This window comes from Rattus norvegicus, chromosome 5, assembly GCF_036323735.1.
Source record: "Rattus norvegicus strain BN/NHsdMcwi chromosome 5, GRCr8, whole genome shotgun sequence".
NCBI classification, from domain to species: domain Eukaryota; kingdom Metazoa; phylum Chordata; class Mammalia; order Rodentia; family Muridae; genus Rattus; species Rattus norvegicus.
This window is the reverse complement of record NC_086023.1, coordinates 100,305,826-100,377,914: the sequence shown is the minus strand read 5'-3', so window position 1 is coordinate 100,377,914 and position 72,089 is coordinate 100,305,826. Positions and strand designations below refer to the sequence as shown.

Genomic DNA, 72,089 nt, shown 5'->3' with positions numbered 1-72,089 from the left:
GAGTAAACACTCCAGATGTGCATGGGACTATGCTCCTTTTGCAGGCCCTGCCATCTTTGACTTTTCCCAGCTGCAGATATTCCATGGCCTCATCCATTCTCTGCCTCTATCTTCACGTGGCCTTCTTCTCTGTAGACATGTCTAATTCTTCTCTAGTTCTCTGTGATTAAAATCACTTGTCAAAATGCAGGCATGGTGTAATCTTAATAGCTAGAAAACGGAAGCCAAAGGATCACCCCAAGTTGCAGAGTGAGGCCTTGTCTCAGAAAGCAACAAACAATGAGCAGAGCACCCTTCAAGCAGATTACTTAAAGAAACATGGTGGGAAGGTAAGCGGGAACTATTTAGGAGAGGAGGAGGTGAGGAAGGGAAAGCAGGGTCCAGAGAGTATAAGGAGAGGTAATGACACTATGTAGATGTATAGAGATGCCACAATGAAGCCTATTGTACAGTAAACCTATGCCAATAAAATAAGAAATAAAGTAACAATCATGCTCCCAGAGCTGCAACACCCATCTTTCATAGATCTTCAACCTCTTCCTCTACTCGCCATGGACCCTAACTGCTCCTGTGCCTCAGATGGATCCTGCTCCTGAACTGGCTCCGGAAATTAGAATGCAGATGCACCTTCTGCAAGAAAATTTGCTGCTTCTGTTGCCAGGTGGGCTATGCAAAGTGGTCCCAGGGCTGCATCCGCAAAGAGGCTTCAGACAAGTTAGGTGCTGGCTTCAAGTGGGGCGTCCCCACAACTGTGTAAACAGATTATGTAGGAATCTAGCCGTTTTTGTACAACCTGACCTATTTTTTACACCTTTTTTCTACAAAGCATGTAACTGACAATAAAAACCGTTGACTTAATAAAAAAAAAAGAAAAAAGAAAAGAAAAGAAAGTAAGTAACTGTCAATCCACACTCCTATAGACTGGAGAACTTGGCAGGCTGGGCAGAAATGGGTGAGCTGAGTCTTTAAAGCCAACCTAGGTTACATCGTGAAAGTTTGTCTCAAAATAAAATTTTAAAATGGACTAGGGCTGTGGCTCAGAGGCTGAGCATTAGCTCCCGGGCTCAGTCCCTAGCATTGCCAATAAAACAAAACAGAACATCCTTGGCACAGCATGTCTGGCCTAATCTAAATTATGAGAAAACAAATTTTTTTTTTTACCAAATAGGGTAGCATTAGTTTAGAATTTTTTTTTTTTTGAGAATATGTTTTTGGATAATTTATTCACCTACCACTTCCTCCCTCTGTGTAACTCTGAAATAAAGCCTATTTTCCATAAAAGGCTTAACTCTGCTGGAAAGGTTACTTCTGAAAGAAAAGTAGATAAAAAGTGGGAACGCAGAAGATGCCATCTTGCAGCTGTACTGCTTTCCAATCTTGTCTTTGAGAGTCAGGGTCACTTCAGGAGTGGATAGTATGGTAGGAATTGGGAGAAGCCATGTCTCTTGACAAGGGAATTAAGACAGTTCAGAACATAGCCCTAGCTAGTAAAATATATTCTCCACTACTGAATTAAAACAAGTCTGTTAGCTAATAATGACAAATACACATAGCATTAGTTCAATAAACATTCATTTATATGTGTGACTTTCCAAGTTCCATGCAAGCAGCATGGGTGATGGACTAGGAAAACTAAGTCTCTTCCTTTCAAGCAGCTTGCAAGGTGATGGAAAAAGAGATAGGCCCAGACACAGGTACACATGGTGCAGTCTGACTCTGGCGATGAAGGTGTGCACACAGGAGAGAGTGTGGGACACTCTGCAGCTTAGATGTGGTAAGGTGAAGGGGTTCAGGTCTTTGAGGAGTAAGCAGCAGGGAGCACTGAAGAAACCTGGGGGAGCACCTTTCTCATTTCTATTTAAACCTCACCTTTGTACTCTTCTGCCTTGTTTGGGGCTTAATTTATATGCAAGTAGGTTAACACCTTAAGGAAATACCTTTTTATTTACCGATTATTATTTTTTTTTGTGAGAAAAACTTAATTTAGTCTTTTCATAAGAGGAAGGTTTTGAGGATTTTTTTAAACAAATATATGATAATTGTTCATATTGTGGGCATGGTATGATAAATTAATGCATGTATACAATGTGGGATAATCAAATCAGGGTGTTTAGCATTTGATTTTGTTTTTGAAGGTAGCCATGTTAATTGGGAGCCTGATAATGTCTCAATTTAGTTATGGTTTTGTTCTATACTGTCTGACATTTAGTGAAACTAAATGTTTTTTATACACTATGTGACTAGATTTTTTTTTTTTTTTTTTTTTTTTTTTTTTTTTTTTTTTTTTTTGTGTGTGTGTGTGTGTGTGTGTGTGTGGGACTGGCTTGGAACTTGAAATGTAGACCAGGCTGATCTCAAACTCACAGATATAGCAGTCTCTGCATCTTCTTCCAGAATGCTGGAATTAAGGACATGTGCCACCACACCTGCCTACATAGTAAGTCACTTATCTTTTTTTGCAAAATTTCTATCTGGTAATTTGCCCAAGTGTGCTGTGTTATAAAACTCCTCAGTGGAGCAGCAAAACAAATTCAACAGCATATTAAAATTTTGTATGTCATAACTAAGTATAATTTATCCCAAAATGAAGTTAAATAAATGATTGAAGATACACAATGCCAAAAAATACAATACCATGAGTTGCTTGATATCTCCACTTTCTTGAACATTTTCTTTGTTGAAACTTCTTAGTTTTGATAATATAACCTGCTTACTGTTTATTTCACTTCCTGTGCTATTTCCTGTGCTTGTGCCCTAAAATTCTCTCTTGGTTTTCTTCTAGTGATTTCATGGCCCCAATGTCTTATATTTAGGTTTTGACACAAAGACCAGCTGTGAGTAAGTGTTTCCAGGTTTTCTCTTGAGTTGCAGTAAGTAACCTCCATGCTGGCTTAGGCCAGCACAGTGCTGTTTTGATAACTATGATTTGTGGTACATTCTAAGGACAAATATTGTGTGGCATCAGTAAACAAAGGTCAGTTCACCAATCCACTCCTATTTAGAGAGCCTTGGTTTGTTTCTCTGGGGTTCTTTCTCAATCTTTCCAATATTCTTAATATTTAAAAAAATGTTGGTGGTAGTATAAATAGAGTTCTGTTTGTTCCATGTCTCAGAGAAAAGAATTTCATCCTCGATCATTCTATGTAAGGTCAGCTCTGAGTTTGTCATATGTGGTTCTTGTTATTTGAGATATGATAATTCTGTGTCTAATTTCTTGACAACTTTCAACCTCAGAGCATTAACTTCTAATGAATGCTTTTGTCCGATCACTATGATGAGAATAGACACTTGTCTTTACTCTGTTAATGTGAAGTAGTCTGTCTTTGGAAGCATCTTGAATCATCCTTGTGGTTTTGGATGAATTCCACTAAGTTCTAATATATAATTTTTGTTTTAACTAGTGTTTTGTTGAGAAGCTGTGGGGGTGGTCTGTTTTGTGGAATTCTTTTTTGATTGGTGGCAGGTAAGGCTGGTGTCATGGAATAAAGTTAAACAGGTTTCAACTTTTTAGAATAGTTTGAGGATAATTTGTGGTAATTTTGTGACAATTTTTGACAACTTGGTAGAAGTCAGGCATGATACCCATTGGTTCTATATTTCCTTTACAGAGATCTCATGATTGTTGACTTAACTTACTATTTTTTATTGGTTTACATTTTCCATAGATATATGGCTGAGTTTTGATAGATTATATATGTTCAGAAATGTACCCATTTATTCAGCCTTTTCCAAATTGTTGCTAATAATCTCTAAAGATTCTGGGTGCTCACAGAGGGTGAGCTATCAAATAGCATATCCATCTACTTTGTGCCTTTGCATGGATTTCCGGAGCAACCAGCTTACAGATGATTTCCCCTAAGTTTTGTTGGAATTAAAAGTCTGTACATAGCATAGTCCGTTTATTTTAGAAGGCTTTCAACAGACTGAATCATTCAGTCCACTACCTTCTCTGATGATGAATGAATAGATGTGGCTGCTGACCTCTTTCTGGGTTTCTGAAAGGTGGGTAAGGTCACTCACCTAAGAGTTTGGGACTCAGTCCTTCTCAAGAAAAACTGCCTTAACTTTTAATCTGGGTTGCAAAAGCATGGATGAGGATGCTTCCCAGGCTGAAAATTGTTAGGTAAAGCCACACCACGGTTCTCAGGTTTAACACTTGAGTGTGAACTATACAAATGATTCTAGGGTTCTAGAAAGATGAACACAGCTTCACTCATTCTCCGGGGTAAGCTAGGGTGAGCTGCAAGGGTAGCCCAGCATCTGTTTTACAAGACCATGACTAGGTGAGTTTTCAAGACAGTACTGGGCATCACACTACAGGCTATTTCTTTTTCTTAATGTTTCTACATGGATATGCGGCTCAGATGGTCTTCTTATACGTTTTGCATCAGCTAAAGGACTAAGTAGCTCCTTCCAGAAAAGATGATTAAGAGACTCCCAAAGTGGGGCTAGAGAGATGGCTCTGTGGCTGAGTACTGTTTGTTCTTCCGGAGGTCCTGAGTTCAATTCCCAGCAACCACATGGTAGCTCACAACCATCTGTAATTGGATTTGATGCCTTCTTCTGGTGTGTCTGAAGAGAGCAACAATGTACTTATATAACTAAAATAAATAAATCTTTAAAGAGAGAGAGAGAGAGAGAGACAGAGAGAGAGACAGAGAGAGAGAGACAGAGAGAGAGAGAGACAGAGAGAGAGAGACAGACTCTCAAAGCAAGGGAGCCACGAACCACAGTGAATTGATACCTTTCCTTCACACTTTTATCAGATCTGTCTGTGTTGAATCACTTTATGTTGTTTAGAGAGTTTGAGTTGGTCTTCTTCCTCCCTGATTCCCAATAGAAAAACTGAAACTGTTCAAATATCTGCCAATAGAGGTTGAGCTAAATAAACAATAACAATCAAAACAGAATAACAGGAATTAAAGATTATAAGAGTGTTACATTGTGTTTCACAATAAACAAATTTCCAGGTTTCTTCCTTTCTTTGAAGCTTTGCTTCTATCTGCACTTCTAATTTTTCCTAATATCATCTGAAAAAAATTGTCTATTAAGGTTCAATCAATATATTGCTTTTCACATCCAACATTTCTCATTTCTACTCATAGTATATGGATTCTTTCTCTTGTAAAAGCTATTCAACTTGCAATCAATTTTATTTATTGGGCACGTATACTTAAACTTGCATAGCACTTAAAAATTTTAAAATATCTGTAAGTCATAAGAAGCAAAAATTGGAAGATTTCCACATAAAATTGAAGTTTTAGAAATAATAATAATACAAAAACTCAATAAAATCTGACAAAACTGTACTTCCAAGTGAGAGACTTTAGGTGGCTATGTTACCCCCAAATAATGTCTGTCCTCTTGGCATTTGAATGTTTTAAGCTGAAGGACACTGAAAGAAATATCAGAAGCTGGGGATGGTGCCTGTTACTGCATTGCCAAACACTATTTGTTTACAAAGACTCTTGATGCATTTGTTTTTCTCCATTTATGGGTAGAAATGTGTTTTAGGGCCTGTCCAACAAGACCAGGACCACAGTATCCATGACCTCAGGAAGATTCTGAAGTTCTATGCTTTCTTTAAAATGCCAGTAGTTACATCAGGCTGTGGTGGTAAAATTTAGAAATAGCGATTGGGTCAGTGTCAGCTTCTATATTTAATTCTGAAAAATAAATATAATTTAGTTTTGATTGATCTATTTTATTCATATAATAAATTAATTTGTTTATCTGGAAACTAAATATAAATCAAAAGAAGGTGGTTTAAAATGTTTAATATTGCTTTGAGGTTTCTGTATAGCATTTCAACATTTGAGTTTCTTTAGGTGAGGTCAGAAAGTGGCAGGGACAACAAGGGAGAGAATTTTGGGTTGTAAAGACAAGTTATAACTCCTGTTCAAGACATTGTCAGTGAGATTGGAGCTGCTGGCAGATGAGTCAGTGACACAGTCTGCAGATTTTTCTACATATATTAAGGATATTAATATGTCTGCAATGACAGGAGAGAAGGATCTAGACGTATAGATAAGAGCCATGAACTTGAGGTCGCTTCTTTCACAAGGGTTTCAAACTCAAAGGTTCTTCTCCTGGATGCTCTGTAGTGAGAGGCTGTCGGAAGGAAGGAGATCCAGTCAATCTTTACCCTCATTGTCTGAAAAATTTGCAGGGACGGAATTTCATTTGAATAAAAGCTCTGCTACTTGATGGTTTTTTCTTTCTGTTTCACAAATGGAAACTAATACATTAAAATATGAGCTTCGGCATGGCTGACAGAGGCTGTATATCAAGCTACAGAGCTACTCCACATTCCAAACACTCTTCCCTTCCAGGCTTTAGGAAACTTTCCCCCTGATTCCCTTTCTGAAATCTGCTTAAAGGGGTGGAACCTGATAACGTCAGTATTATTTAGATGCAAATATCTGATAAGACTTCAAGAGTCACCTGCCCCCAGTATGTGTTTACCAGAGGTCAAAGTCTTTAAGGCAGGAGCATGAATCTGTAGCTGTGGTATTTTAGGAATTAGCTACTTCTTGAAGTAGACACACCTTGCTTAATTCCCTGTGCTTTAGTGTCTCAGAGTAGTGTGCAGCTTTTTGGTTAATCTATCAAACACTGAGGCTAAGGAACATTTTAAAGGAGGCTTCCCCCCCACCCTATGAAGTGTCCCAAGATGATCTCTATCCATGTTTCAACTTCTAGGTTTGTCTGGCTGTCACCACTTTGCTTAACACCCTATAGATGACTCCTCTAGCAACAGGTGAGCCAGGCAAAACCAGTTCTGTAGCTTGGAAAACGAGGTTTAGTGGCTTGTTTCAAGTCGAAAAGTGTTGGAAGCCAAGAATGGTGGCTCATGCCTGTAATCCCAGCAGGTGAGAAGCTGAGACAGAAGGACCGCTGTGGGCTTGAAGCCTGTGTAGGTTTCACAGAGAGTTCTAAGGCAGCCTGGGTTACACACCTGATCTCAACAAACAAAATAAGAAATTGATGAAAAAAAGAACAAAACCCCCCACCACGTTTTTGCTAGAGTTTTTTTTTTTTTTTTTTTTTTTTTTTTTTTTTTTAAAGGTTCTGGATTAGAGGGTGGACTCTCAGGCCAGGGGTGGAGACCTGAGGTTCCAGATGGGCTGGTTCCACCTCTTTGGCCTAGAACAAACGCCATTCTCACTCTCCCACTGTCCCAGGAAGGCGGGGTCATCTCAAGCCATGCTAAAGAGATAGGAAGAATCATTTATTCTTTAATGAATTACTGTATTTTCCGTTTCTTCTTTTTCTCCTTTTATAGCACGCTTTCTTCAACACCTCTTGCTTCCCCCCTACTTCCTTTCCCTTTCTCTAAAGCTCCCCTCCTTTCTCTCCTTACTGGGTCTTTCGCACACGTAGTAGATACTATGGTATCTGATCCTTTATTTACTTGGCAGTTCAGCTGCAAGTGGGAGGTGACTGAGACCTCCAGTGTCAGAGAGTAGAAATGTACCGGGCAGGAGCTTTGGCAATCAGACTCCACATCTCCCTATTCTGTCCAGAATCGAAATTTGAAAATGTATGTGTGTGCGTGAGTGCGTGCGTGTATCTGTGATGAGAGGCGTATTTTCACTTTGGGTGCTTGGGTGATAGCAGTGTGACCAGACAAAAATACTAGGTCGGAACATTGGCTGTCATAGTTATTCACTAGTTTAACATTCCTTTTTGTTTTTGTAAAAAGCATAAATGAAATACCAACATTTGCATTTCGCACTCAAAAATAGGTCACCGTGAGAAAAGCCTACTCCGCATAAGCACACGTTAACCTTTAGGGGTCTGGATCGGATTCTTCTTCTTTGTAGTCAAAGAATGAAAAGAAAGCACAAGGGATGGGTGCAGGGAAAAAAAAAATCTCAAACCCAGGAACCATCATCAGCCAGCAAAGAAAGGCTTTTATTAGGGGTGAGGAAACTCAAGTGTGCACATGCATAGCAAGGCACACACAGAGAAAATTCTTCCACAAAGTACCGGGGGAAACCCAAAATCTGGTTTCTCTTTGCCAGCTAAGGGTTTTCAGGGTCTTTGGAATGGTTTTCCTCCTCTATTTTGGTTGGTCAGTTTGACAAAGACGGAGACAGATAGGCCCACAACTTTGCAGTTAAGATGTCTGGATCAAGGGGTTGGGGATTTAGCTCAGTGGTAGAGCGCTTGCCTAGGAAGCTCAAGGCCCTGGGTTCGGTCCCCAGCTCCGGGGAAAAAAAAAAGGAAAAAAACAAACAAACAAACAAGATGTCTGGATCAGGCCTTGAACTCACCCAGCTCTGCTTGGGTAGGGCGTGGTGGTGGGCGGGGGCTACTGGCCCATGAAACAGCCTGCTAAGTCTTTTCAGGTCTTTGTTGGGAGTATGAGGAAAAAGCCCCATGTTTGCCGTCTTTATTATCTACTTGAGGCCCCTCTTTCTTCCGGCCTATCAGAGATCTGTTTAACTTCCAGGGCTTTTAGACTGTCCCCTGATCCTGCTCTCGGTGCTTGCGTGGGTTCCCATTTTTTTTTTTTTTTTCCTGATAGGATCCCTTTGAAGAATGACATACTGCCCCCTGGTGGAACATGGAAGATGTTACAGAAGTAACAGCTCTGAAAATTCACTCTAGTCAGATTTATTCGTTCTGATACATTTCTACGTGCAGAAGACATTACTCTGTGCTGGGTAATCTGCAAGTTATTACCACTAAAATAAGACATGGTTTTCACCTAAAATTTCAGAACTGCTGATAGGTGAGTGGATCCAGCCAAGGATATGCCTTGGACAAATTGGAGTGTAGAGAAGACACACGGCCAGGGCAGGGTCCTGTAGGAGGACCACACCTTGCGGGGAAGTTGCTGGGAAAACTGCAGTGGAATTCCTGCTGGTGGAATCCTAAGAAGCAGGAATGGAAGCACTAAAGAGAAAAAAAAAGAGCAAATAATTACTAATGAAGAAAATAGCAGAATTCTACTTGTATTGAAGAATTGTTCCATTTAAGCATTTAATACACATTTTGTACAACTGCTCTGGCACCCTGCCCATGAGTTAATATCCTTAAAGCTCCACAAAGAAACGTTGTAAACCTTTTATAAATGTTGTACTGGGCAAGCCTGGGCTACCTGAGATTCTGTCATACACACTCACAACAATAACAACAACAATAACAGCACCCCTCCCGATTCTGCCGCTGCATCACCAAAAAAGTAAAAACCAAAACAACTCAACCCAACCAACCAACCAACCAACCAAACAAACAAAGCCCCCTAGTCAAACCCCACAACCAACAGAGCAAAGCAACAAAATCTGAAAAGAAGTGAATGCTGCTGTAAAGGATTTGAGAACAAGATGAGAGGCAGGCCATATATTGGAGGATAAATGAACAGACATTGTGATCTTGATTAAAGGATGGGATACCCTACTAGCAAGTGAGAAGGAAGGCATCCAGATTAGTTCCTGTTTGAGGCAGTGATTCATGGATGGAACCACGGTGCAGTCTGGCTCTAGGAAAGGCAACAGGAGGCAGCCTGTGGGTCTACTATACAGACCTGAAGTTCTGGATGACTCCTCGGGTGGACTGGTCTGCCTTGCACTTTAATATGTAAAACTGTGGCTTATAAGGGTGGCTGTGTGCTCTCTTCCCTGTCATTGTCAACTTGTATGTGAAAATCTGTAAGGGAAAACGTGGAAATAGGGAAGTTTCAGGCTGTGTACTGTTCTGAATATTATGATGAAATCTTGCCCCCATCCCCCCTGCCATTCAGGACACAGATCATCTTTCTGTCTATAGTGTTCACGTTCACACTGTGTGTAGAACCTGGATATTAAAGCTATTAGAGTTCTCTTAGCACTGGGCGACTGCCGCAACGTGGCAGGCCTTATGCTCAAGTCACCCTTAGTTTCCTTAGCTGCTCATAACACAAAAGCCAACCTACTGGTAACTGTAACAATACGTGGCTCCATGACATTATTATTTTGCTGGGTTGGTACCTTACGATGTAACACAGGTACGTATATATAGGAAATAACACCATATGTTGGGTCAGCACTGCCCCTGGTTTTACACCTCACTGGGGTTTATAATATATCACTTGGGGACCAAAGAGGCCACAGAATAAAAGGATGAGAATTATTGTTTTGGGAAAGTTGATTAAAACTGTGAGGAAGTTCTGGAGGAGAATCTGAACCGTGAACTAAGGAGTTTGGCTTCTTGAGTCTAAAAGATATTTTCACAAGGACTGATGAGCTGACATTTATTCATCAAGTTTTCTTCATCATCTATTGACAGGTACTTAGGTTGTTTATATATCTTAGCTATTGGACACCAAAGCTGTAGTAGAAATGGTGTTTGCTATACTGGCTTAATTTCCTTTGGGAAAAATGTATATATAATGCATATGTATTATATAAGGAGAATCCATGTGAGAATATATAATACATATACTGAGAATATACATATCCTAGAGATGACTCTCAGTGGTTAAGAGACTGGCTGCTCTTCTACAGGTCATCAGTTTAATTTCCCAGGACCCACATGGCAGCTCATAACTATGTATAACTCCTACATTAGGGGACCTGATATCACCTTCTGGCTTTTGTGAACATCAGGCACCTACATACATGAGCACAAACCACTCATATACACAAGAGTTAAAAGGGTGTGGTAGAGGCGAAGAGATTGCTCAGTGGTTATAAGCACTTGCTGGTCTTGCAGAGCACTTGGGATTGATTCTCAGCACCCACATGGTGACTTTCAGCCATCTCTACCTCCAGTTGTAAGAAATGGGACACTGTCATCTGGTTTCCATTGTGCACATTCATATATGCAGGCAAAACACCCAGCTGGATGAGAATGGTGGGGCGGTTAGTAGTTTTTGAGGATACTCCATAGAGGCTCTCTACATGGCTGCAATATTTTACATCCCACCAACAGTGTGGAAGAATTCCCCTTCTCTTCCTTCTTATTTTTTTGTGGATGGCAATCATTCGTCTATCTGTAATACAATTACTTGATTCTTTCTTTGCATTTCAGGTTTTTAAGTTTTTTTTATGTTCGGGATTTTTTTTTTTTTTGTTTAATTCTTTGTTAGATAAATAGAGGACTTATTTATCTTACTTCATCACACAGACACCTCTGCTTTGGCTATCATCTCATCTGTTCATCTTCTGTACTGCCACCTTGAAGTACTTGATCTATTTTCTTCTAGTGATTTTCATAGTTTCAGTTCTACATTAAGCTCCTCCATCTATTTTGAGTGGATCTTATGTATAGTGAGTGTGCTGGCTTTTATGTCAACTTGACACAGACTAGAGTCATCTGAGAGGAGGGAACCCCTGTTGGGAAAATGCCTTCATAAGATGGGACTGCAAGCAAACCTGTAGGAGTTTTGTTTTGTTTTGTTTTGTTTTGTTTTAAGTTAGTGATTGATCAGGAAGGGCTTAACCCATTGTGAGTGGGGTCATTTCCTAGACTGGTGCTCCCAAGTTCTATAAGAAAGCAGGTTGAGCAAGCAATGGGGAGCAAACTAGAAAGTGCCCCCCCCCCATGGCCTCTGCATCAGCTCCTTCCTCCAGGGTCCTGCCGCATTTGAGTTCCTCTACTGACTTCATTGGATGATCCGATGGTTTCCATATGCTTGGCCCAGGGAGTGGCACGATTAGAAGGTGTAGCCTTGTTGGAGGAAGTGTGTCACTGTGGGGGTGGGCTTGGAAATCCTCCTCCTACCTGCCTGAGGACGCTCAGTCTGTTCCTGGCTTCCTGAGAGTGAAGATGTAGAACTCAGCAACTCCTGCACCATGTCCACCTGGATGCTGTGATGCTGCCATATACCCGCCTTGATGATAATGGACTGAACCTCTGAACCTGTAAGCCAGCCCCAATTAAATGTTGTCCTTTATAAAACTTACATTGGTCATGGTGTCTGTACATAGCAACAAGACCCTAACAAAGACAGACGATGAGCAGCTCTGTGGAAATATAAGCCTAGTAAACCATCTCTGCTCCTAGTTGTTTTGGTCATGGTCTTTCTTCACAGCAATCGAAACCTTAACTAGACCGTGAGTGATAGAAATAATGTCTTCTCCATGGATATCCAGTGTTTCCAGCCCAGCACTGTTGGTTGATGAGGCTGTGTTACTACGGCACGTGTATTTGCTGCCTTGCTGGGGAATATGTTGTCCGTGGACATGTAGGTATGTTTCTGGGATCTCTGTAACAACCCAGGCCTACATTTTTTTTCTGCGACGTTACCTTGAATCTTGTGGCTTATACTCCATCTTTCTCTCTAAGGTTTTCAAATTTTGAGTTTTTGACAGTATGTCTTGAGATCAGGTGCTATGACAATTCCAGTTTTGCTTGCTTTGTTCAAGATATCCTTGGCTAATTGGAACTTCTCACGCTTCCACATGAATTTAGAGTAGTTTTCCTCTAACTGTGAAAATATTCCTCGCCTTCCAGTAAAGGTTTCACAGTGTAGTCCTGACCATCTAGAACTCACCATGTAGATCAGGCCTGTTTAGCCCATGCTCGCCTTAAATTCAGAGACATCCTCTTGCCTCTGACTCCTAAGGGCTGGGATTGAAGGCCTGTGTTATCACACCTGGCCCATTGTTTACAAAAAAGTATGGAGTTCTATTGAATGTTTGATTTGGGTAGTATAAATATTTTAATTATGTGAATATTGAAGACAAGGAAAAAACCAAACAAACTGGATTTATGAGGAAAAATTTCAAGCTGTGTTAGACGTGAGACCGAAGTATTTAGAGTACAAGTAACTTCAGTAGAAACAGCCTTCAGTAGACTCATGTGGGCAGGGGGGAATAACTGAAGAACAGGAAATTTCCCTCAGGATTTATGGGAGTGACTTAGAATCCTCAGTCAGCTTTATAGTCTTGATTTATTGCCCTTGGTCATTGCCAGAAGAGAGCTAAGGATAAACTTTTCATGGGAATTTGCTAAGGAAAGATGAAGAATCTGGAAGTGGGTTCGTTTTTCTCTGCTGGTAACGCTGAGCCAGTTTTTCACAAAGGGAACGTTTGTGAAGGGCTGAGGAATGGCTTGGAAGATGCCTACGCCCTAATCCATGGACTGGGCATGTTGCCTTGAGGGATAAAGTAGACTTCACAGGTATGATTGAGATCTCAAGATGGGGAGATTATCCTGGATTACCTTGCTGGGTCTGAAATGCAGTCACACATTTCCTGACATGGCGGAGGGGAGCAGATAGTCAATGAACAGAAGCAAGGAAAACCTTGGGACAGAAGCAAATGTGTACAGTTAGAGGCAAGAGATGCAGACCTCGGGGTTTAGAGGTGGAAGAAGGCACATGAGCCAAGAATGGAAAGTGATAGTTAGAAGCCGGGAAGGGCAGAGAGGATTTTTCCCCAGCCTTGACAGCAAGGGAAGTCCTAAGCAAATGCTGGGCCTGCTCAGTAAAACTGACTTGGAAATTTAGAGGTTTATATTTATATACAGGATTTATTAGAGTGGTTTACAGGCTGTGGTCCAGCTAGGCCAATGATAGCTGTCTATTAAAAGAGAGTCCAAGAATCTGGTTCAGACCACGAGACTGGATGTCTCAGCTGGTCTTCAGTATATGCCGGAATCCTGAAGGATCAGCCTCTAATGCTGGTAGAGGAGTGGATTTGTCATTGAAAGTGAGGGCAAGCAAGTAAAGAGAGAATGCAGCCTTTTTTCATGTCCTTTATATAGGCTGACACCAGAAGGTCCAGACCAGAATAAAAGTGTGTCTTTTCATCTCAAAAAAATTACGACTAAGAATGGGTCTTCTCAGTTCAGATGAGTTACTAAGAAAAATTCCCTGGTAGGTGGATCCAGCCTTTTGAGTTTTAGGTTAATTCCAGATGTAGTAAAGTTGACAAGGCAGAATAGCTCTCACAATATTTTAAACATAGAGAATCATCACTACAGAGAACTATTAAAATGTGATTTTTAAAATCTTTACTTAAATAAATGTTTTGGTTATACTTTTTAGATGGAGTCTCACTGTGTAGCTCTGGATGGCCTGGAACTTGCCTTGTACACTCAGATGACCTTAGACATCTGCCTGGCTGTCTGCTGAGGCTTAGGCTTACTACATACTTCATTTGTTCTTTGTTTTAAACTGGGAAATAAGCCCTCATTTGTGACATGGCTGTTATCTGTCCTTGGGATAACTTTGATCTTGTGAGTAACATGACCAGTTGAACTGTTGATGGGGCCATGACACACGTTGAGATGACCAGAGGCCCAGGACTGGATAAGAATTTGTCACTTATTTGAGCAGAGGAATGAATAAATATACATTTATTTACCCTTAACACTCTCTGACTTAGCTCTTTTTGGGGTCAATAAGAAGCTACTTTGTATTTTTGCCCTCAGTATAGGGAGTTGTCTATGTCGACTTTAGAACATTTCTTGTTTTATTTGAATTTTCCAATTATTTCTTTAAAAGTATTTGAGACTGTCAACGCCAGACTATCCATTCAACTCTTTTTGGAGTTTGTGGCTCCCTGAAAGGAATAGCTATGGCAACAAAGCTAAGACCATCCTGTGTTCAGAAGATAGAAACTGAGCTGGGTCCATGGTGAGTAGCCACAGGGATTTCAAAGGGCCTGGTCTTGTCTCATGAGAACTGCTGCTCACTCTGTTAAAATGTTAAAGTATTTATTTAGAGAGTAAAAACATCACAAAAATTTAACCGGTGAACTGGATGAGATATGTGTAGGCAGTCATTTTCCTCCTTTTCTAATTTCCTGGGGCGTTGACAACTTTCAAAATAAAGTTTAGAGGAAAATTAAGAGAAGAGTAACAAATTGTGAGAAATCACTCAGTAGCCCTGTGATCAAGTTTTATCTCTAGAGAAGATGGTAGTGGTGTCTCTATGGCTGGGGAACAGTGAGTTCCAGTGATTAACAGGACATGTTGTGATATATTGCAACCTCGTGTTCTACCGATTCCTAAGTTTCTTTTCTTCCCATATCTGGTGTTGGAGTCTCTAGGTGATACAGCTGCAATGTAAGACGCCTTGATAACGGGCAGTTTAAATTGACTTCCATCATCTTCAATTACCTCAGTAACCACCTGAGATAATAAAGCTTATTGAACTGTTAAGTTACTAACATCTCAGCACAGGACATCCTGCAATGAATATCAGAGTTGCAAACCCCTACGAAGGTGCAGGGAATAGGGTGTGTTTGTAAAATGTGTCAGTCATGTTTTGTTCTCCTAGAACACCGTCTATTATGTCATCATCATGTGAACATTCATAGCTGTAAATCTGGTTCAGTTTTCAAAAGAAAAAAAACATTCAAATGCATACACAGCATGGACCGGCAATAAACATTTCACTGAGTTCTTATTTTCACATCACAGCTAGGGCTTGTAAATCCTAGGACTACACTGACACCTAGAGGAAATCGGCCCTAAGCACAAAGGCTTTCCAATGGCTTTCCAACACTTTCCCTGGGGGCATTTTTCAATTTTAGTTTATTATTATTAATTTTTACCATGCATTGCTTCTTCTCTTGTTCTCTAAGATGACTATGAATTTATTTATTTTTACAGAAATACCCTGTCCTAAAAAGCATAGAATACTGTAGAGAAATCAGAAAGAAAAGCAGAAATTCCCACCCGTGAGTGAACTAAGATTTCATGCAAAGATGAAGCGAATCTGTCACTTTCTGCTCTGCCCTGCTGCTCGTCTTTGCTGAGAGTGGGGTAGCTGAAAGGTGCTGAAGAAAATACCTGAATAAAATTCACTTTATTGCTTTAGAACTATGCATCCCGATAATAAAATTATTAGGACAAAATATGAAAATATATACATACATACACACATATATACACATACATATCATATACATATGCACATACACATATGTGTATACACATACTCCAACAATTTGGTTCTTGTCCTATATGTAGATGCTCCGTAAGAATGTTTTTATGTACTTTAAATCTAACCTGGAGAATAAGTTAAGGATAGATATGCGTAAGCCGGTTCTGTCTCAAATGGATATTTTAGAGATGAAATTGAAATATTCTATTTGTCAGAGACTCCGAACAGGGAGCACTAAGGACGTTGGGAAGTGCTGGATATTTTCCTTAGTACAGGGACATGCAAATAACTTGAGCCGGGCAAGATCTATTTTGAGGTTGCCTCTGAAAACCCTAGAAGCCCCAAACAGGCAGACGGTGCATTCACAAAGGAGGCTTCTGGAAGGAAGGCAGCCAAACCCAGGCGCTCCCATCACGATTTGCATAAGTGCAGGCGCAGTTCCTCCTGCGATGTGGTTCTGCACCCCAGACGCTGGGAAGCAGCTGAAGCAGCAGATGACCATTTACGTTGCCAGAGCGCGTGAAGCAGAGAACATCCCCACATTACTCACTAAGTAATGAGGAGGGGACTGAGAAGCGATCCGCGGTTCTGACGGGCCTGCCAGTCAGCCCCTGGGCTCCTCTTTGTGTGCTCCACACACAGCAGAGACTCTCAGGAGGTAATGCAAATGAATCAACAGACAGCGTGAGGTCCCAGCAGCAGCAGGCAAGGTACCGCCTATGCAACAGGGCGTGATGACAGATAATTAGCTGTGACATGCCCTCGATGGCACTGGGATGAGAGCTTTTAGTTGGAAATCAGCATGCTACAAGCTATGGAAAACCTAGAGATCAAACTTTGGAGCATAAACTCTTTTTTTTTTTTTCCTTAGAAGATTGTTTAAAAAAACAAAGTAGCTTTCACTGAGTGTCATAGCAGTTGAAGTTTATTAAGTTCTTTTACATTATAGCCCATACACCATCACTAGAGATACACAACAGGCATTCTCACTTTGAGAGTTTATAACTTTTTTTTGAAAAACTGTCCTTATTTTACGCATAAGAAAACGGTGGATTAGAGAATTTATGAACTCAGTGACAACAAGGTGATACTAGAGGACAGGCAAGCCAGTGGGGCACGCCTTTAACTTCAGCACCCAGGGATCAAAGGCAGTGGATCTATGTGAATTCCAGGCCATCTTGATCTATGTGGTTAGGTAGTCCCGGGACAGTCAGGATTAAGATGTTGGCAAGTCTACATTATTTTATTTTTCTTCTTAAAAGTTGTTTATTAAGTGAAAACTCTAAAGGTCATTACCAGAACACCTGGGAAAGTTTGTGAACTATATATTAGAAAGGATTGTTCAGTTGTCAAATTTCCTTCCCATTTCATTATGTGTAATAAGAGAATTTTACTGAAACACATTCACAGAGGTGACACGAGTGAAACAGGAACGAAGAGCCTGAACACCATCTCCTTACTTTTAGCCTCTTTCAGGAAACACGCACGCACGCACGCACGCACGCACGCACGCACGCACGCACGCACGCACGCACGCACGCACGCACGCACGCACGCACGCACGCACGCACGCACGCACGCACGCACGCACGCACGCACGAATAGAAATCTACTACCTGTTATATCAACCCGTAACATTGTTTGAGGGTTCATTATGTTCTTGCAAACATTCCAGACACTGGAATTTTCTAAAGACAGGTAAACATGGATTTATAGGCCAGTTTTTCTTTGAAAGCTTTAGATATTCGTCTACCGAATTAACCATTCCTTTCAACATCCGTATGCTTAGCCTAGGCCAAAGAGGGGCTGATTCCCATGCCCGCCTATCCCTTTCAGCTTGGTCACAAGCGTCGGTGTCTTTGGCCTGTCGGGCTCATCTATTGTCTGTGGTCGTACTTGGATGCTGTGCCACCCACCTTTCATTGTGTGTCCCGAAGAGCCTGGTGACCACGGTGAAGGAGTGTAGTTATACAAGAAACAAGGACACACGTTTGTCACTATTCTTTAGCTGGGGATTTCTGCAGTATGGGAGATTATTAATTACGAATGCCTCTTCCATCCACATAGAAGCTGTTTCTTCTATTCTCAAAAATCACGTGAGCCTTTTGGAGCCAGAAAAAGAGCGGCAGCTGCGAACGTTGTTCATTTCAGCCAGAGTCGCTTGTTGCCCATAATCAAAATTGTGAAATGTGCTCAGAGGGGCCATCTTGCGGGAGATTTCTATTCAATTTTCAGCAGATTTATCGTCAAAATCTGGCCAAATCTGAGGGTTAGAAAGAAACAACAGCATGGAAGTACATTTGATGACATGTCACGAGCTTCTGGTTCCAAGTCTAAATAACAAAAGGCCAGAATGAACCTCCAAACACGATCTATTTAATTGAAACAAAAACTGTTCTGATTTCTGTCAGAAGGCACAGCAAGTTCCATTCAGTGTCCCTTCTTTTCTTCCTCATATTATAAACCTAATGTGTGTGTGTGTGTGTGTGTGTGTGTGTGTGTGTGTGTACAAGATAAGGAAAAATGAGAATAAACTTCTGTCTTATGCTTTATGTTTCAAAGTATATCATACTTCATTTCCATTTCTTATCATTAATTTTTTTTCTCTAGGTCAAGGCTGATGGAGCCCTGTAAGTTGCCTGTTGACTTTCCCTCATCCAGAGAGCACTGTCAGGAACAAGCGTTTTCATCTTGTGAAGTTGATTTGTCTTTGTTTCCAAGAAGCATGTCCAGGTTTAGCGTTCCTTTTTCTTTCTTCTTCTTTGAAATAGGGTCTCTTGACATTAGGCCTAGCTGGCCTGGAACTCACAGAGATCTGCCTACCTCTGCCTTCCAAGTGCCGGGATTAAAGATGAATCTTACCAGGTAGAGCTAGACTTGTATTTCATACTTTTTAAAACTCAGGAACATGAGAACACAGATATCCCAGGTTTACCCATCAGCATCGTTCACACGATTTTGCTTCTGTCTCCCTCACGGCACTTCTTATTGTTAGGCTACTGTATTATTTATGGTGGCATAAAACTCTTGTTTTTCAGCAGAGCTTCACGCAATGAAATTTCCTTTCTGAAACAGCAAGAATTTTTTTCTGAGAATTAATCTATATTTTTTGAGAATTGGCAACTATCTCATCTTTTATGAACTTACATGAATTCCACTAACCTTTTAGGACTTAGTATCTATTCTCAACTTAGTATATATTCTCAACAAAATGATTTTCTGTTCCTCTATGCCTTTCATATGACATAATATTTAATGTTGTTCTGTCATTTCCAAATAACAAATACTTTAATTTTTGTTTTGCGTGACATTACTTAGAGTTGCGTTTTCCTTCTCTGGAGAAGTTAAGTTTAGGATTTCATAAAAACCTTAAGGGTACAAAACAGGTCTGTAAGTTAGTGCTGAGCCCAGGATATGAGAAAAACAACTTAACTGTTTAAAATGGATATTTATTTTACAGAAAATTCTAGAATATTTCTTTTTCTCTTTTCTTGAAATAAAAATAAACATGATTACATTTGCTCATTTAAGAATGAAATATTTGGAGGTGGAAATAATACAACTTTAGTGGTAGTTTATTAAGCTTAGGGATTGTTGAAATACTTTTCTTGATTATATAGAATATTTTTCAGAGATATAAACATTTTTGTTTTAAAATATTATGGATTGTATGGTTGGAATTAGTAATTTCTGATTGTACCATTTCTTTCCTGTTCCTATAATAAGGCACCTAATTGTTTTCTTTGAATTAGCTTTGGCTTTGATAGTCTCATAAACAGTTATTATCTAAGCATTTACTCACACTCTAACTCATGTGAGATATTCTACCAGGAACGTAGAGGAACACACAAATTTAGCTCTGAATTCCAATAGTACTATAAAATGAAAAGAAGATAATTGGATAATTAATGCTTTATTAAATTGAAATAATTGTTCTTAGAAAACATTCCACATAATCATTTAAATATGTGATTGTGTGTGTCTACCTTTAAATTCTTTTTCCTTAAGATTTATTTATTTTATGGTTATGAGTATTTTGCCTACATGTATGTGTCTATAGCAAGAGTGTGCCTGGTGGTGAAGAAAATCAGAGGAGGATATTAAGATATTCTAGAATTGAAACTATAGGTGGTTTTTTTTGCGGTAGGTATTAAAAATGGGTAATCTGTTATCCCGCAGTAGTGCCGGTGCCCGTGTGACCGCATGGCACTTCGGCTTCACGATGCCCCCAAGTACTCTCAGACCCAGGCGATCTGAGAGCTGTTTCGGCACAGCACCTGGCCACTCCCTAGAGTTAGTTCCGTCATTCATGAGGACATAAGGAACTAACCACAATTTATCTCTGGTTAGTATCTCTCCCAGCGGCTCTCTACTAGCTGCGAACTCTCTGGTTCCAGCCACCGGGTAAAATTAAGACTCAACAAACTGCAACCCAACAATCAGATTTATATGTTAAGTTCTCAATTCACAATACATCCAACACAATAAACTCACAAACAATTGATAAGGATATAAACCACCCACCTAGATAAGATAAATTTACCTATAGAAATCCATCCCTTAAAAATATACATAACTACTTAAGGCCATTCAAGAGCACCTGTGGCGCCTGCACCGACACGGTACCAAGAATCTGCGAAAGCCTGTGGGATTAAAGAAACACATACACACAGGTTATTCGTGTCAAGCCAGGAGAGGAAGAGAGAGAGAGAGAGAGAGAGAGAGAGAGAGAGAGAGAGAGAGAGAGAGAGAGAGAGAGAGTCAGTCAGAGAGTCTCCTGTAGCCTTATTCACCACTTATATACCCAAGTTCTCCAGGTAGAAAATATCTGGGAAGCACAGTGGGAAACCCTGGCTCCTGACTTCGGTAACAAAAGATCGACTACGAGACCTGAATTAATTGGGGAGAAATCCGAGAAGACCAGCCTAAATCTCAAGGATAAAGGCTGAGAAAGCAAAAGGCAGGAGTAAATTGACCGCCGCCCAGGTGTGGCCCAGGTATAGCCCAGGTGTGGCCCAGGTGTGGCCCAGGTATAGCCCAGGTGTGGCCCAGGTGTGGCCCAGGTGTGGCCCAGGTATGTTGGTCCACATGCATCAGCCGGGCTCAGCAGGGGTCATGCAGTGGAGATACCAGGTGTTTACTCAGGAGATACTTGGTATTTTCTTCCTGGGCCGTAAATTCATGGGAGAGGCTTTTGTCCAACAATCTCAAGATTTTATGGCAGTAATCTTAACTGTGGCCATACAGTCACAAAGCGGCCTGGCCCAAATCCAATACGGCTCCCTACAAGCACCCAGATCTGGGTTGTCCTTCTGGTCTCCATCTTGATTTTCCTTTCTCTTTCCCTTTTCTCCTGCCTTACAAAAGCTTTGTCTGCCTTTTTTTTTTTTTTTTTTTTTTTTTTTTTTTTAATGTCCAATCATGGCCTTGACCTAACTTGTGCCAGCCCTCACCTGTATATAGACATCAACCTACAGGTTTAAGTCTCCATATTGGGACTGGGCATAGTATTCAGGTCCCTTAGAAGGACAACCAGTGCTTTTAAAAACGGAACCATTTCTACAGCTGGAATTCTAGCTTGAACTTTTTAAAAAAATATTCATTTTTAACGTTTTAAATTATATGCATGTGTGTGGGTACGTACATACATATGAGATCAGGGCATGAAGCGGTGAGAAGCAGTGGTTCCTCTTGGAGCTGGAGTACAGGAGGCTGTGTGCTACCTCACGTGGATGCTAGGAACCACAGTCAACTCCTCTGTGTATGAGCTCAGAATACCGCACCAGCTCTCTGGCTCTCCAATTTTAATTTTAAAGTTTGTTTATTTGTATCTTATTTATGTGTAATGTGTTTCTTTGCATATGTTGTATATGCACTGTGTACAAATGCAAAGAGGATCAGAGGGAGGAGTGGAAAGCCCCCACAGCTGGAATTACAGGCAGTTACGATGTGGCTGACATGTATGCTGGGAACTGAACTCTAGCCCTTTATATGAGCAGCAAACACTATAAACCACTGAATCATTTTTCCAGCTTCTCCAACTTTATTACAGGACTTATTATAGGAACTCTCTCTAGTAGACAGCCATTTATGGGTTAATTTTACACTCCCAGTTAACAGAGTCTCTTTCTGTAGGACCATGTCAATCTTACCATCCCTCCTTTTAATTACTGTGGTAGGATTTACATATCTTTCTGTTCTTTACATACTTCTGACCATGGCTGTTCATTCTTCCTGTTGGTAAGTGTTAACTAGTCAGTACATTTTAAATTGTTGCAGTGCAGTTAGCTAGCCTAGTTATGTTCCTTGCATTCATGCGATAACTACCCTTTCTTGTATGCCTTGTGCCTGTACTTTCTTGATCTCATGGTCTCTACACAATCCTGTATGCCCTTTCTAGTAGGAATGGGACTTAAAACAAATCAGGACAAAACAACACAATAGTGTTAGAGGAATAACACCGTTTCTAGGTTATAACAAGTTGGTGCTTGAGATGGTTCACTTCCTCTGGGAGACCTGGGCTCTAGCTTTTCTTCTTGTATTTCTTGGATCCTCAGTAAGCATGTGGCATATGGACATTCTCATCTGTGCCATGAAGGAGTCCAGTGGAACACAGGTGATTCTTTCCTTCATTATGAGGAAGCTTCAACAGAGGAATCTAGAGAATGAAAAATGTATGAATTCCATTTAATGACAACTGCACACCACATCTACTATGCCCAACTATATGCTAGAAAACAACAAATCAAATAAACATGAAGGAAGATAGATCCCGTTCTACCTTTCTTTATTCCTTCTTCCCTTTCTTTGAGATAGGTTCTATGTAGTCCTCTCTGTCCTGGAACTTGCTATATAGACTAGACAGGCTTTGAACTCACAGAGGTCTGCTTATCTCTTCAAGTGCTGAGATTAAACACATCCATTACCATGCCTGGCAGAAGTAGAGTTTCTGGTATTATATTTTAATGATGTTGCTGAAAACTTGGTCTTAAAAATTCTGTGAGAACAAATGACGTCATAATCTTTGCAGTAGAATGGTTTGAATTGTAGATCATGCTGTTTAGTTGACAGGTGGGACTCAGAGCCATGAAGGCCATGTTTCCTGTCATGTACTTAATCTAGATTTATTTTATTCACACCTCTCTTTCTTTCGTTCTATGAGTGATGGTTAGTTTTAACTATCAACTTGATACAATGCACAGTCACTTGGAAAGTGAGTCTCTTAATGAGATATTGTCTAGATAAGATTGGTCTGTGGCCATATCTGTGAAGAATTATATAGATTACGTTAATACGTTAATTGTCACCTGGCCTTTGGATTCTGGATGATCTATGAGTAGAGAACGATAGCTGAATTTTAAGCATGATGTTTCTATCTCTTTTTCTGCTTTTGACTGTGAACTTGATTCAGGTTCCTGTCTTGAGTGCAGGAACAATGATAGAATGTAAGCTGGGTTTTGTTAGCTAAAATAAGCATTTTCTCCCATAAGATGAATGCTCCTTGTGAGTGTATTTTTTTTATCATAGTAACAGAAATGAAAATAGGACAGTATGTATGTATGATCCATGTATGTCTGCATGTGTGTGTGTGTGTGTGTGTGTGTGTGTGTGTGTGGATGAGTCCATGTATGCCTGATGTATGTGTGCGTGTGTGGATGAGTGTGGGTATACACATGCAGCGCTGCATGGTTAGCTATCACAGAACATCCTCAGACATCAGTCCATCTTATTTGAAGTTGCATCTCTTTGCCTTTCGAGCTGCATTTGCCAGGACAGCTACCAGTGAGATTTTGAGAATTATCTTGTCTCTAGGGATTACAGATGAGTGTTTGGCTTTATGTGTGTTCTGAGGATTTAAATTTATATGCTTATGTGTCTGAGTCAGATACTTTATAAATATAGATATATATTAAATATTATATGTGTGTACAACATGAACGCTGGAGGGTGACAGTTTGCAGTGAAGGGACCAGTGGGAAGCAGGAGGAGGTGAGGGGAGAGTTAAGGTAGTAGAGAATATGAAAAGAGTGTACTGGTACATGCATAGAAAGGGTCAAAATTAAACTCATTATTTTGTATGCCAGCTAGATTAATTACATATAAACACTTAAATAAATATTAGCTCTAGTGTGGTAGGATTATAAAAATGTGTGGGTAACTCTGCCCTGGATGAACAACCAAAGTATCTGGGATGCTATTCTGGAAATTAAAATAAATAATTTTTAATGAAAAATTATTTGACCCCAAATTGGATAATCTATAATAAATGATTGTTTAATGAATTTTATTTAAATAAGCTCCTGCAATTAAAAAAGAACAACTGATAAAAGATATGCTTTATCAAAGTTAAATCAAGAAAAATGTAGAAGTCCTAAATGTCCCAACCACATTGAGTCAGTAATGAAGCCTACCCTTAAAAAAACAAGTCTGATTCAGGCTGGAGAGATGGCTCAGCAGTTAAGAGCACTGACTGCTCTTTCAGAGGTCCTGAGTTCAATTCCCAGCAACTACATGGCGGCTCACAACCATCTGTAATGGAATCCGATGCCTTCTTCTGGTGTGTCTGAAAAACAGCTACAGGGTACTCATATACATAAAATAAATAAATCTTAAAAAAAATCTGAATCAAGATGATGTAACAGGTAGATTCTGCTAAACATCTAAAGAATCAAAACTAATATTTATTCTTAAATTAAAAAAGTAGAAGTTAGGGCTACCTAACAACAGGGTAGCCCACTTCCATGTATAATTCCAGTACCAAGAGATCTGATGCCTTCTTCTGAGCCTTTTGACTTTTGAGAGCTCTTTTTAAAAACATTATTTACATTCCAAAAGTTGCCCCCCTTCCTGGTCCTTCCTCCCTGAGTTCTTCACCCAAACCCTCCTCTTAGTTTTTGTGAGGATGCTCCCCTTACCCATGCACCCCCTACTTCACCTCTCACTTCCCAGCATCCCCCTTCCCTGGGGCATCCAGTCTCTACAGGGTTAGGTCCATCCTCTCCCACTGAGGGTAGACAAGACAGTCATCTGCTATATATGTGCAGGTGGCCATGGAGCAGCCTATGTTTGCTCTCTGGGTGGCATAGCCTCTGGGAACTCTGAGGGGTCTGGGTTAGTTGATAGTGTTGTTTTTCCTAAGGGAATTGCCATCATCTCCAGCTCCTTCTGCTTCCTTAAGACATCTTCCACTCAAAGGGCCCTTGTTTAGTTTCTTTACCTTTACAGTTACTGCAGATTAGACCCAAATTTTAAGATTTGAAGTCAGGGTCCACATATAAGAGAGAGCATGTGGCACTTATCCTTCTGAGGTTCAGTTATGCTATTTAGCATATTTTTCTTGTTTCATTCAATTACCTGCCAAACTCACAAGAAGGAATTCATATCTGTCAAACTTCTCACTTACTCTGTTGCTGAGCTAATTGTTACAGAGCCAAACTACCGTTTAAATATTTATGTTTATACACAAATCTACTCCCAGTCCTATGAGAGAAGCTCCCTTTCACTGATTGCCAGTGGAGGTAGAGACGCACAGCTGCCCAAGGTGCTAAGTGTTGGAGTGGTTCTGATGCTGCTATGTATCTAAAGGCTAAATTCTGTACCCCAAGATCTGCTTGCCCCAAAATGAGCAAGTTCTCACCAACAACAGCTTTTGTTGTACACACCTTGCTCCCCAAGAAAATTGGTCAATAAAAGGCTGAAGTCTGTGATTGGGCAGTAGAGGTAGGTAGGACTTCCTGGGAGGGAGACAGGAACTCTGGGAAGAAGAAAGAGGAAGACTTTGCTGAGGAGATGTGGAATGAGTTGGGTGTGACTACAGGCCTAGAAGGTATCTTAGCTAGTTGGTCAGGTTAGCTTAGGGGAACAAGTTGAGAGTCTGCCTAGATAAAGCCTAAGTTTTAAAGTATGAGGAGGTTCCTATGTGATTGTTTAGGGCATTACCTAGTTAAGGAGTAAGTACCACCATATTACTTTGTAGCTTTAATCGATATAGAATAAATAATACAAATATTAATTATCTTCTTATAGCGAAGAATAAGCAATGTTTGAGTACTGAGCCCTAAACAGAGCATTTACACCACTACACAACAAGGAATCTCACCAATTGTAGAAGAGGGAACAGAAGGAATATGAGAACTGAAAGGTAGGGAGAAGGACTGTGGGATGACTCCTAGCCATGACAGAGACACCGCAGTCATTGCTTCACATCAGCAGTGGCTGCCTGCAATGGGTCTGAGCAAGACTGGACTGGGCAGTAATAAGTCATGGATGCAAAGGTGTCCACAGAGTCCTTTCACCTCCTGAGGATGTACTGATTACTGAAGGATTCTGGAGAAGATGCAATCATTGTTTTCACTTGTGTACCCACTGATAAACCTCTGAATGGTTGCATAGATGATACTGGTTAAACTCCATGAACCTCAAACAAATCAAAACAAAGAAGCAAAACTAGATACATGGATGTTTGAAATTGAGAAAGGATGGCTCCAAGGAGTGGGAGAAGATTATAGAGGGCAGGAGGGAACAGTAATCACAACATTTTTAATGGATGCATAGATTTTAAATAAAAGGACTGATTAAATGAAAGTTGTTAGCCTAGTATGGCAGCACTTGGCTTTAATCCTAGCTCTTGCGACCCAGAAGCAGAAGCAGGTGGTTTTCTGTGAGCTGGAGGTCAGTCTGATCTGCATAGTGAACTCTAGGCCAGACTGTCTACATAGTGGAAAATACATGGCATGTCAAAAGATTCAGAGAAACACTTGACAAAGGTCAACTCTCAGTCAAGTAGATAGAGACCAGGAAACTTAACTCAAGGTAATAAGCACCATAAGTGAAAACTTGTGGGTAACATGTCAGGAGGGAAACTATAATCCAGTAGAGACAAGGAGGTCATGAGGAATCACTTCTAGTCAGCATAATAATGAAGATTTGAGACAGAATGAGTGGGGGGAAAACAGAAAGCATCCAACTCGGAAAAGAAAAACCAGCTTCCTATGTGCACAGAAAACGTCTTGTACATACAGGAATTAGTAAATATTTTACACACACACACACACACACACACACACACACACACACACACACACACACTAAAACTTTAAAACGCCACAATTATAAAATCAAACATATATGGCTAGTGACTGTTCATCCACCATAAATCAATGATGAAAAATTGAAATTAATAAGATAATCTTGGACTGGTGTAAGGTGGGGGACCATGAGAGGAAGCCTGGTAAGGTTGAGTTAAGGCTCGAAGCCACAGGGATCCTGAAGGGATGGTAGGAGCTTCACCTGCTCTCAGCACCAGGCCACTGTCAGGTAGCCACAGCTCCTCATAGAATTGTGGCCTTCAGTCATGCAGTGGCAGTGCCTACAAGCCCCTCCTCATGTAGATGAGACATTTCAAGCCCAGACAATAGGGAGCACCGGCTGTCAGACCCAGCCTATCCCCAAATGGTATAAAAGATCCTATCCCGAAGGAATAAAGGTGTGAGAGTTACATTGTACTCTGAGAGCATCTGTCACAGGGGCTGTAACACTGCCTAGGAAGAGAATGCTCTCCCAAAACTTTTGCCACCAGAAGCTCCCCTGCGTTCTGCACAGCAACCCTTCTCTTCCCCACCTACTGGTTCAGCTCAGCTTGGCTCAGCTCAGTGAGCCACTGCAGCACCTCAGAGCAACAGAGACTGCCAGAGCAGCACAGCAGCAGCACAGCAGCAGCACAGCAGCAGCAGCAGCAGCAGCAGCAGCAGCAGCAGCAGCAGCAGCAGCAGCAGCAGTGAAGGCACTTATCCCTCCCTGCTCATGCCGTTCCCCCTTCACTTGAACCCTTCTGCTTGGCCAGGCCAGAGGTCTCTACAGACAGCCTCCAGCACACAGACAGACAGACAGACAGACAGGCTAGGGAGGTGGTTCAGTGGTTAAAGGGCACACCTCATGAGACTGATGACCTAAGTTCAGACTCTGGAACACTCAAGCTGTGGAAGGAGAAATCTGACTCATGCATATTGTCCTCTGACATTTGCTCATGTGTGTGGCATGTGCATACTGGTCCATATTTTAGAAAAGTAAATGTTAAGAAATGAAAAAAAAAACTTGCATAGTAAAGAAAACAACTGCATGGACAGATTGGGGGATAATATTTATAAATCACATATCTGATGGATTAATATGCAAAATATAAGAACGGCATAGGACCCAATGGTAGAACTCACATGAAACCTATTAAAATGGACGAGGCTGTAATTTTTGTAAAATATGAAAAGCCAACAGTCTGTGAGACTGCTCAGTATCACCAATGTCAGAGGAATGCTCAAGAGACAACAGCTCACATCTGCTAAGCTGCTGGTGAGGGTGCAGATGAAAGAGGCACTTGACTATCCAGGCGTCTGGTTTCTGGGCATGTAGACAAGAGTTGAAATGAGGATCTCCAAGAGATGTTTGAACAAACTTGCTGTATCATAATTCATAAAGGCAGAGGCATGGAAACAATATATATGCCTGATGACAAGTGATTAGATAAAAATGGGTATGCATATGTTGAGCTATTTAGCTTTGAAAAGGAAGGAAGCCATGTCATTGGTTATGTGGATGAATTTGAGTCATACCACCTAGTGAGTTAATTTAGATTCAGAAAGAAAAGTTGATTTCACTGACATGTGGACTTTAAAAGAGCTCAACTCAGAAAGACTACGCATTGAATAGAGATCCCCAGGGAGTGTTGGGAAGAGAGGATGTGGAAGCTCATAAATTTCTCGAAAGATGAATACATTCTAGGAATTGAGCATAGGACATAATGCCTGAGGGTGGCGACTACACTTCCTACTTTAAAAACACCATGCTAAGAGGGAAAAGCGAAGGGAAGAGGGATCAAGGAACTGTTGGGCCATAATAGACTGGTGTGTGTATGCATTTTTATGTAGAGTGTGTGTGTGTGCTTAATTGTAAACGATGGAGGCAGGCACAGTAAATACTTGTTTGTCCTTACAGCCTTACACTGAGGTTTCAAAAGATGATCACCACCAGGCCTTTGCTTGTGTCCTGCAAATTTTCTAGTGACATCGGCAAGCCTCTGTCTACTGTAACACTCGGAGTAACAAAAGTATCTCTGAACCCTGCTAAAAGTCTGCCAGGGTAAAATTGCCCTTTGGTGGAGAGTCAGCTTAAATGTTGGTTTTAGTGTTTAGCATACAAGAGTTAATAGTTAATGATCATATTAACACAATTATTAATGAATTAGATGTGAGAACTGAGTGAGATGGGGGAATTGAAGGATGCCTCCAGGTTTCTCTTTGGACAGTAATTATATCTTTTATAAGAAAAATGAAGTAGTACATTTTAATTTCAATGTTGTTCATAAAATATGTACTCAAAGTTGAATTAATACGCTCTATGGAACTTATACACAACAGATTTCTGTTCCTATGCCCTAAAACTTAACAACTACTGCATGCCCCCTTTGTGGGTTACCTATCACTTTACTCTTTTGTAAAATCACACCAGTGGCTTATATTTGACTCAAATAACACTAAAACCCTTTGACTATTTGTAAAGAAGCTTGTTTGCTCTTATTTTCTACTCTACAATGTCCATTTATGCTTTGAATCATATTTTATTTATTTATGAAGGTATGCTTGTGGTTTTGCCAATATTTTGAAAATTTATAAATATTTTGATATTTCATGTTAGGTCTCTGTCCAATTTGATCCTGCATTTTTTGGTGCTTGGTTGATAACAGTTTTGTTCTAAACACAGTAAAGAATGAAAAAACATAACATAATTGAATATTCATTAAAGTGCTGGCATGCTTATCTGAGCTCAGAACAAACATAACCAAATCATGGAATAGTTATGTTAATGGTCTCAAATTTCCCCCTTGCCTCCAATTTTAAAAATTAAAATGAGCAAAAAGATATCACTATTTCTGAGATATGCTTCTGATAATAAAGATAGAACATATAACAACTGTGAACCATTCACATTTGAGCCCCCACACCTCCAGACTAGGTTATCATTGTGTATCCATGCTGGCCTTAAAGGCATGCACCACAGTTCCTGGCTGCTCAGCCTGGTACTCTTGTGTTTCTATGTGCTCTGCTTAGAGACTAGCTGAGTTCAGCTGTGACACTGGCAGGAAATGAACCAGGACCACAGGAAAGGATGGGTTTTAAATGGTGCGGAATGTGCTTACTAACGAGTGTGTAATGACTTTACTATGCTTTGTGCCCTGTACGAGAACACAGAGAGTGATAAGCATGCCAGTGCTCTACGACACTGGATGAATATGATTTGTCATGAATAATTGAACATATTACTTGATGAAAAAGGGCGATCTAATCCAGATAAGTCATAAGACCTCCTTGTGGAGCTGCACAATAAATAAAAGCATGCAAGAAAAACAGAGAAGCAAATTGACTGTATTTATAAGATAATGAGTGTAATTCCCCCATAGTGAGTTTATAACTCATGTCTATATTTTCAGCAGGACTTCCCTCTCCCATGGACTACTCCATACCCACTTCTCTGGCCTCTCCCTAGTTATCTCTCTTATTTATAGACCTCGCCACTGTTCTCATTTGCATAGATGCATCTCATATATGACTCTCCCACCACTGGCTGGTCTTGCTGCTTTCCATTTTGTATAGAATGACTTCCCAAATGTACAGGATTGCATACAGGACCCTTGGTAGTTTTGCTCTTGATCGACCTTTTTACTTTTTTCCATCAAAGCCACACTGTAGCCATATTGACCTACTTTATATTTTTGGATGTCCTGTGCTCTTTCAAATTTCTGTGCTTTTGTTAAATTCATTGGCTTTCCTTGAAGCTAAAGTCAAATCTGACCTTCTAAATTTTCCAATCATGACTCTCCCCAAAAATTCGCAGTGCCTTGAACTGTCAATGAGATTTAGTATGTGAACAACACATGTTTCCAAATGAATAAATATTAAATATCCAGAATATGAAGTGGAGGGTGTTTAGTTTCATTAATTCTTTATCTAAAAACTTAGGTTACATAGTAACATCTGTAGAGGAATTTTAATCCATCAACATGGCTGCTTTGGCAAGGAATCATATTCAGACATTTTAGATCTGTGTGATCTGTCTGGAATACCGATACACCCTTAGTACACACCTTACTCCCAAACAATGAAGGTAAAGTTCGTTTATAGAAGGAAGCACCTATGTTTGAATGTGATGTCTAATTGAGGGGCAGATAGAGTTGATATATTTTATAAAGGCCAAAAATATGTTTTATAGAACCAGGTATGGTGTGGTGGTGGGGTTACCTTAGCAGGCCCATGCTGAGGCATCCCCTCTCCAATCCCTGAGGTACCAGGCATTGTTTATTTGGGGACATGAGAAAAGGAGTTGAGAAGGGAGTAGAGTAGAGTCAGAGACAGAGAAGAGACAGAAGGAGAGAGAAAGAGAAGAGATGGAGAAGGAGAGTGAGAGGAAGATGAGAAGGAGAAGGAGGAGGAGGAGGGGAGGAGGAGGAGGAAGAGGAGGAGGAGGAGAGGAGAAAGAGGAAGAGGAGGAGAGGAGGAAGAGGAGGAGGAGGAGGAGGAAGAGGAGGAAGAGGAAGAGGAGGAGGAGGAAGAGGTGAAAGAAAGAGAGAGGGGCGGGGGAGGGAGGGAGGGAGAGAGGGAGGGAGGGAGACAGGTTGCAGGTGAAGACAGAATGAGCCAGAAGAGAAGGAGCCAGAAGAAAAGCCAGGTTGAACCAGTCAGTTTGGAGAGGACTTTGAGCCAGGGCAGCTGAGTTGAATGAGACAGCCAGAGTTCAGAAAGAGAGAGAAAGAAGGTTGAGCTTATTCAGCAGTAAGCCTCCAGCAAGACAATTACTTTTAGCATATAAAACCAAAGTTTATAAGCATCTCTAAAATGTTATAAATATGTAATATGTTAACATGTAAGGTGTGATTGAAGAGAACCAAGTGAATAGTGCTACTTAAAAAATTTAAAAGCACTATTTTTTATATCGTTTAATATATTCCATTCTAAATTTTCTCTACATAGCATTAATATTGCTTAAATAAAGACACCTAGTGAATGTAACTAAATCTTGTTTCTCCATTGTAAGCTGAGATATCAAACCAGCCATTTTCTGTTGGGTTACAGTTATTATTACAATTATTTCTTTTGAACAGTTTTAGTTAGAATATTTGTTATGACTAGCCTGAACAGTTCATCTTTGGAACATTGTTTAATAGCACAAAACTGAAGAAAAATGCATATCATGTTCAAATATAAGGTAAATATAGAGGTGGAGCAACTCTTTAATTCCAGGACTGGGGAGAGGCAGAGACAGTTGGATTTCTATGAACTTTAGACCAGCCTGATCTAGTTAGAGAGTTTCAGGTTATCTGGGACAACAGAGTTAGATGTCTTAACAAAAGATAGATGGAAATAAGAAAGCATTTTGAAAACCTGGGACCAATGAAACAAGATTTTATTATATTTATTTTGAAATACACAGACGGCTGATAAGTGGTGAAATAATGCTGTTATAATAATAATGAAACACAACGTTTGATAAGATGCACAGAACACTGTGTCCTCTGAATTATACCTTCCTTGTAGGCCTCTAAGACATTAGAATTAGGAGGTGAACTGTGGCAGGGGCAGTTTCCCATCCAGAGAACTGAGCTGGGAACACAGTAGCAAATATAGAGTAGCAGCTGTGTTCCAGTAAACGAAGCTTTCATCTTTACAAAGTGTGACAAGGACTGTGACTTTGTTGTGGTCTTGCACCTAAGGCCAAATAATATACTGACAGCAAAATAATGAGACCAGTTTCAGAAAGATAATCAGGGTTCTATTGGTTCATAGTGTTATGTAATTTATTTTAACCAGTCAACCTGGCTGCTTTTAAATCTTTTGATTAGTAGCAGCAATGGCAATGCAATCCCATGTTCACTCTATAAGATTGGCCAATCATATATTTGAAGTGTAGATTTTACACCACTTATTTTCCTGTGTACACAAAGCATCACTTCTTCACAGCATAGCACAAAGAATCACGTTACCCTCTCGGATATCATGAGGCTGGTACAATATGTCATCTTCAATAGAACTAATAATTAAAACCCATTGAAAAGATTGTGAATCTGCATCTCTGAAAAGGAAAGCGATGCTTTAATTCCAAACCACATCTATAGTAAAAAGAAAAGAAGGTAGCAAAAGGAAACGCGGTTGACGGCTGTGTTTCAATCAGGTTGCTTCCCAACCTGTTGCATGAGAGGCCAGGCAGGCAGGTGTCAGACCATGGTTTGATTAGGATTTGGGAGTTCTTCATATTCCTCAGCATAGCGTTGGTAGTGATCGGTGAGGAGAGGCTGGTTGGCTTCATTCTTGGTGCTTCTAGAGCGGATCAGACAAGAAGCACTCCCAAAAATGGCAGCTACAAGTAACAGCCCAGCTATTACAGCAATGGTAATGATTTCAGATACAGTAAATTCCTGACCTATTTGAAAAATAAGATGAGAATCAAAGAAATGTTAAAATAATTATCACCAAAAATAGACAGTGTACACTTAGGCACTGTTCAAGGCACTGTAGGAGAGACCCTCATGTTTAGTTTTCGTTGACCATATTATCTGAGGCTAGTACCTGCCATCTCAAAATTACTCCTCAATTCCTTCTGTGACTGAGCAACATTAAGATCAATGTTATTGCCATTCGAAAGTTAACATAATAGTTCAAAGACTTGAGACCTTGCCCTGGGTTAATGGGCTGTTGGAAGAATTACTTGTTCTAGGGTCTAGCCTTTTCAAGTCCCACATTCTTGATCCTTCTCTAGGTTCTGTTTGTTGAGGAAAATTTACAGTTGAAAGTCTTGAGTTGTAAAATCCCAGAAAAGAATCTTTGAATATTTCAGCTACCTTTCCTTTCACAGGTGTCTAAGTTTAAAATTGATGGTCTCCTTTACTTGAAACATAACTTTTACAGTATTAGAACTAATTTCTGATGTTTGAGGGTTTTTTTTAAGATTTATTTATTTATTACATATACAGTGTTCTGCCTGCATGTAGGGCGCCAGATCCCATGTTGTGAGCCACCATGTGGTTGCCAGGATTTGAACTCAGGACCTCCGGAAGAGCAGTCAGTGCTCTTAACCACTGAGCCATCTCTCCAGGCCCAGGTTTGAGGTTTTTTTATTTGCAGAATGAGAAATAAAATACTCATCTGAAAAGATTATGAAGATCAAGTAAGATAGAGTGCTGTACAATTATTTCAGTCCTGGGTCAAAGTGAGTACTAATTAAGTGATAACTTTTCAGTTTTTATTCCCAAGTTTTTATTCATGGGAGAGCTTCATATCCAATAGAACACACTAAACTCAGAACTGTGTGGACATTACTTTCAAGATGACACATTTGCTTCTGGAGAACACCACAGTAAAAATATACTGACAAGGGGCGGGGCTTAAAAATATGCTGACAAAAACTGACCTGGCCATTGAAGTTCATAAGCATATCCCAGGTTGTCTGGAGCAGTAACAAACATTTCTGTGTTGGTAACTGGAGGCCAGAATGGTACCATGTTATATTGCCTGTTATGTCCAATAGGAGCATTTTCCAATGGGAAGGTAGAAATATCTAAAACATTGCAAAGGCAGCTTGTTAGCAGACAGAAGGTTGATATCAGAGTAGTTACTATGTTCTGAAGGTGGCTAATGTGCAAGAAACACATAGAATGTGTTTTCACAGTTTACATCAAGTACAGGCACAAGTCAAGTGTTTCTGCAGAACAGGGAGAATGTGGCACCAGCACTCCAGCACTTGTCTCGATAGAATGTGAGTTATACTTCTGTATACGATTCTCAGGTCCTCAGTTTAAAAACCACGCAACTTAATTTAAATAGATTCACAAAACATATTTTTCAGTGAATGATGAACCAGAACTGCCCTTTCTCTATTATGGTCTGTAATTCAAACTTGACAGACGGCTGTCCTTGACCTCAATTGTATCTGTGAGAAATCAGTCTTAAATTTATTCTCGTGTTTTACTGTTAGCAAAAAAGTTCTTAAAATTTGAATCTGATCTCTAGAACACTGTTCATTGCTGTCTCCTTTCCTTCTTCTATCTAAATCAGCCATTTAAAGAGAAGGCATTTATCTTTTAGTGGGTTTTGTGATTAAGAATAAAAGTAAGGATAGGTTCTTTTCTTGTTAATCTGTATTTGTATGAGTGCTATTAAACACCAAACAGAATACCCCCAAATCAGAGCTCGATCTGTGCCTAGGAGGGGCACTAACTGCTTCTTTGAGGACACCTGGCATTTGAGAGGCCAGTAAAGGTGAAGGGTGTCCTCCTGCAGGAGACTTGGTATCTGTGGAGTCATCAAAGAATGGTTCAGCATTTACTTTGAGAAAAATTCAGGTACCAAAATGGCGATGGCTTTCATATTTCTCTGACTTTAGCTTTACCATGTACTACAAGAGATAAAATATTTACTTAAATATATTGAGAGACTGCCAGTGCTATGTATTGGTCTATTGAGCAAAGAAGCCACCTTCCAGTGTTCAAAGTCCCACATCCTGTTGTAGTATTAGTAACCTGTGAAAGTTCTATGTTGAAGTTTACAATTCAATTCCAATTTTAAACTTGCATTTCACTTGTCTACTTGATCACTCTCAATTTAGTTTGCTTCTGCGATGGGATAAAGTTCACTAAAATGAGCAGAGGAGTCATAGCAAAAACAGCATTCACAATTGGGTCACAGGTAACTTCCCTCTGCAAGATCCTTCTAAAGATCCCCATTTCTCCAAGGCTGTAATGCAGTGACCATGTCCTCCCATTTTTCTGCAGAGTCCACTTCCTTCCATTTCCTCTTTCCAAGGCCCATCTGCTCTAGCCGTATCAAGCTCCTTCAAATTCCTTTGTTTTAGGATGATGTTCCATTAGCTAATCTCATTTCTGATTTTATTTTCCCACTATAACTTTCCACTCTCTACTGTGCTACATTTATTTATAGTTGTCTATCTAGTATCTACCAGTAGGTAGGAAAATTCAAGTAGGACAGTACTTCTGAGTTCTGGATCTATATTTGGTGCTTAGAATGTTATCCAGGAAACATTAGGTGCTCAATTAATATTCAGAAAAGGATTTGTGATTGCTCCAATCCCTTTCTAGTTCAAGAATAAGTCATCATTTTGGAAATGTACAAATTTGCTGCTTATGAAAAGAATGCATGGAGTTCTGGAACACTATATTTAAAAGAATACATAATTCTAAAGTAATGGAAGAATAATATTGAATTGTATGTTACTCAGATTTAGAATAGTAGTGGCAAGAGGCCATCCGGTCTTACATAGGTAGTTCCAGGCCAGGGCTATATAGTGAAACTGTGACTCAAAACAATGAACAATCAAACCCACAAAAATTCATGAGTAGGAGCGAACAGAGAGAATTTGGATGTGTTGTACTACACTGTTTTATGTCAACAACAGGATGCTGCAACATCCCACTGTAATAGCCACCTGTGATAGCCACCTGTGATACTATTTTCAATGTTGTTATTCTGACTTCTGACTTTCATAGTTCTAAAATTCTTACTCAGGAAGAGCCTGAAATGTTTAAAACCTTTGATAGACTTTGGAAAAACAACCCCATCCTTTCTGCTCCTGGGCTCTTTCCAGGACTTTCAAAAAAGTCTTTTACTTTGTGGAACTCTACAGAAATTCTTCCCCAGTTCTTACTCTTGCTGATCTCATGACTTCACAGCATCCTTTCCCATTCATTCAGAAATAGATAGAATTCTTGTGAAAGTATCTGATTGGTCAGTTTTCATTTTCATGCAAAGTTTCAGCACTGATTTTCTTCTATTGTTTAAGATCATATTCTACCAGAAAAAAGTTACAGCCTGAGAACTGTTTATTTAAGGCCTTTGTCTACCCACTGCCTGCCTAGCTGGGGATTCTTTAACCGCACAGAGCTCTAGCAGAGGAGGCCAGAGGAGAATGAGAAGAAAACACAGCTTTCTGGCTCATCAATGTCCTTGAAATTAGACCTGGAGAATTTTTAACAAATTCATAGGAATGCGCAATTATTGTTTTTGAACCAGAATATGAAAGGAGGAATTTAACAGTTTCTAGAAATCTCTAACTAGCGATCATTTCCATTTACTTTGAGAAGTCTAATATTCACAGCATTGGGAATGGCTACATAGATATTCTGTACATTTTTGGTTACTTCCCCAAAGCCTATATGTAACAAAAGCTGATTTTGCTAATTCCTTAATCTATTATTTCTATCTTATGTAGTGCTATAATAAGAACAATCTACTTAATCATACCCAAAGAGACAAATAATATTGGAACAGACCAGCCTTGTTCTTACAACTTTTAAGTTGAACAGTGGAGGGTCTGCTAAAAAGAAAGTGCCCAAAGAAAAGCTATAAATCAAGGATTGAGCATTATGGTTGCAAAATTAGGGAGGTTGAAAATCTTAGATTACTATACCCAGATGGAAAAATAAAAATATTATTTACTTATTTTACCTCAAAGAAACCGTGGTGGTTTGAATAAGAACGGCCCCCTATAGGCTTATATATCTGCATACTTAACAACCAGGGAGTAGAGCTGCTTGAGAAAAGTAGGATTGGGAGGGTTAGGAGGCATGGTCATGGTGGAGTAGGTGTGACCTTAATGGAGGAGGTGTTTGACTGGGGTGGGCTTTGAGGTTTCCAAAACTCACTCCAGATCTAGTATCTATCTCTGTCTGCATGGTTCCTCTGGATACAATGTTGTTATATATATAAATACACATAAAATATGATGCAGGATACCAATGTACATACCAATTTATAAAACACTGAGAGTTAAGCAAGAATTTATGTGTAAACTTCTTGTCTGATTTTCCTTTTTTTGAGCCAGTCCCTCTCTTTGTAGCACAGCCTGGCCTTGAACTCTAAATCCTCTCCCTCGAACTTCTGATAACCAGAATTATAGATACTACTATATATGGCAACTTGTTTCTTAAGCAATTTCTGACAGAAGAATATATTTTGACCAACACATAGATTAGTAGTCTGGAACAGGTTGCAACAGAGGTTTCTGTCACACATAAAGAGGCATGAATACCCTCTCTGGAAAGATACAGCAACAGAGAGCCAACCTTCAGCTCTGTGTGTGCATGATAAAGGCACGGAAACTAACATGCAGAACATTTTCAAAGTATGACATTTTATGGTGTTTAAACCAGTAGAAGTCGTTTCATGGTTTGGAAAAGCATTGCACTTCTCTTAGCTGAGTAGAAGTGCAGTAAATTAGGTCTCTAAAATAATAATAATAAAAAAAGAAAGCATCGGAATGAACTTAACAGAGATTTCCTATGGCATGATATAGAAATGGTTAACTTTTCAAGTTGAGCAAATTTCCATTACTGTGATGCCATAAAGTAAGAGAGCACAGAACTGCAGCTTATGGATATGTCGTGTTTAGTCTTTTGTGAAACTCCAGAAAAAGTCTGCAACATCCTTCCATTTATTCTAAAAGGCAATGAGAAGGTTTGTTGGAAAATTTAAAAACTTGGGATACATTGTAGTCATCTTTTTTTTTTAATGACATAAATACCTCTAGTGTCATCTCATTGGCTACTGTATTGAAAGACTTCTGCACTTTTCAAGGTGGTTTTGCATATTTGGCAAGGGATGGATGTGAGAGCTACTGTATCTTTATTTTGGAGCATATTTTGTAGGTGTCAAGGACTAGCTTAAATTGATAACTACACCTTCAGGATAAACTCTTTGCAAAGCATGCAGAAAATGTAGGAAAGCCTCTCACCGGCATTGTATCTCCTTAGCCATTCATCAAAGACTGCATCAGTGAAAGTATGCAGGAGGACAAAAATAGGATCATTGGGAGACAGATGGGTTTGTCCTCCTGTCCCATTCAGGAAGAGGTGGGCCAGGTTATGAAGGCTTCGAACAGCAGGGTCATATTTCCCCGTGGGATCGCTGTAACCTACATTTGAAAGTAAGGATGAAAATAGTAGACAACATTGACAGTCAACAGCAGTGATTAAATTAGGACAAAGTTTGTCAAAGCTTGCCAGGTTCAATATTGCCTTAATGTAACAGTGTTGCGTCTGTGGAGCAATGGCTGATGACATTTGCTTGCTATACCCAGAACTACATTAGTCCTGAGTTGGTAGCAAGGCATTTCAAATGTAGCTTTTAGGTTAACAGAATGACCTGCAAAGATAACGGTCAGAATGTAAAAATGCTGAACTTTGACAGGGCACAGACTGTTCTGATGGAAACAGAGACAGTGGAAATTCTCCAGTTAGGGCTGCAACCCCTGGGAACTCCACTGTCACTGTCCTGGACCCTCTCCTACCTTCTTCCTTTTCAATGACTGCCCGTATATTTATTTTTAGAGAATTAGTTTTGTGGGATGCTAAAGTGTCACCATTTGCCTACTTTTTCTATACTGTTTTAAACATCTGGGAAGGTTACTTTCAAAATATTCAGGGAATTTTCACATACCTCTACCTATTTAGGCAGACGAGGATAAATGCCAAGTAGGTCAGAAAGCAGTTAGAGGCTTGTGATTACAGATCGAGTTAAGTGTGTCTGATTAGGTTGAACTGCCACGAATATACATTCCCTCACGTATTCATTTCAATATGTTTATTCTCTATTTTTTGAGTCAGAAACAGTATATTACTCTAAAAAAAGAGCACTTTAGGTTTACAGATACCAGTTTAGTTATCTGTAGGAAGTAAATATTATAGTAAACATTGAATCAATTTTGTCAGTCAGTTAATCCCATTTAAATGAACATAGGTAGAGTATACAATTTTGATTAAATGGCACAGTATTAATAACTTGGATTTATGTCTTCATATTTCAGATCATAGGAAAGGAAGGGGGTTGGTGCACCTAATTTCAACAGTAACAAACTTAAAATTAATAAGGCATACTTATATCCTCTTAGAAATTTGAATATCTATCTATCTAAATAGATAGATAGATATATAATATTAGAATTGTTGGTTATCTTAGGAAAGTCATTGCACCTATTTGAATTGTGAATTTTCTTAGCTTCGAGTTACTTTAGTTGTTATGAAATGAGGAAAATCAAGTTAAACCTCAGTAGACATTTATTTAAGTTGTTATAGACCTTAAAAATTGTTACAAAGTGTTGAACTCTAAATAAAACTTCCCAAGAAACCAGAGCCATTCAGACCTTCAGACCGTCAAGTAATTGGTACATACAAGAACTGCTTGTCTTATTTTGTAAAGAAATGATTTTGTGATTATGGAAGTCGCCTGTCAATGCAGCAACACAACGTTATTACCTATGCTGGCTTGATAACTGCCAGGCACTAAAGTTAAAGAGGCTCTAGATATTTAAGACATTTAAACTGATAATTCCCCATGGCTTTTCTCTTCTAGTCAAATGGAGTCTGGTACTCCCCTTACTTTTGAACCAGATTGTGACTGAATCAAAATCAACAGCCAGTTCATATGACCCCACGTGATTGGTATGGCTTTCAAAGCCTTTTCAAAGCCATCTGATTTGGGACACTCCAACTTGCTCTCCTAACTAGATTAATTCAAAACACCAATTTTGTTTACTTGCCTTCCACTGTGTTTCGAAAACTGTTTGTAGAATTGGAATAAAAAGGAGGCGTGTCAAACACACGAACCTCCAGGCATCGAGTAACATCCTGTGGCGCAGGAAGACGCTGTACTGCTGGTCTCCCTACATTTCCGGCTGGGTTTCTCCTGATTGGACCACCCTCAGTGCCTAGGGAGGAAAAGCACGTACGCAGTTAAAGAATTTCTACAGGTCTGAGCATTGCTCTCTTAATGCAGTGAAGACATTGAAAAATAGATCCTTATGGGAGAAATATGAAAAGACATGTTTACTGTGAAACCTATCTAAATTATGCGATCCTACTTCTGTGAATTGAGACAACCCGATATAGAAAAAATACCGGAAGGAAAAACTAATCATGCTGAAAGACGTTGGTCTGAGTGCTGACAAGCTTTAGGACAAGAGTACACGAGAAACTGAATTTTGTTATAAATAATTTTATAAAATGAAATAAAATTGAAAAAATATATTTCACATTTATATATAAAACATCACTCGAATGCCATCTGTTATAAGTCTCAGAGAAATAAGAAAAAAAATCCTCAAATCTCATTGGAATATTGTGCATATTTCATTCAACTAATGGTTTTCCATCTTAAAAAATCAATTAATGTTATCATTAAACTGTTCAAAGCGTGGTATAGAATACGGGAGAAAGGTAAAGAAAGAGAAGAAGGGAGGTAGTTGTAGAGAGACAGACAGACAGACAGACAGACACACACACACATACACACACACAAAGACAGAGAGAAAATAAAGAGTAGATTTACAGGGAACTCTGAACTACTGAATGATTGGGGAAGAATTTGCAAAGGTAAAGTCAGAAAGATTTTGCAAACGACTAGTCTTTAATAGGAGAAGTAGCAAAATCCCAGAAGCTTCCTTCTGTTTGTCTCATGAGAACATGAACTCTCTCACCATTCCTGGCACTGTGCCTTGTGTTTTCTTGGTGACAAGGAGTAGCTTCATACTTTATTGTGGCTGTAAAAAGGGATCTCTTTGGGAGAAGAGCTTACAAGGAGCGAGCTAACTGTCAGAAGGATGAGAAGGTAGACCAGATCCATATTGTGAAGAAGTCAAGTACCAAGCGTTATGTAAATGGGACAGGGTAAGAGTAGTTCAGAGCACTTTTCATGAGTATTCCATAGTGATTGATAGTCTCATGAGTGCCCCATAGGGACAAAACAAGTAATCTATTGGCTTGTGAGGGACAGCACTGCAACTTCAGCTTGTTTTCCTCTTCATTTACAAATGTCTTCTATTGAATTCTTAGCACAGTGCTGCCTGCCTGCTACATTAACATAACAACCATTAAATACCACAGCAGTAAAACTTAGAACTGTATTAGGATTGCAGTGCCTACACACTTTTAGGGGGTATAGACTATCTTCAAAAATCCTCCAGGTACCACTAAGTCTCAAGTCTGACTTTAAGATGGTATTTTGGGGATTACTGTTTGGGGAATTATCATCAATAAGTCTCATGAAGGAAAAATACTGTTCACTTCGGTTGCAAGCAACTGCACCGAAGTTCATGTTCATGGAGTTTCATGGTTGAGGGTTTGGCTAGCAACAGTTACCAACTGAGTCATTTTAGGTTTTTCCCCAGTGGTTTTGAATATTAGTTTGCCTATGTACAACCTCTGCCAACTCAACAATTAATGTGCTATGACTTATTGGCCTGAAAATTTCCACATCAGAACGATGAGAAGTTAAGAATGTCCAAGAGAAAAGTAGGTTTGAGAAATGCTGTAAAGGACAACCCAGTGCTTTTCAGCTGATGAACTGCAGATGTTTTATGAGAGCTGAAAGAATGCAAGTGTCAGTCACTCTTTCCACCCACTAAATTCAGGGAAACGAGGAAATAGCAATGGAAGTATGGAGTCTCTAAAGAAAGGCTAATGGAGGGACATGATGCACCAGTCTCCTGAAGAAGATGTCAATGAAACTATAGAAATGAATAACATCTCAGTCAGGCTTAGATGAAAGAAATAATTGAACAAGACACAGTAAGAATCTTACTCTATGAGACACATTATGTGATTGGTACAGGCTGTTTTCCTTTATTCTTTACTGTGTTTGAGTTTTGAAAGTGTGTGTGTGTGTGTGTGTGTGTGTGTGTGTGTGTGTCCACATTAGAGGTGACCATGTGGGTCTTAGGAATTGAATTCAGTTAGTCAGTCTTGGCAACATGAGCTTATACTTGAGGATCGATCTTTCCAGCTCTGTTAACTGTGCTCAGTAAATATGATGTTTGATTTTTACATTTTGAATTGTCACAGTGAGTAGTCTCAAAATTTGCTTAACCCAGAATAAGCACTCTTCAAGTTCTCATGATGTTGTGAGGCTTGTTAAATTGAATGATAGGAAAAGCTATGGCAAAATGAAATACTTCCACTCTAATGTTTTTCTCTTATGCTATATTTTTATACATTTACTCTTATAAAATTATTAATTCTAAGCTGGGAGGATAGCTCATAAAAGTAAACTACTTGAGACCTGAGTTTGATCCAAGAAACCACAGAAAATAATATGAAATAATTTAGGGAACAGTTGCAATGTCAGTATCAAGCAGGTGGAGACAGGTGTGTTCATGAGCCATTGATGAGTCAGAAACATTGCCCTGCCTCCCTGAAAGTTAGGTGGATCCTGGAGCCTGGTGTTAATTCCAGCCCTCGAGAGACAGTAGTAGTCTGGCAGTTGGATCTCTGTGAGTTGGAAACCAGCCTGGACTACACAGTGAGGCCAGCTGGAGCTGTACAATGAGACACTGTCTCAAAAATAAAAAGGTAGGCAAAGCCAAACGAACGACAACTGAAGGTGTTCTATGGCTTATATACACATAGATACATGTATAGCTGCAGACTCATTCATGAACATGAACACACACACACACACACACACACACACACACACACACACACACACACAGAGTTGTGTCTAATCATCAGCATGGTTAGAAAATGTCTAGAATCCCCCAGCCCTAAGTCTAGCAGTCAGGTGAGAAAGATGAACGTGTTAGTATGTGGGGATATGCTGACCTTCAATTTCATTCCTCTGTCACAAGGTGGAACCAATAGCTTAGGTGTTAGACTTCTAAAGGAAACTTTCATGTCTTAGCACATTTTTAAAAATATTAACTCACAGCAAAATGCTTTCCTAATGGGGAAAATGTACTTCGTTCCTTTGATTTATTTATAGCTATTCTCTCTTTAAGCTTCTAAAGCAATAAAATACAAACAGAGTGATGTATCACAAATGCAATAATAAATCACAACTCTAATTTTCATATGGAAAACCAAGTATTTAAAAATACCCGGAAATGCTTAAAGAAGAAAAAGAGACAAGTAGAGAATCCCAACAATTAAGACTGGGTTAGTAGCACAAGGAGGGTAACTATGTTTCATGGAAAAAGATGAAAAGCTCATGAAGAGGCTGGTATAGAGCAGACATATTCCATGGCAGAGGCACAATGGGCAGACATGTGGACACCTTCTTTAGGAGAGTTGAGAATAGTGAGTCTGTAGGCGTTGTTGTTGCTACGTCTTCCTATTCAGGGCATCCCTGGGAAAGGGATCCATTTTGAGTTTTAGTGCTCAGGCTGAACAAACATAGACTTTTCCCTCTCTGCTTCTCTTCTTGTTCTGCTCCCAGAGGCACTCCCAAACAAGTTTTACACATTTCAGATTTTCTTGGGAGACATTTTCACTGAAATTCCAACCCAGGACACATGACTGCTAAGCAGTGCTGGGCATATTAAGAGGATTAATCTACACTAGGCTTTTTTGAAAATGAAGTCAGAAATATACTGATGGGATTGCTGAAGAAAAGCAATAAAATGCACAAGTACTTTGTGTTTCCCAGGAGCACCCTGTGGATGGCCTGGAGTCTCCTGGGTGCTTAGTGTGCACCTGCTCTGATTCTCGGAAGAGGGATAGCAGATTTCATTCTGAAGAAGGGCCTTACAGGCAGCACAGGTCTTGTAGAATAAAGAATTGTGAATAGTAGATGTCATTTTGCTCTTACTGTTGCAAAGTGTTCCCAGGGTATCGTACTCTTCTAAGGATTCACAGACCACTCTCCATTGTGAAAAGACAGAGTTGGGGCTTATAAGAGTAGAATCGAAGTTGCTTCTGGATCCCATCAAGTCATCAGTGCAGATATCACAGATGTTTTTCCCAGTTGCAAAATTCCAGTAAGGAAGGGAGAAAGAAGGCTCCTGCAGCATCTCCTAGATCACAGAAATCCATTAGTGCTTCCTGCTCCTGCTTCCATCCTGTGTCTTGGCTTGCCTGGCCCTGGTGTCCTATTCCTTTAGCTCTCTACCTGCTAATGAACCAGTGAGTGGGCCAATAATGTCTGGGATCCCAGAGAGCCAAAGACCTCATTGAACAAAGTTTGGAATTTAGCTCAGGAAGTCAAATGGGCAGTAGAAGCAATGACACTCACTTCATGAAGAAATTTCTCCAAATAATTTTGGGGGGAAAACATAGTTCTCATTATTGGCGGATAATTGTGTTTCTACTGGTTATACCACAAGCCTTGATTTTTCTATGTCTTGCACTTTCTTATTTTTGATTGAAACACTGTGAAATCTTAGCAGCGTGTGACCTCAGCTTTGGAATGAGTTGGGGAGTGATACAATTTTTGGGTCTTGTTTATCATATGGTCTGAATGATTGTAGTTAGATTCTGGTTTGCTGACAGACTGCATGTTTTGTCTCACACAGACTCGATTTGCAAAGCACTGAAGGAGTTTTGTTTAGAGACCTACACTGCAATGCCGAACCAGGAAGACAGGCATCTGCCTGAAGCTAGCAGACGAAATGCTGGGCAGAAGAGGAATTAATTCTGTGCCTATTGTTCTTAAGACCGATGACCTAGTCTCCACTTTGAAACCACCTCACATGCTACTGAAAATGCATGAGACCAAGGACACATGCTTATTTTATTGGATTCCTTAAAACGCTGCTTCTCTCATTTGCCTTTCTTTTAACCCCTGGGGAATTACATTCAGAGGGGGGAGTTTTAGTGTGGAACTGCTTTTGCCTTCTGTGTCTTTCAAGCAGCTGGCGATTTCTGCTCTTTAATTGTAGCTCCCTTCTAGCAAGCATCTCCTCATCCTTGGGTGTTTTAGAAAGTCAGGAGCTGTTCAGGGTAGCTTTAGTTATTGATCTCCAAGGTTTTGGATCATGCATACAAAAGCTGTTATTGTGCTTTACAAAAGTTAGTGAAAATTTTCAAGCTCATTATGAATCAAGGACAATCGTGGTTGGCGGCTGGCATTTGGGCTCACTCATATGCTGCCTGCTTTGTGCTGTGGGCAAAAAAATTTAAGTCACTGAGGTGGAAATTACACATGCAGAACTGCAGCTTTCAGACACTTCCCACCTGCCCTTTCATTTTGTTGAGCCATTGGGAAAACGTCTTGAGGGAATGAAGATCTAGAGTCAGTTACAGATGACAGATTTATCTACTCACAATCTATTAAATGTCTTTCTTGTAATCAGAGCTTTAAAATATGATGCCAAGAGGACTAGATGGGCAGTTCAATCACCCTCACGGTGCACATGCACAAACTCCTGTCAACTCTAACTCTGTGTTGTAGCACATTATTTCTGTCTCTTCTGCCCATTATTTTGTCTTGAAATGTTAACATAGCAGCATAGCACTCAGTGAATTAACAAATAAGTCTGGAGAGGTAGGCTTCTTTTTTGTCTTTAGGTAATTTCAATGAATTGTAAGAGTTTTACTTTGAGACAGAGTCATGACTGTTGTTTTATATGAGAAAAAACTTACTTTATAGAGTTGATAATTGAGATCCAGTAATAAATAGTTTCAGTTGGGCAGTTTTAGTACATACCTTTAGTACATACCTTTAACAAACCAACTAACTAGCTAGCTAGCTAGCTAACTAACTAATATTGAGCTTGGAATTAGATTGAAGGCCTTGTGCTTACTAGGCAAGTGCTCTATCATTGAGCTAAACTCACAACCCTTAAACTGTTCACCTTTAACAATATTCTCCCAAAAAGTAGTTTATTAGTGAAAAGGCAATAAAATGATACACTACCAGATACAATAGTTTGTTTTGAGTACATCTGCTTAGAACCAAACCAAAGCAACCAACCAAACGGAAAACCCTTGATGTCACTATGCTTCAGTTGAGGTCTACTTTATGTTTCCCTTCAAAAATCTAGTTTTCCATTGGAAAGTCATGTCTAAAGATATGTCATTTCAAGATTCTTTTGGAAAAATATGGTATATAAATGATGTTTCAGTATATATGTATACATATATATATGCATATATCCACATACACACAGTGAAATGATTATTACCTTCAAGAATTTGAACACATCAGTTATTTCTTTAGAGTTATATCCATTACATTACATTATATCCATTGCAGTTATGTGATGATTTTGAGTGGGGTTTTCTGTAAGCCCTAAAATCTGTAGGGAGTATAGAAAATACAGTTCTGTGAAAATGAAAGAATTTCGGCTGTAGAACGATCAGCTGTTTTGATGGTTATGCATGGATAAAAGGGTGAGAAATGCAGGTAGACCACTCCCAAGGTGTGGCAACTGCTTAATTCCACGAGGAAGAAGACCCCGAAAGTGAGGTTTTTCCTTTTGTTTTGGTTTGTTTTTGGTCTTTTGTTTGATTGTTTGTTTCACAAGTCCTTTTGTTCAGTTATCAAGCTATAAAAAATTTCCAAACTTTTAACTGTTGCCTAAACAGGTCTCCATTTCCCCCCACATCATTAACATTACTTTTATTTCACTGCACAAAAGACAACAGTTAATAAATTATTGAAGAGTCCGTGCAGGAAGGATCTTACCTGAAAGTCTAGAGCACTCTGATCATGTGATTGCTTTGCCATGGCTCGTCTTGCCATTCAGTACAATGTGAATTACATGTAGGGATCTCAGAACCACGAGTCAGCGTACCTGAATGTCTCGCTCCAGCTGCAGCAGATGGTACCTGTGCCATGTGAGGAAAGCTGGTCCTTCGTGAGAGAAATCCACATCGCCAAAGCTCTCCTGTCCTGCCCCAAGGAAGGTTTTTTTGACTGAATAATAGTGTGTCCAAACAAAGTAGTTGTAAATGGAAATGTTCTCAAATTGTGGTGTGCTGCCATCTGGTCCCAGCATGTCTTCTGACCTCCTTGTGGCAATGACAAATTGAGGGTGAGTTGTGCGCTTCGCCATATCCAAGGCCCTGACGAAGTGGCTTTTTTCTTCTGTACTTAAGTCAAGAAGATTTCTCCTGACTTTAAGCATGAAAAGATTAAGACAAAATTAGCACAATCGTATTACAACTACTATGCCTCCAGTAGCCATTAATGGCCACATGTAGACCTGTTCAGGGCTTTTGTACATTATTTGGTTGATTATCATGACCAAGATGCTTGGGACCAGATATACTTTGGAGTTTGCACATTTTGAAATATTTTCTTATACATTACAGTTTAGGCATTGGGTCCAAAGCTAAATGTAAAATCCATTTGTTTCATATACACCTCATTACACACATGGCCTGAAGATGGTTTCAACCTCAGTTTCATTATTTTGTGCTTAAAACAAAGGTTAGCAGTATGGAGATTTCCACTGGGAACACCATGTTGGGCTGCAAAAATTTCAGTCTGGATACTATTGGAATTATGATTTTAAAGATGTCCAATCTGTATATTAAAAATGCTCTTAATTAAATCTGTGTTTATACTGATCGCTCTTCATTCCCCTCTTTGTCTCAGCAATTTGCTCTTTGATTTCTAAAAGCTTTCTTCAGTATTACATGCAGATTTATCATTCATTGTTAAATAAAGATTGTCATATTTATTTCTGTGCATTATTGGCATTTTTAGAGAAAATTCTACTTCTTTTTTTCTTAGTTTTTTCAATACATGGTTTCCCTGTGTAGCTCCAACTAACAGGGAACTCACTACATAGACCAGGCTGGCCTCAAACTCAGAAAGCCTCCTTCCTCTCTCTCCTGAGTGCTGAGATTGAAGGTGTGTATCATCCTCACCAGTGGAATTTTCTATTTTATAAACATCATAAGTCTTAGAGAAACAGGCAGACAAACATAGCCTAGTGGTTAAAACAGAGAATTCCTGTCTTTTGGCACACCTTTTTTTAAGCTTAATTTTCATGTTATATGATATTTAGATAAAAAGAACTGACTTACAAAGACATGAAGAGGATGGGGACACACAAATGCACACGTGCACACACACACACACACACACACACACACACACACACACATCAGTTAGGCCAGGGCTTGGATGATAGCAATACTTCAAAAGACAGATAGTCTGGGAAACCCTCAGTTGGCGTCTAACACATGGAAACCAAGCATGTACTATTGCTGTTACTGTTAATACAGCACACACTGCTCATGTATCTAAAATGCTAGAACCCCATCACTACAGTGAGGAATTGTGAGTTATCAGGGCTGCTTAGAGAGGAGAGACTCTTGTCTTTAGAGCTAGCTAGATCTCAGTGGGAGTGCTTTGTTTGCTAAATGTCCAGATCCCTGAATTTGATCTTTCTGAATCTAATGTACAAGAATTAGTACACACAAAAATCAGTTCCTAACACATAGGGACTGCCTAAGTGTTTTTGAAGGAAATACTGAGTGTGTGTGGAGGGGACAAATGCATGTATGTGAACATCAGAGGAGAGTGTCAGGTGTCCTCTATCATTCTGTACCTCATTTTCTTGAGACAGGGTCTCTCACAGGAGTTCATCACTTTTTGGCTTTAAAGCTCCAGAGATTCACCTTTCTCCCATCCTTAATACAGTTACAAGGGGCCACACCCAGTTTCCTAAGTAGGTGCTGGGGATCTGAAATGAGGTTTTCTTTCTGAGGCAGCAAATACTTTTACTATCCACAAAGCCATCTTTCCAGACTTATGGAAATACTATTAGTTAAAAGGTGTGGGTTTCAGTCCCAAGCCTCTATACCAGACCCATCTCTTCAACTTTCTAAGCTTTGGTTTGCTCAACTGGGAAAAGTGGGCGGAACTCTAGGATTTAAGGTGACTTCAGACTTACTGTGATTCAGGATTCACACAGCCTTGAGTCTAACTCAGTGAAACTGCCTCCATAGCCTTTCCACTCACCTGTGAGAATTTTCTGGTTGCATGCAGCTCCTCTCCACCCAGGACAACAAGCCCCACAGTTGTGTCCTGAGAAATTACCATTGCACTGACATGTCCTATTGAAGAACCTCAGAGGCCAGCCTTCCCGGTCATCTCTACCATCATGGGGATAATGGCGGCTGTGGGGTCGGGAGTCTGCGGTCACAGCCACACACCTGCCCCTTCCTGATGATGAGCCACAGGGGTCAGTCCCTGGTCCAGAGGAAGGAAACAGGTCTGGGCAACACACCCCACTTCTCAGAGCCTCAATATTGGCGCATTCTCGTGGAAACTGAGCCCAGACAGGACAAAGCAGCATCAGGGAAAGGAAGAGAGAGGCTAGGAGGAGGACGTTGTAAGATTTCATTCCTGTAGAATCAAGAGTGCAGGACACAGGTCTAGTATGCTGCTCTTTGCTGGAGAAGAGGGGTACTGAGATGAAAATACAGCTGAAAAAAAAAAAAGAAGCAAAACAGAGTTGCAAAAGTTCTTTTGAGTACTCTGTCAACCCACTCCTGAATGGAATCCTTTCATGTGAAACGACATTTCTAAACAAAAGGAAAAACAATTATTCACCTTTAAATATCTGGCAGGCATCAGGTCTAGATCACAGAATCCACTGTCCTGGTATTTGAGTTTTCTTATTCAACATTTCTAGCCATAACAATAGGGCTGGGGAGATGGCTTAGCGATAAAGACCATATACTGCTCTGACAGAGGAATTGAGTTCAGAGTCTTGCACCCACATCAGATTGCTCCCAACTTCTTGTAACTGAAACTCTAGGGAATTCACCTCTGCCCTTCATGGGCACCTGCTCTCATGCACAGATCCATGTGCAGACACATACTTAACCAGAAAAAATCAGTCTAGTCTAAAAAGACTTTTCCTAGATGTCATTTACCAAAAGTATCCACTAGCAGGTGACTACCTTAATGATATTTAACCACGGATATGGAAGGAGAATGGAGAACAGGTTTATTGTAAGCAAGTCTCCTTCATCCTCATAGAGCTTTGGCCAGAGTACACCCACCACAGAGCGACTCACCAGTACCATGAACTCCTGGAAGGTTTCTCGGCTGATCTCCTTCAGAGCTAGTGTTGGATGTCCGCTTTTCCCCTGATGCCAGCTGTTAATTGCATGTGGTTTTCTGCCAGACAGCAAATCCCAAGCCAGATCACTCACGCTGGCAGGGGCTGGTCCTCTCTTCCAGCTCTCACTAATCCCTTCTCACACCAGTGAATTCTCCTGCCCTTTAACTACTCAGTCAGCACATGACTCCTTCCCCACTGGTTTCCTTGTGATGGTTAAAGTCTTAGGAAAAGGTCAGACACACTGATTCGGAAGATGTATTAGAGGCACTGAAGAACTTTTGTTTTCATTGTAGCGATTTTATTTTTCTTTATCTGTATACCAAGAAGGATGAAACAAGACAGATTGCTTTCTCAGTCTCACAAGGGCCAGGGTAACACTTGTATCCTCTGTTAGCTTTTGGTTGTTCTCTTTTAAAGAGACATTATCTCTGGGAAGTTGAAAACTCATACATATGTAGCCAACATTCAAATTTAAGACTGAGTTTGGAATACATGATTACTCTTTAAAGCTTGTCAGAATCCATGATAAATGTTGTCTGGCCTTTTGATGCTAAGCTAGAAGTATACAAAAACTATATAAAACAACCAACTGTGTGTTTAACAACCAAAAAGACAATTAGGGATATATCTATAATTAAGGCAGGAAAGAATGTACATATGTATGAGAGTCACATCATCTGTTAGAACTGGGGTTGTATTAAACAGTGCTTTATATTAGATGCCTTAAACCCTGAAGTCATTTTTCTCTTTTTGTCAGGCTTTAGCCAGTTACGTATACAACCTCTTAATGTGTACTCATACTAGGACAGTCCTTTAGATGCTTAAAGGAAAACCAGGACATTTACATTTCAGTTGGGGACTTATTCCACACACAGGGGACAAGTTTAGGTTTGCTTCTGTATCTCTAGGCAATTTTAATCTCATGAATGACCATTTCTGTATAAGTAGGCTTCAGTGACTGGATTTACCCCCCCCCCCCACCAACACTGTCTCAAAAGTGTACTTGGATTGCTGCCTATGAAATACTACAGCAAAATTTTATAGTTTTTATGGCAGTTTGACATATCATTCTAATAATATATAGTAATATATTTACCCATTCTCTAGTTATTGGACTTTTGGGTTGCTTTTTATGTATTTTTTGTCTTGTGAAAATACCACTATAAATAGTCTTCAAATGTTTTCTGTTTCATATATATATATATATACATATATATATATCCATGACAAATATCTATAGGGGGAATTGTTATCTTGAGGCTTGAGAATGCATATGAAATAATTCTGAATTACTTTCTAAAGTGTTTATATCATTTTGCATTTTTGTCAGCATTATTCAAGGTTAACATTTAGTACTAATAAACTTATTTGCCAGTTCTACATTGAATCATCTGTCCTTCTCCTCAGTTTTATTCCCTGTGGTTCCAATTCTTTGTAGTTTGCTGGTCTGAAAATATTAAACAGAAAATTCTAGATATAAGCAGTTCATAAGGTTTAAACTGCGTGACCTCTATGTGGAATGATGAAAACTCATGAACCATCTGGACTCACTTTATCTTTGCTCTGAGTTTCCACGCCGTCTCTGCTCCTGATCCTCTGTTATTAGTGTGCTGCTCTGACCTCCATTTAGTTCCCTGGACTTTGTGGTCTCCATCAAGTGCCTTTAGGTAAGACACCAAGAACATAGTGTAAAATGTATATGAGGGTTATTGTGGAAGAAGATGAGGCATTTTCAAGGGTGAGGTGGACAATAGCCAGAGGTATCATTATGTAAACATATATGTTTTGATAGATTATGTAGTATTTGCAAAGTTTACAGAAAGCAGCTTCCTGCCAGGGGATAGACAGGTCTGTTTGAATTAATGCTTAAGGGAGAGAAAAATGTTACATGTTTAGAAAGTTTTCAGTGACATAATAGCCATGTTCTCCCTCTCCCTCTCCCTCTCCCTTTCCCTCTCCCTTTCTTTCCCCCTCTCCCTCTCCCTCTATGTCTCCCTCTCTCTCCCTCTCATAGTTTAGAAAGTCATATCCCTACCCAGGAGATCTCACTATTTTGACCAGTAGTCAAAGACCTGGGGTTTCAGCTCCTGGTTTTATAAGCCGCTGATTATGGAGGATGCACATTCTCAGTAATGTTCCAGCCTGCTGATGCATGATTAGCTGGGATCCAACAAGTTTTATGTATTTATCAGTGGCCACATGCTATGTTCATAGCAGCTTTATTAATAATAACCAGAAATTGGAAACAACTTAAATGTCCCTCAACTGAAGAATGGATAAAGAAAATATGGCAAATATACACAAAAGAATACTTACTACTCAGCTACTAAAAACAAGACATCATGAATTTTGCAGGCAAATGGATGGTACTTGAGAATATTACCCTGAGTTTGGTAGCCCAGCCACGAAAGTCATGCATAGTATGTAGTCACTTATTAGTGGATATTAGCCCTAAAATACAGGATACACATGTTACACTCCACAGACCCAAAGAAGCTAAACAAGAAGGAAGGCATTAGCGAGGATTCTTGAACCTCACATAGAAAGGGAAATAAAATAGTCATAAGAGGCAGAAGGAGTGAAGGAACTGAGAGGGAGGGACATGGGGATGAGGAAAAGTAGGAAGCTCTGGATCAGTGTGGGAAAGGGCAAGAGTGATGGCCAGATGGCCATGAGAATGAGTGGGAATCTGCAACTGACTGGGTTTGAGAGGTAGGGACACTCCATGAGGAGACTGAGACCTGGGATAAGGGAGGTGCCCAAGAACTACTGGGAGTGACCTTAGCTGTGTCTCACTACATTGGGATGCAGAACCTTAAGAGCCACCTCTTATAGCCAGGCAGGAAACCCAGTGGAGTGATTGGGACTCCAATCTACCCACAAAACTTTTGACCCAAAATTTATTCTATCTACAAAAATGAAGGCACTGGGGATAGAGTAGAGACTGAGGGAATGGGCAAACAAAACCCAGCTCAACTTGAGACTCATTCCATGGGCAAGAGTCAATCCATAACACTATTAATGATACTCTATAATGCTTGCAGACAGGTGTCTAACATGGCTGTCCTTTGAGAGGCTGCACCTAGTAGCTGACTCAGACAGATGCAGACACCCACAGCCAAATAGTGGATGGAGCTTGGGGACTCGTATGGAAGAATAGGAAGGATTGCGGGCACTGAAGGAGATAGGAACTTTATAGGATGATCAATTATAGGTTAGAGTCAACTAACCTGTACTCTTTGGGGCTTGTGGAGTCTGAACCACCAACCAAAGAACACATACAGGCTGGACCTAGACCTTCTCGCACATAGGTAGTAGATTTGCAGCTTGGTTTTCATGTGTCCCAAACTATTGGAGCTGTAGCTCTTCATGGTTTCCTGTTCATGGGATATGTTCTTCTATCTGGGCTGTCTTTCTGGCCTCAGCAGGAGAGGATGCACCTAGCCTTGAACAGACTTGATGTGCCAGGGTCAGGGGATGTCCAGGAACCTCCCACCTGGACAGAGGAGAAGGGGATGGGAGATGGGGGAATAGATTATGGGAGGGGGTGACTGACTGGGACAGGGATAGTGAGCTGGATGTAAAGTGAATAAGTAAAAGCAAATAAACGAACAAACCAATGTCACGTCTCTACCCAGGGGCCAGAGAGGCAATTCAGAACTCACTGTCTTGACCAATGGTCAAAGACATAGGGTTTCAGCTCCTGGTTTTATAAGCTGTTGATTATGAAGGAGCCTCATTCTAGTAACATTCCAGCTTGCTGATACTTGACTAGCTGGGATCAAACAAGTTTTATGTATTCATCAGTGACTTCCCGGTGTAAGAGCAGTGAGTCTAGATGCCTGGGTCCTGAAGAACGCTTAGAAGAGAAGAGGTAAAAAGTTTTGATTTAGTAAGGACGGAGAAAAAGAACAAAAAAAAGTGTTGACATTTCTAAGGCATAGAGTAAGAATGGCTAAGATGCTCCCCCACCTCACCACTTACAGAAAAGCTCACGATGTCAAGATAGCAGGAGAACTCTTCCTGCCCCTCATCTGCTGCAGAACTCTGGAGTGTGGGCCCTATCCCTCACCTGGGTAGCACAGTAGAGCTAAACCTGGTGGCGAGCATGCAGGTGAGCCAGCCCTTAGGGGGTGAGGGAGGAAAAGCTGGCCCTGCTGCTCCTCTGCTGTTGGATGGCATGGGCAAGGCAGGGCTGCTCACTCACTCCATTTCATCCCTTGCTGCCTACAGAAGACAGAAGAGCAGGCCTCAAGGTAACCAGAGCAGAATAGCTGTTCCTAGGCCTCACTAGCTGTAGCACTGGTGGGAGTGGTCAATGTACCTTACCTGGGTAGCATAGTAGAGCTGACTCTGGTGACAGGGTGCAGGTGAGCTGGCCCTCACAATGTGAGCTTCAGAGAGCTGCCCCTAAGTCTGACAGACCAAAGCTTTGAGCTAGCTGGGGCAGTGCTTGAGAGCTTGCCCTGGCAGTTGGGTTAAGGAGAGCTGACTGGCTAATCAACTTAGCTACCTCCCAGGTCTGGATCTAGGGCTTTGAGTTGACCCACCCCAATATCTACATGATCTATTGGAGCACCTAAAAGCACTGGTGCTGCAGATCCAAAGCTGCAGCATCTCTGTGACACAAGACAACAACAGGATATCCAGAAAGAGTCTCTGTGAGTAACCAATACAGACAGTGTAGCAGAAGTCAGAGGCCTCGAAACCGACAAATGGCTCAATGCAATGGTCAATTTCAAATACAGATGTGTGAACAAGGGATATACTATATGGCACACTGTGACCCACTACAACTTCAGGATAGGGTGAGCTTCCTCTTCTTCATCTTCCTCCTCCTGCTTCCTCTTCTTCCTCTTATAAATTCCATCTTGTTTTATTCTCTTTTGGCGGTGAGGTTTCAAGTTTGCCTCTAAGGGAACAGAGAGATCAGTGTGGGGTTGGGGTGCATGATGTGAAATTCACAAGGAATCAATAAAAAGTTTAAAATTAAACACAAGAATCTTACTTGATGTGATTTCAGACATCCACTGGGAGGTGCGGAATGTACCCTCAGATGATAGGAGACTAGTGAACTTCCTGGATTTCCTCAGCCACATAAAATAAAAAAATATTTTTAAAAGATTATTTTTATTTTATATTTTTGGGCGTTTTGTCTGCATATGTATCTGTGTATATGCGATGCTTACAGAGGCCAGTAGAAGGCAGCACATTCTCTGACACTGGAATTATAGATGGTTATGAGCCGCCTTGTTGGTTTGGGAAATCAAACTTTGGTCCTCTGGAAAAGCAACCAGTTCTCCTAACTGTGAAGCAATCTCTCAAAGTGAAAACATCAACTATCTTCATTATCATTGGTATCTTAATTTTGAGATAATAATGCAATTACTACATTTCTTCCTCTGCCTCTTCCCTTTCTTACCCCAACCCTTCTGATAAGCCCCTTCTCACTTTTTCACATTTGTGTTCTCATTTTTTTTTATTAACTTGAGTATTTCTTATATACATTTCGAGTGTTATTCCCTTTCCTGGTTTCCGGGCAAACACCCCCCTACCCCCTTCCCTTCTTTATGGGTGTTCCCCTCCCCATCCTCCCCCCTTGTCACCCTCCCCCCAACAATCTAGTTCACTGGGGGTTCAGTCTTAGCAGGACCCAGGGCTTCCCCTTCCTCTGGTGCTCTTACTAGGATATTCATTGCTACCTATGGGGTCAGAGTCCAGGGTCAGTCCATGTATAGTCTTTAGGTAGTGGCTTAGTCCCTGGAAGCTCTGGTTGCTTGGCATTGTTGTACATATGGGGTCTCGAGCCCCTTCAAGCTCTTCCAGTTCTTTCTCTGATTCCTTCAACGGGGGTCCTATTCTCAGTTCAGTGGTTTGCTGCTGGCATTCACCTCTGTATTTGCTGTATTCTGGCTGTGTCTCTCAGGAGAGATCTACATCCGGCTCCTGTCGGTCTGCACTTCTTTGCTTCATCCATCTTGTCTAATTGGGTGGCTGTATATGTATGGGCCACATGTGGGGCAGGCTCTGAATGGGTGTTCCTTCAGTCTCTGTTTTAATCTTTGCCTCCCTATTCCCTGCCAAGGGTATTCTTGTTCCCCTTTTAAAGAAGGAGTGAAGCATTCACATTTTGATCATCCGTCTTGAGTTTCATTTGTTCTAGGCATCTAAGGTAATTCAAGCATTTGGGTTAATAGCCACTTATCAATGAGTGCATACCATGTGTGTTTTTCTGTGATTGGGTTACCTCACTCAGGATGATATTTTCCAGTTCCGACCATTTGCCTACGAATTTCATAAGGTCATTGTTTTTGATAGCTGAGTAATATTCCATTGTGTAGATGTACCACATTTTCTGTATCCATTCCTCTGTTGAAGGGCATCTGGGTTCTTTCCAGCTTCTGGCTATTATAAATAAGGCTGCGATGTTGTGTTCTCATTTTTACTACTTATTACTGGATATGTGTGTGTTTTGTATTGAAAATATTTTTCATACAATATATCCACATCTCCACTAATTTCCTTCTCTCCTAACTGCTATTCAGCTCCATGTCTTTTTTCTCTCTAAGAAAATAAATTGGAAAATAAAAAAGACAAAAAAAAATTTGAGCAAACTAACAAAGAAAGAAAAAAGAGAAACAAAGAGCGGGTGAAACACACACACACACACACACACACACACACACACACACTGCACAAGAAAAAGACGAGTAAAAAAAATACTCAAACAAAACAATATGACACAAAAAAGGCCTCCAAAATGTTCATTTTGTATTTGGCATGAAGCCTGTCCCTGAATGCATGACTGATGTCTTTGGGTGAATTTGAACCTTAGATTGATTCTTTGGCTTCTCGAGCTCTCACTCTCTCGCTCTCGTGCTCTCGTGCTCTCTCTCTCTGGTCTCTGGTGTGTGTGTGTGTGTGCACTTGCTCTTGTGGGTTCAAGTGTGTGTATGGAGGACAGATATCAACGTCAGATGCTGTTCCTCTGGTGCTAATCACATTGATTTTAATGGTGAATCTTTCATTAGTCTGAAGGTCACTGATTAAGCTAGTGACTGGTCAGTGAGCACTAGGAAACCACCTGTCTCATGTCTTTCTTCCCCAGCACCTGCAGTACAAGTATTAAGGACCACCCTGGCTCATTCATGTAGGTTTTCTTGGGATTGAACTCAGGTTCTCATTCAGTGGGGTGTGCGGTTTATTTACTGAGACATTTCAGATGATTAACTTATATTTCTATATGGCTGAAATACAGGATGTGAAAAAATAAAATTAGAGTTTTTAAAATTTATGTTGAGACACTAACTACGGATAACTGAATTGAATCTTCCGAGAGCACGCTCTGTCTCTCTGTCTCTTTCTCTGCACCTCTGTCACTTTCTGTCTCTCTGTCTCTGAATAGATTAGCCATGTTCTCTCTTTTTCCAAGTAATGGCTATTGTTTTCAAAGTAGTCGACCCAAAATTGAGTAAGAGAGAAATGAGTATAAGTGAGGATGGAAAATATGACTCTGTCAGGAAGGCCAGTTTTCTGATAATATTCACTGATGCCTCTTTTATGGTTTATGTTGAACAGTTATTTCAAGACAGGGTCTCCCTATCTAGCACAGACTGTCCCTGAACTCAGTATATATACCACGCTGCTCAGGAATTAACAGCCATCTATCTGCCTCTACCTCCTGAGTGTTGAAATAACAGGTGAGCGTTATCAGACTTGGCTGGGTTCACCAAGTTAGAGGCATGGCACTTGTAATCAATTTATATCATATACATTATTCTGAAGTGAACACTTACTCTAAACCTTAATTATGCTCCATTTTGTAATGGGCTAGGTTGAATATTACAGGTTTACGCGTTTCTGAGACACACTGAGCATTTGTCTTCAAGTTTTGGGGCTTTAGCTTAAAAGTACTAGTGGATTCTCATAATCACCAACCAATATCTCAGGGCTTCTTACCCATTGAGGGTAGAATTAATTGTAAAAAATGAGGGACATAAAGTGATAGCTAGATAGTTTTTTATTGCTGGCCTTGACTTTTAAAGTTATTTTTTGTCAGATCCCAATAAATGGTGGTTTCTATTTCTTGAGTAAAAATGACGAACTCACGTACAGTGAGGTCACTTCGCCTGTGTCTCTCAGCATGTCACTTGTGCAGAATGTCTGAATATCTGTCTTATTTTTGAAATTTTTATTAAATTTGTAGAATATTTATTGAAAAATATGTGTTAGCATAAGGGAAAAGTGCATGAAGCACATAGGTTGACACTCTGATTTATTACTGCATGTTTTTTTCTAGAGTTCTAAAATCAATCCTAGGAAAAATATACTCATCTTAAAACAGATACTTAAAAGCCCACGTGCTCTCCTCCTGTGTACTCACCTGTACAAATATAAGCAAATACCAATGTCATGCTATACTAAGGGACAAAGAGACCGCCACTATTGACCGCACACAATTTGACTAATTTCCATAGTTTTCCCAAGGCTACTGCTGGATTCTACATTCAGTGCTGTAAAATAAGCCTGAGAATGCAAAGAGGGCTGTACTCATGAAAAACACCATACTGGCTCAGTGAACAAGAGCCTTTTGATTGGCCAAGTCTCATTTCCTCATAGGTAGAATGGATGCAAAAAATATATATATCGTTAGGATAAATAAAGCTTAAGTTACAGTAAGTATTAGGGTAAATATGGAACCATGCTGAGATAAATCAAAGATAAGTATCACAAGTGAATGGAGAATACTAAAACTAATGCAGATTTGTGACTATCTTAGACACTGAAATGCATTAACACAATATTTTGTTGATCACTGACATCCAGAAAAATTTGCACCAGCCTGCCCCACAAAGAGTGAAATCCCACAAATAGACACACTATTTACCAGCTTACAGGTGTCATCTACTGGAGGACATTGGTGCCAAGAATATCAAGGAAAATATACATATTGTTCCTCCTCGTCTAAACATATGGAAAGGCTAATATATCATCAACTATTATAGTGTATGACAGATACAAATGATAAGCTTCATGTCTGATATCCCATGGCTCATTGGCAGGAAACATTTATAGGATTTCTTTGGTAACTATTAAGTTGTGTTATTTTGTCTTAGGCTGGTTCCCTTGGCTATGTCTAATGTACCAGGGACAAGGTAACACATTTATAGTGATGAACAATCTCTTAGCACTTTACAGCAAAGAAAAAAATACTAATGCTGAACCAGATATATTGTACCACAATGCTGTCCTGTCAGAGAAATAGGTTAGAATTAGCAAGGAATAAGCAAGGCAGTAGAGCTTACTGGAATGCAGACCCACACCGCTTAGAAATGAACACACTGGCAGCCCACAGTTGTTCACATTGGTGTGTGAGTCTTGTAGATGTAGTTATCCTCAGACTGTAGTTCAGAAAAAAAACATGAGATTGAGTAGTTTTTCTAATTTTTGAAGTTTTATAATTGTTGTTGGTAAATCAAATACCTAAATAACAGAGAACAGAAGTTTGGCTTAACTTGAAGATACAGAACTTATTGGAATCAAGTGTGATTTTTTTCCTAAGAAATTTGTTAATGAATATTAATGTTTTGTTATTATTTGTTGCAAATGTAGCAAATAAGTAAATTATCCAGTTAATTGGCATGCTATATTCTTGAAATCTCTCCTTAGCCGAACTAAGCCTTGTTTATTGACTGTAAAATAGTGGGTGTTAAGGCAATTGGAAGGTATCTGTTGGGCCAGTCATGTGTTTTTACCTCAAGGAGAAGCTTAGGAACAGTGAACACTAGGCAATGTGTTCAGTGAGGCCTGTGCCTTGTGTCTGGCAGAGACCCAGGCGAACACAAGCTTGATTTAGGGGAGAAGGTTTTGCAGAGTTTTGGTAATGAGGTTTCTAATAAACTGTGCTGTTAGGTTTTCAGATGAACCTTTGAATCTGAACAGTAAATTCCAAATGCTGGCTTGGGACTAGCTAACAAGAATTTGATTTCTGTTCACTGGAATTGCCTCTCGCTAAAGGAAGATAAAATAATGTAAAATGTTTATTGTGCTGAATATTTCATATTCTCCTTTACTGAGCAAATTACCATGTATGATTTCACTATTGAATAATCTGTAGATACCTGTGTGAGGTATCAAAGGAGTCAAAGATAGTCAGTTTGGAGGATTTATGCACTTGGAAGGGATTGAGTATTTGTGCATTACAAGTACCCTGCTCACCTCCAGTATGAACACAGTGTGGTGCTGGTGAAGGACAGTTTTAGTATTTCCAGTATTCTAAAGATTCTCTTTCCCTCCCCCCTCTCTCCCTCCCTCTCTGCCTCCCTCCCTCCCTCCCCCCCCCTCTCTCACAGATCTTTTGAGGCCAGCCTGATCTATTGAGGCCAGCCTGATCTATTGAGGCCAGCCTGATCTTTTGAGGCCAGCCTGATCTACAGCGCTTGTTCCATGACAGCTAGACTAAACAAGTAAACTTAGTCTCAAAAACAAAACAGAACAAAGGAAATCAAAACAAAAAGATTTATTTTCATAATTTTAAATTACCTGCAACTGTGAACTGTGTGTGTGTGTGTGTGTGTGTGTGTGTGTGTGTGTGTGTGTGTGTGTGTGTGTGTGTGTGTACTTAAGTGCAGGTGCCCTTGAGAGTCAATAGTATGGGACACCCTGAATCTGGAGTTACAGACTGTAGTGATCTATCTGACTTAGGGCCTGGGAAACAAACCTGTCATTGAAAGGGCAGAATCTACTATTAATTTCTGAGCTACCTCTCTCTCCCTCAGCATTCTTGTTTCCCGTGTACTGTGGGCAAAATTGTGATGTGGGTATTTAATGTCTTGGAAAGATGAGTGTATATCCACTTTAGTAAGGCACATATAAAACAGTTAAATATTTGATTTGTGATATATATATATGTATATATATATGCATTTTGAGAAAATTGACTTTTTTATTTTCATGCCATATTTAGAAATAACGAAAAGACCAAAATGTCAACCCTAATAACTATATCAATAGTGATACTTCAGCTCTAAAGCCAAGAAGATAACAGAGACAACCGAAACTAAAGGTGGAACAAGGAATCATTTACATGGTTCTATGAAGAAGACAGAAAATTCATCAAAAGACACAGGGACAGGCAAATCAAAATGGTAAGGAGAGAGGACCTTCCATTCAGGATGACCATCGTCTACAAAGTAGCAGACAACAGGTAAGGATGTGGACAAACCGGATCCCAATGCAATGTTGGTGGGAATATGAAACCTTTGGAAAATATGGTTCTTTCAGAAAAAGATGAAATTATCATATAATTTATCAGGTCAAGATATCCTCAAGAGAATTAGAAGCAGAGTTGTGAAGAAATTTTGGTGTAGTGTTTATGGTTGTATTACTCATAATAGTTACAATGTAGATCCTACCAAAATGTAAAGTAACAATTGAATAACAACCAACAAGAGTTATAAATATTGCAGATGCAAAATCACAATTCTCACCTTAAAGATAATCAGATACTTTATTCTGGAGTCAATATGAGTGACCATATTGTCAGGCTATGTTATCTTTGTTTTTATTTTTAAAAACTTTTATTTTTTAAATTTATATAGTATAATAATAGGTTTCCACATGGAGAATTACATGTATTACAGACACAATTTCCTCTACTTCCTCTACTCCCAGTTCCTGTCCACCACCTCTCCTCTCCCTACTCCCTATTTACTCCTACTCCATTTTCCTGCAGAAAAGGACAGGCCTCCCAGGCATATCAATAAAGCATGGCATATCAAGGTGAAATAAGACTAGGCACTTCCACTCATATTAAAGCTGGACAAGGCAACACAGTAGGAGGAAAAGGGTTCCCCCAAGCAGGCAGAAGCATCAGACAGAGTGTCCACTCTTACTGTTAGGATTTCCTCAAGAAGATCAAGCTATACAACCATAACATGTATACAGAGAACATAGGTCAGACATATTCAAGCTGGTTGCAAGCTCAGTGTCTGTGAGTCCCTGTGAGTCTCAGTTAGTTGATTCTGTGGGGTTCTTTTGTGGTGTCCTTGACCCCTGTGGCTCCTATAATCTCTCTTTACCCTCATATACTGGATTCCCTGAGTCCAATGTTTTGGTGTGGGTCTCTTCATCTGTTCCCTTCAATTGCTGGATGAAGATTTTCTGATGACAGTTATGCCAGCCCCTGTCTATGAGCATAGAAGAATACTGTTGGGAATCATTTCATTGACTTTTTTTTTTGCCTCAGTTCTCTGGGCTACCCAGGCTCTGGTTCCTGGCTCTCCATGCAGTGTCAAGGGTGGGCTCCTTTCATGGCATGAGTCTCAAGCTGGACCAGTCATTGGTTAGTCACTCCCACAACTTCTGTGCCACCTTTACCCACGCACATTTTGCAGGGAGGACACATTGTAGGTCAAAGATATTGTGGATGGTTGGTGTTTTAAGCCCACTACTGGAAGTTTTGCCTTGCTACAGAGCACGGCCAGAATAGGTTTGTTTCCTCCATTACTAGAAGTCTTAGGTAGTGTCACCTTCATTCCTGGTAATTTCTATTGCACTAGGTGTCTACTTCATCCCAGAAATGCACCCTGAATTCTAATTGTCTTATCCAGTATTCTCTTCCTCCATTCTCCCCACGCTGATTTCTCCTGTTTCTGTTTCTACCCAGCCCACCTGCTCTTTATAAGCTTACTGTGTTTTATAAATAAATTAAATGTTGTCACATGTATACATGTACAGCAATAAACAGTATATTGTGTTCTGCAGTATCGGTGGTTTGAGGGGTCCACCAGGGACCGAAAGTGTATTATCTGCAGCTCTTAAGTTACTGTTTTGCTAAACAGTCAAGATTTTCAGACTGAAAAAGAATGGAGCTCATTATGCTCCCTCCTTTGAGGGGTTATCTAAGCTCTTAGGGGAGGGATTTGATGGAGACCTCTTATTTAGGCCAAGCATTTAAAGGTCTCTCATTCTCCACATAATGTCTAGTTATGGATCTCTGTATTTTTCCTGTGTGCTGTAGGAGAAAACATCTCTGATGATGACTGAACAAGGAACTGATCAATAAGAGTGGCAGAATATCATTAGTAGTCATTTCATTACTACATTTCTTTTTAAGACAGTAGTATTTGGTTTACCTTGTGTCCCTGGGCCACCTAGTCTTCAGTTTCTTGTCCTCCAAGCAGTGTTAGATATGGGTTCCATCTTGTGGAGTGGTCATTAAGTAAAGTCTTATTTGGTTGAATACTCTCACAAGCTTTATACCACCATTAACTTAGCATATCTCTAAGGCAGGACACCAGTTTTATTTATAGGACTAGAGAACAACTAACCATTGGTCACACAGCTGAAGAAAAATACCTCTTCCTCCTCCAGCAGACATTAATTAGGTCTTGCAGAGATAATCAAAGCTGGTAAGAGGGGCTGGGGATTTAGCTCAGTGGTAGAGCGCTTACCTAGGAAGCGCAAGGCCCTGGGTTCGGTCCCCAGCTCCAAAAAAAAAAAAAAAAAAGCTGGTGAGAGTTCAACAGTGGAATGACCTGTGGAATAGTCATGTCTGTAAGATAGCATTCCAGAACACTCTACCCCTTCCTCTGGTTCTTTCCTTCTTTCTAATAAATTTCACATTCAATACAACTGAGGGGGGGGGAAGGAAGAGGATGAATAGAATGGAGCTGATAGAGCAGAGAAGGAGGGGGGAAAGAATCATGATTTTTGGTTTGTATACAGTTTCTATTTGGTAGGATAGTAGGCTAGAAGGAATTCAAGAAATGGACAGTGGCTATGATTATACACAAAGATAATGATGCTACTGGACTGTTCTAAAAACAATTAAGGCAATATACAGTTTATGTTATGTCTATTTTATCACATTTGGGACAACACCCTATTTAAATATTTGTGTTTCATTCTCATTTTTCACAGAAGACAGATTAATTGACCAAGCAGCAAAAAGAAATTGTGCATAAAGCTGAAATGTCAAGTTACAGTAGTAAAGACTCCCATAAATTTGAATTTTGGATAAATGACAAGAAATTTTTAGTATAAATGACAAATGTATTGCATTAGAAATATACCACTATTCAGGAGCATGCATTCTGCTTGCTAATCCTAGAAATCCTATCATAGTTTTCAAGGTTCTCACTGTCTCTAACAAGGTCAGCATAAGAACATTATTTTTGTGAACAATAATGCATCTCTTTTTAGATGAAAAGGGACAAGGTCATTGTTCATTGTACATTTGCATTGTTTTCAAGAAAAGTATATAGACTACTTGATCTACACAGAACTGATATACTCACTGAAATGCAAAGACCTGGCTGCCACCACTTGGCTTAACTGAGCATGTGATGGACAGTTGCAGGCAAGCAGTAGGGAGACTTTACCGTGCAACAGTCACCTCCATGTCCCACTATTAATAATATGTTACTTTGTTAAGGGTCCTGTATTATACCAATTTGCTTAAAAAGTTAGTATCCTATTTTTATCTACCAGAGACCTAGATCTTCAAGGAGAAAGCTAAGGTTTTTTTTTCTTCTAAAAGTGAAGAAAGGTTTTTAGCTCTTCAGACTACCAGTCAGCTGACTTCTTATTTGAATAGAAGTTAGTAATACTGTAGGTTTTGCCTATTTTTCTCTTTTGTTGACTCCTTAGACATGGTGGTTGGATGTATAATTAGAATAACACAAACTACAGTTCTTATGATTTGTGAGCTATGCTTCGCTTCATTTTCATATGACTTTTTAGGTCAGATCATTCTTCCCGAAGAAATAGTTTGCATTCCTTTCCTCCTTTTTCTACTAACTCATGACTCCAGAATAATACCCATGTTCCCAGACTGAAATGCAGCTCTTTAGTGGTTAAGTATCTCAAAGTGTAGCCACACAATTCTGTCTTTGTTGCAGAGACTGTGATTCCAGCTAATGTTTAGTAACTCGTCAGTGGCTCCATCTAATACAGTGATGTACACAGACAACTGAAATGCGTCCTCACTGTCAAGGGGCCTGCATCATCAAAACCACAGATATTAATAATTTAAATGTGGTGCTGGTCTCAATAAACTTGCATTGTAGTTTAGAATCTAGGTGAGAGAAGAGGGAAGAAGGGGGAGAGAGAGAGAGAGGGAGGGGAAGGGGGAGGGGGAGGGGAAGGAGGGGAGGAGGGAGAGGGAGAGTGAGAGTGAGAGACAAAGAGAGAAAATAGAGTCACAAATGCTGACTATACCATACCAAACACACAGATTAAAACACTCACAGCAAGTCATTTGAAAGCAATCTATAACAGAGGTGAAGAAAATACTAATAGGCTCTCTGGAGCTCTTTTATTTTTAATGAGGTCACAAAAGTCATCGGGAAGGGGTAGTATTTAACATAAACCATGTTAAAATAGTGCACAATTAGAGAATTTACCTTTATACAGGATATAGAATTCTGCCTTTATATATCAACTGAAACAGAAATTTGTCTTTTATTTTTCTGTTACAACAGAGAAGATATACACTATCTTACAAAGCTCCAGTCTCTGAGTCTCCTAGCTTGATTTTTTGTTACTGTCAGAAAGACCAAAACCAACTTATTTCATAAGAATTTATTTAATAGTAGACTTCCAGATAGTAACTCAATCATTTAAGGAAGCCAAGGCGTGGTTCAAGGCTAGAACCTGGAAGCAGGAACTGAGGCAAAAGCCACAGAAGAACATAAGGTATTGGCTTTGCTCCCTATGGTTTGCTCAACCTGCTTTCTTATATAACCCAGGACAGCCTGTGCACAGTGGGCTGTGCCACCCCACAAGTATTAATGAAGAAAATGTATCACAGACTTGTCTGAAGGCCAAACTGCTGGGGATATTTTCTCAACTGAGGTGCCTTCTTCCCAGTCAAGGTGACTGTAGTTCTGTTTGACAGGAAGGAAGCAGGACAGCTAGTGTTTCCCTGGAATTGTATTTATGCGGTATATTGGGTTACTTATCTCTATTCATACTAGAAACATCACTTAGCAGCTGAAGTGTTAAAACTTTTCAATTTTAATTGATATACAAAGCAGAGTCTCAGAGTCCATCTTATCAAGGGCCTTTTTCAGGATACTTCCTATTTTATCTTTAATTAGCAACCACAGTCTTGACATTACCATTGAACTAAGTTCAGGCTGCTCAGTGATTGAAGGCCAATCCTCATAAGACTAGAGCCAATGAGAAGGAATTAGATGCATTCAAGAGACTTATTTATGGGAAGTAGAGGAGCTGTTGACTTCAATGTTTTCTTCTGTATGTATTTTGAAGAAGTAAACGGTTTCATAGTTACTGAAAGGAGGAGCAAGGCAAGCAGGCTACATGCTGAGTATACAGAGAGGGCTCTTCCTCAGCCATGGCTTTATCTCCCTCTCTTTGTTTTTTGAGAAACTGAAGAGGTTCCTAATCTTCTGGGCATGCCAGTGTTCCTGTGTGTGTATGGAAAAGTCACTGTCAGGGACTTTAAGTCATTGGTCAGCAAGCTCCAGGTATCCATTGTCTCCACCATTGCTACAGATGCTAGCTACCATGCCAGCTTTCACATGGATGCTGGAGATCATGGGTGCTGGAGATCATGGATGCTGGAGATCATGCTTGGGCAGCAAGTGTTTTCTCCACTCATCCATTCCCCAAAGATTTGTGTAAGTTTTTTTTAAATGTATTTATTTATTATATATAGGTACACTGAAGCTGTCTTCATAAACACCAGAAGAGGGCATAAGATCTGATTACAGATGGTTGTGAGCTACCATGTGGTTGCTGGAATTTGAACTCAGGACCTTGAGAAGAGCAGTCAGTGCTCTGAACCACTGAGCTATCTCTCCAGGACCTTTGTGTAAGTTCTAAAGACCAAGATGGCATATTATGAAGGCCACAGGCTGTTCTGGGTCCTGAAAACATAGAAATGAGTGATTTAGAACTGTTTAGGTGAAGGTTCTATTTTCAGTATAATATGTGGAGCTAAGCACATGCATGTGAGTAAGCGTGTGTGTGTGTGTGTGTGTGTGTGTGTGTGTGTGTGTGTGTGTGTGTAAACACTGTAATGGAATTAGACTTCTCCCAAGAACAACCTCCCTAAAGACCTCCTCTGCCATAATGGCAAATTCTGGCAGGATGAAGGGCTTGACTCCTTGCTGTTGGTCCAACTGATCATGTATCTAACTTAACTGTTGTGGATTGTGAATGCTGTTCTTAGCTCCTCTTGTGTGAATATTCATCAATGTATGTGGGGTTTGTGGTCTACTGATTTATAGAATCCCTTCAAGGTTCCAAGATGAGAACCACCTCAAAGCCACAGATACTGACTCTGCACAAGAACAGCCTTTGGAGGTAGACATACAAAAACATAGTTTATTCTCCTGAAGCTCACACATACTAAAATTTTATATTCATTTTTTACCTATAGTGTTTAATTTCCTTTGCTCTTTAATCCTGAAATTAGTTCACCCTTTTGACTTTCCTGATTAATTTATCTAAATCTATCTTTCACATTTTCTTATTGATAAAAATATTTGTAGAAAAATGAATGTTATACTAAGAAGGCTCAGAAATAACCTACGTGACATGGAATTTTTGCCTAAATGGTAGGATGAAAGTGAAATGTAACAGTTTCTGAAAGCCAAACCAATGAGAGAGATTTGGTTTGATTGGTTAAATATGCAGTTAAAGTTATCTTAGGTGGCCAATCCCTTATCCACTGGGCATCCGGGAAGAAGCTTTTTTTTTTTGCTTTTTAAAGTTATTCACTTTACATCTCATTCACTGCCCCTTTCCAGTCACCCCCTCACAAGCCTTCCAGCCTCCCCTTTCCCTTCTCCTCTGAGTGAGTGGGGCTCCCATGGGCACACAATCCCATCCTGGTACATTCTGTGCAGGGCTAGGCACATTTCTCTCATTGAGTCCAGATAAGGCAGTCCAGCCAGAAGTACATATTCCACATACAGGCAACAGCTTTTGAGTTCCCCAGCCACCCTGCTCCAGTTGTTTGGGACCCACACGAAGACCAAACTGCACATCCTCTCCACATGTGCAGGGACGCCTAGATCCATCCCCTGTATGTCATTTGATTGGTGGTTCAGTCTCTATGAGCCCCAAGGGTCCAGGTTAGTTGACTCTGTTGGTCTTGAGAAGAAGCTTTTAACACTAAACATCTTCATTATTGGAGCTATGGCTAATGACTTTTTTGCTTTTCTGGGCAAGAAGAATCTTTAAAATTCCAAGTTTAATAGCTTTTTAAAGTACACAATTCTATATTGCAAATTTATCTTTCTCCCCAAATGTCAAGGAATCATAATTTATTTAATATTCAAGTTTATGGTTTGACTTTTTGGAATAAGATTTGCATATGCTTGTGGGATACCTATATAAACTACATGTTAATTTTTCATAATAAATGGACAGTTGAGACTAGACAGTAAAGAAGCTAGTCTATACAATCACAATGGCAAACAAAGGGCTGCATGGGCTGTTGCTCAGTACGGTTTTTATTTATTTTTTTATTTTTATTTTTTTTAGAATCAACAGTTTTCTAGAGTGTTAGTCATTTTAGAGTCAAGAAAAAGACCGTGGTATTTTAATTTAAGGTGTACTGATGATTTCCTTCACAATGGAATTGAGTCCTAATCCTTCCTAATGCTACAGGCCGAGAAGTCATTATCATTTCAGGTCTCCTGATTTTGCTGCTTTTGTATTAAGTGCACTGAACTGGATAGTTCTCACTCTGTGGGTCAAGATCGCTTTGGGATTGACTGATCTCACAGGGGTTGCCCAAAGACCATCAGAAAACACAGATATTTACATTATAATTCATAACACTAACAATTACGGTTATAAAATAGCTATGAAAATAAACTTATGCTTGAAGGTCATCCCAGAACTGTATTAAAGGGTCACATTGTGATGAAGGTTTAGAGCCACTGATTTAACCTAAGAACTATTGTGTATCCTTCGGCCTCTTCCTGGGACTTCTGCTTAGAGCTCATTGTCTTTCTTGGAGTGTTTGCATTTTCTGTCCTTGCTCAGAAACCCTGTAGATCTTCATTAGCTTTAAAAATCATTTAGGACACAGTTCCAACCATCACTCCAAATGTGAGGCTCTCACTCGTGTTGGCCCTCTTAATTTTCTTTCCACTTACCTTTCCACTGACATAGTTTTATATGTTTCCCTCTTAGTCCCCATCTTTCTTTATGCATTCTCTCTCACCAGAACAAAAGTTGCTAAGGAAAAAGCTACTCATTGGTCATCTTCAAATTGCTGTTGCAGTTCTTGGACCAGAATGATAATGAATATATAGTAAATATCCACTGCAGAAATGAATGTGCGAATTTTGAGACTAATCAATAGAAGTAAAAAGGCCAAGGTGGCTAGTCTTCTCACTGTCTATTCAACACCCCCACGTCCTTCTTAGAGGGGTTGTGAGTTTTCCTGTCAGTAGTAATAAGGAGAACTTCTTCAGTAGGACAACGTATTGGAATAGACATACTGTGCTTTACATGTTTTCAATGGGATCCTCAGGACTTTCTTAGAACCATGTTTTCTTAAGTAGTCATCTAGTCAGTGGTTGAGTCCATCATGTACAGGGAGTACAACAGCTTTTGTTCCTCCTCACTGTAAACATGGTATTTAATGCTGTGTCTTATATACTGGTTAGTCACTTGGTACCTTTCATTTCATTGTGTCATACAAGCATAAAACCAGATTGAACTGTGACTGAGCTGTGGCTTTTGCCTGTAACTGCCAAATTTCACTGCTTATTTCTTTTCATGATTATACCCAATATATACATACACATATATTTGTTGCATATGTATATATGAAGCAGATTTAAATTGTTCTATCTCCAGGCCAGTTCTCTTAACACTTTCCACTGGTCCATGTTACACTTGAGTTGTGCTATATAGAAATGAATTTGACTTCTCATCTCCCCAACATAGAATAGCAATGTCCTTGTTGTGTATCTTATTCCTCAAATAATGTAGTTCTAATGTGCTTGGTTTTTCAGTAAATCCAGAGTCTTCCAAAAACATACAGCTGGTAGAGAGTCTCTCCAGTCAACCTTCTCTTATGTTTTTGGTGCCTAATTTTCACCTGCTCGAAATTTCCACTTCTGTAGAAGGATCATTCTAACCTTCCCCAAAATCTTTATATCTTACCATGCCCCTTGTGAACTTGATCCATATATTTACTATCTTTTTATTCAAAATATTGTCATAATCTTAATATTTGACACTACAATTCTGTATTTTAGAGTTCTTGTATTTGTGGTTGCTTGCCTAATAATAACTCTTTTAGGGGTTGGGGATTTGGCTCAGTGGTAGAGCGCTTGCCTAGGAAGCACAAGGCCCTGGGTTCGGTCCCCAGCTCCGAAAAAAAGAAATTAAAAAAAAAATAACTCTTTTTCTTTTTTATAGGGTATTTTCTGTATTTTCATTTCAAATGTTATCCCCTTTTCTAGTTCCCCCTCTTCCATTCCCCCTGCCTCTGCTTCTATGAGGACGCCCTCCCTCTCACCCATCCACTCCCACCTCACCACCCTGGCATTCCCCTACACTGGGAAACAGGACTATAATAGGAACAAGGGCTTCTCCTCCTACTGATGCCAGACAATGTCATCCTCTACTACATATGTGGCTGGAGCCATGGGTCCCTTCTTGTGTACACTTTGGTTGGTGGTTTAGTCCCTGAGAGCACTGAGGGATGTGGTTGATTGATATTGTTGTTCTTCCTATGGGGTTGCGAACCCATTCAGCTGCTTCAGTCCTTTCCTTAACTTCTCCACTGGGGTCCCCATGCTCAGTTCAATGGTTGGCTGCAAGCATCATCATCTGTATCAGTAAGACTGTGGCAGAGCCTCTCAGGAGGCATCCATATCAAGCTCCTGTATGGTCTTTCCTTCTGTCTCTACTCCACTCTTTGTCCCTGTATTTCCTTTAGACAGGAGCAATTTTGGATTAAACTTTTGAGAAGGGTGGGTGGCCCCATCTCCCCACATGGGACCTTTCCTAACCTCTAGATATGGTCTCTACAGATTTTCCCTTCCCTTTGTAGGGCATTTCAGCTAATCTCATCCTTGTTGGGTCCTGGGAGCCTCTTGCTTTCCTGGCATCTGGTTCTTGCTGGTGGCTACCCCCAGTTCTCCATCCACCATTGCTACACACCTCTTCAAATTACTGACCTTCTGTATATCATCCCTGTTTCCTCTCACACTTGATCCTGCACCCCTTTTTCCTCCTCCCCTTCCTTTCTTCCTCCCAAGTCTCTTCCACCATCTACCTCCTGTGAGTGTTTTGTTCCCCCTTCTAAGAAGGACTGAAACATCCATATTTTGGTCTTCCTTCTTGAGTTTCATATGGTCTGTGAATTATATCTGGGTATTCTGAGCTTTTGAGCAAAGATCTATTTACCAGGGAG

The 72,089-nt window shown here is 40.0% G+C and overlaps 1 protein-coding gene and 1 long non-coding RNA gene across 4 annotated transcripts; one reads left to right on the top strand and one right to left on the bottom strand.

The window, feature by feature from the left end:
* Positions 1-17,311: 17,311 nt before the first annotated feature.
* Positions 17,312-48,274, top strand: LOC102556039 (uncharacterized). 2 transcript variants are annotated; one of them, XR_354085.5, is made up of 3 exons: positions 17,312-17,524; positions 18,437-18,559; positions 45,161-48,274. It is a non-coding gene; the product is annotated as an uncharacterized LOC102556039 (long non-coding RNA). The 2 variants fall into 2 exon arrangements; XR_010051853.1 differs by having other exon boundaries at positions 18,437-18,691.
* Tyrp1 (tyrosinase-related protein 1) lies at positions 32,258-50,804 on the bottom strand. Of its 2 annotated transcripts, none has more exons than XM_063287365.1 (8): positions 50,628-50,804; positions 49,564-50,030; positions 47,384-47,706; positions 44,458-44,662; positions 40,411-40,582; positions 38,612-38,784; positions 34,277-34,423; positions 32,258-33,289 (listed from the first exon to the last, which is right to left on the bottom strand). In XM_063287365.1, exons 2-8 carry the CDS (start codon positions 49,946-49,948, stop codon positions 33,084-33,086), a joined length of 1,611 nt encoding a protein of 536 aa, XP_063143435.1. In that variant the 5' UTR covers positions 49,949-50,030; positions 50,628-50,804; the 3' UTR covers positions 32,258-33,083.
* Between the last annotated feature and the right edge of the window lie 21,285 nt (positions 50,805-72,089).

Coding starts and splice junctions, on each gene's coding strand:
- Tyrp1 (XM_063287365.1), bottom strand. CDS start 49,948: ATGAAATCTTACAACGTCCTCCTCCTAGCCTCTCTCTTCCTTTCCCTG. Junction 38,785..40,410: donor CGAAACACAGTGGAAGGCAA/GTAAACAAAATT, acceptor TGTAGGTTACAG/CGATCCCACGGGGAAATATG. Junction 34,424..38,611: donor GCTAAGGAGATACAATGCCG/GTGAGAGGCTTT, acceptor GCAATGTTTTAG/ATATTTCTACCTTCCCATTG.